Source organism: Carassius auratus, unplaced genomic scaffold (genome assembly GCF_003368295.1).
Source record: "Carassius auratus strain Wakin unplaced genomic scaffold, ASM336829v1 scaf_tig00216113, whole genome shotgun sequence".
In the NCBI taxonomy this organism is placed as follows: Eukaryota; Metazoa; Chordata; class Actinopteri; order Cypriniformes; family Cyprinidae; genus Carassius; species Carassius auratus.
Genome location: NW_020528415.1, coordinates 41,419 through 113,507, shown reverse-complemented (window position 1 = coordinate 113,507; position 72,089 = coordinate 41,419). Strand labels below are relative to the sequence as shown.

At 39.6% G+C, this 72,089-nt stretch overlaps 2 protein-coding genes and 2 long non-coding RNA genes across 4 annotated transcripts in view; 3 read left to right on the top strand and 1 right to left on the bottom strand.

Moving 5' to 3' along the window:
• Window positions 1-7,691, bottom strand: part of LOC113097134 (NLR family CARD domain-containing protein 3-like) — a 20,877-nt gene extending 13,186 nt beyond the window's left edge. The window contains exons 1-5 of the mRNA XM_026262334.1: window positions 7,645-7,691; window positions 6,699-6,803; window positions 6,417-6,492; window positions 5,957-6,152; window positions 4,036-5,866 (exon numbers count right to left, since the gene is read on the bottom strand). Of these exons, the coding sequence (XP_026118119.1) occupies window positions 4,036-5,866; window positions 5,957-6,152; window positions 6,417-6,492; window positions 6,699-6,803; window positions 7,645-7,667 (2,231 nt within the window). The 5' untranslated portion in view covers window positions 7,668-7,691. The remainder of the gene's footprint in view (window positions 1-4,035; window positions 5,867-5,956; window positions 6,153-6,416; window positions 6,493-6,698; window positions 6,804-7,644) is intronic.
• Window positions 7,692-31,090: 23,399 nt separating this feature from the next.
• LOC113097138 (uncharacterized) lies at window positions 31,091-31,734 on the top strand. Its single transcript, XR_003288779.1, has 3 exons — window positions 31,091-31,151; window positions 31,410-31,505; window positions 31,676-31,734. It is a non-coding gene; the product is annotated as an uncharacterized LOC113097138 (long non-coding RNA).
• Window positions 31,735-36,851: 5,117 nt separating this feature from the next.
• Window positions 36,852-41,651, top strand: LOC113097136 (protein NLRC3-like). Its single transcript, XM_026262336.1, has 7 exons — window positions 36,852-36,985; window positions 37,197-37,303; window positions 38,434-38,532; window positions 38,885-38,989; window positions 39,183-39,267; window positions 39,529-39,724; window positions 39,817-41,651. The coding sequence occupies exons 2-7, from the start codon at window positions 37,281-37,283 to the stop codon at window positions 41,649-41,651; spliced, it is 2,343 nt and encodes a 780-aa protein (XP_026118121.1). The 5' UTR covers window positions 36,852-36,985; window positions 37,197-37,280.
• Window positions 41,652-61,226: 19,575 nt separating this feature from the next.
• Window positions 61,227-62,477, top strand: LOC113097137 (uncharacterized). Its single transcript, XR_003288778.1, has 3 exons — window positions 61,227-61,248; window positions 61,403-61,576; window positions 62,322-62,477. It is a non-coding gene; the product is annotated as an uncharacterized LOC113097137 (long non-coding RNA).
• Window positions 62,478-72,089: the final 9,612 nt, after the last annotated feature.

Genomic DNA, 72,089 nt, shown 5'->3' with positions numbered 1-72,089 from the left:
ACTGAACAGAGATGACATCACTGAATTCAATGATGAACTGCTTTAAACTGTCCTTTTGCATTATTGACACAATGTTTTCCTAATGAATGTTGTTCAGTTGCTTTGACGCAATGCATTTTGTTTAACCCTTAAGGCGCCAGGGTTTTTTGGAAAAAATGTTGTATTTTGACATCAAGATTTCAAAAGCTTGTGGCTTAAAAGGGCTTAAAGATAGAGATATACTTTCAATTAGAAAATGTTTGGCATGATCGAAAGTTTATGTGGGGTGTAACTATACTCATCTAATTTGCATATTATGACGTCACCAGGGGCGGCCATCTCAAATTTATAAGCTATTACTAAATATTGTAGAAACATAATTTTCTGTAAAGTTGCTTTGTAATGATTTGTATTGTAACAAGCGCTATACAAATACACTTGAATCTAATTAAACTTGAATGGAATTTCATAATATTCAGTAAATATTAGATTGATTGTTTGAACATATTTGCATGTTTGTGTGTGTGTGTGTGTGTGTGTGTGTTTTTTATCCTCATTCCAACTAATCAGAAAAGAGGAAGCCAACAATAAAACATGAGCAAGTACTAAATTATTACTATATTACTACACTATATAGTAGTAAAACACATGTGAACGGTAGCCTACTTTTTGATCAGTTCATCAGTAATATTCAGGAAATAATAAATATTGAATGGATGTTTGAACTTATTTTCAAGTTTTTTTTCCTTTTTTTTTTGTATTTGATCATTGTTGTTGTTGTTTTTTTTTTAATTCTCATTCGAAATGATCAGAAAAAAAAAAACGGGAAAAGTAGTACATTATTACTATATTACTGTGCCATAGTAAAATACATGTGCCTATTTTTTGATCAGTTGACCAGCTGTCGGCCCAATCAGGCATCTATGTGTCAGTTCGTAGCTCTTGAGAGTATGGTTCCTCTCATTCATTGCATGACGCAGCGCAGAGCGCACCTTCTCCACATTGACTGCACCTGTACTGTCTGCCGGCCGCGCATTAGAGCGTGTGCGATCAGCAACAGCTCTCCTATGGACACTATGACCACGTTCACCTCTGCCAACCGCAACCCCGTTGAGCAAAGTGTCGAAATGATCGCTTGTTTGTGCTTCGTGAACACTCTCGCCTTGCACAGCGGCACCATTGCGCTGCAAAGATGTACCGCGAGAAGCGCGATCATTAGACAGCCGATCGTCATTTACAAAAGGCAAAAATATTCCCCTTCAGAGTCAGAATCGGCGAACAACATTTGCAACAAATCCTCACGGTACAACTTTGTATTAGCCATCTGGCGATTTTCTCTCATAAATCTCACCATTTACACTCACGCTATGAAATGAATTGCTTCCGCATCAATGACATGAGAGCTCATTTGCTCTGCTTTTCCCTCTAACAATTTGAACAGAAACATGATGTAATGTTGGTTTAGAATCAAAGTACTGCATGTCTGCCATCTAGTGGAAGGGAATACAAATGAGATATTACACCATATAAGGAAACACCAGTCTATTTTATTAAGTATGACGTCTTGTCGCAATTTTGCGACTTTGGAGCTTAGAGGGTTAAAGCGCTATATACATAAAGGTGACTTGACTTGACTTGTGAACAATTTTTGAGAGAAATAGGCCTTTTGTGTACACAGAAAAAGTCTTAGATCTCTGAGTTCAGCTCATGACAAATGGGGACAAAAACAAAAAAGTGTTGCTTTGATAATTTTGTTTAGTGTAGGTATGCACCGACATCTGCAAATTATCGAAGAGAAAAATGGCCAAAAATGTGAGCAAAAAAGACAGGCTACATATAAAAATAATAATAATAATAATATATGGCAGTGTTCAGCATGCATTTTAATGATCTAAATGCAAAGTATAAAGTGCACAGTGCAGGTGCACTCAGGGCATGTCCAAATCCACTTTTGCTATTTTAATGACAGAAAATGGTCCGTGCACAGGGGCGCATTTTTGGAATGGGTTGTCCCTATTCTCTTAATAAGTAAGGGGCGTAATGTTCAATAAACCAATCAGAGTGTCATCTCCCATTCCCTTTAAGAGCGAGATGCGCTCGCACCATGGCATATTTACAAGGCGGAATTTGTTGTCAGAAAAGCTGAACGCTTCTCAAGCAAAGAAACCGATTTGCTAATGCGCAAAGTTAAAGCGCGCGAGCAGATCATCTATGGGACAAGCAGGAATCCACCAAAGCTCCGCACGATGAGTTAGTTAATAAATATGTGTGTGTATTGGCACAACTGTTCGATTAATGCGCCAATTTCATTCATCATTATAAGTAGCAATAGGCTGAATAGCAAATAGGTAGCCTAATTCTAATACATTCAATGACTATCCATCCTTACATTTTTTAACTTATGTAGCCTACACAATAATACCGCCCGTAGTTGTAATCAGCTTCCAGAAGAGATCAGATGTGCTAAAACACTAGTCACATTTACATAGAGACTCAAAACTCATCTGTTTAGCTGTGCATTTATTGAATGAGCACTGTGCGATGTCCAAACTGATTGCAATGTATTTTACATATTAAATTAATTTTATGTAAAATCATTTTCTATTTCTGTCTTAAAATCATTTTAAATAAGTCAATTTTTGGTAACACTTTATAATAACTGCACACTATTAATCATTAATTAAGCATTAGTAAACAGATCATTCATAATTTATAAAGCATTAATAGACAGTAATAAGCAGTTTATAAATACAGATATAAATGCTTTATTCTTGATTTAAAAGCATATCTATAATGTGTTTAATAATTGTATTTTCATACTTTATTCATGATCAATTTATCATTTCTCAATGAAGTATAGCATTATTTACAAACCAGTTATTTAGGAGTTGCCAGTGATTCATAAGATCACAAGAAATGTAGTAAATTCAGGTAGTTATAAAGAATTTAGTAGTGGTCAGTTAACTATTTATGTGAGCTCATCTAAAGTGAGGACTAGTTATGCCTTGTAAAGCATTTATAAAGGATAGCCTATTTAAAGGCTCAGTTATCTTCTAAACAAAAACAAACAAACACAACACAGTGATACAGAACATAGAAATATTAAAAGCCTTTAAATCTCATTTGTAAAAGCTTTATAAGGCATAAATAGTCCTCACTTTAGATGAGCTCACAAAAATAGTTAACTAACAACTACATGTTTTATAACTACCTGAATTAACCCTGAATTACAGTAGAAATACATGTTAATAAACCATTTATTAACACTATAAGTAACTATTACTATATGTCTGAATAAAAAGATGTATGAATGCACATTTAAATAGTTTATTAATCATTTACTTACAATTTCTAAGTGATCTTATGAACCATTGACAACTCCTTAATAACTGGTGTGTAAATAATGCTATACTTAATTTAGAAATAAATTGATCATTAATAAAGTATGAAAAAACAATTATTAAATACATTATAGATATGCTTTTAAATCAGGTATAAAGCATTTATATCTGTATTTATAAACTGCTTATAAATGTCTATTAATGCTTTATAAATGATGAATTTACTGTTTCCTAATGCTTAACTAATGATTAATAGCATGCAGTTATTATAAAGTGTTACCCAATTTTTTAATATTTTCAATGTTTTAAAATTGCTCGTTTTATTTTTGTTCTTCATGATTATTTTACTTTATTTTATGTAAAGCACTTTGAATTACCATTGTGTACGAAATGTGCTATATAAATAAACTTGCCTTGCCTTGAAAATCACTGTTTATTTCTTTTGTATCTGATACAAATTTTTTATTTGTATCTCCATTGTATTTATCTGTGCTGTTGTTTGTAGTTAGAATATTCTTATTTTCGTTACTTTTGTTTGAAAGTATAGTTTTTCCATAAACATAGCACATACCGAACTGTACCGAAACCGTTATCATAAAACTGTGATACAAACCGAACCGTGAAAAAGTTGAACCGTTTCACCCCTAGTATCAGTGTAGATTAATGCAAATTTAAGATGAGAACAAAACATGACAAAATATATTAAATAACTTACAGAGCTCTTTTGCAGGTTTTGATGACTGCTGATAATCTAATGAGACACTCGTCTGATTTCTTGAATTTCTGAAGCTCAAACTCCTCCAGCTCCTCCTCTGATGTCAACAACACAAAGACCAAAGCAGACCACTGGGCAGGTGAAAGATCAGCAGATGAGAGACTTCCTTTGCTAAGGTGGGTCTGAATGTCTTTCACCAGAGTTTGGTCGTTCAGTTCATTCAGACAGTAGAACAGATTGATGGATCTCTCTGGAGACAGATTAGACTCTAATTTCTGCTTGATGTACTGAACTATTTCCTTTTTGCTCTGCTCATTGTCTTCTTCATGTGTCAAAAGACCCTGTAAGAGTTTCTGATTGGACTGGAGTGACAAACCAAGGAGGAAGCGAAGAAAAAGATCCAGGTGTCCATTATCACTCTCTAGTGCCTTGTCCACTGCAGTCTTGAGCAAATCAATCATGGTTTCACTTTTGTTTTCCTGTTCTGTAGAGTCTTGATCAAGCACATATTTCTTGTTGATGTCTAGAAACAGATGTGCATAAAGGGCTGCAATAAACTCTTGAATGCTCAAGTGAACGAAGCAGTACATGGTACCAAGAGTGATCCCTGTTTCCTCCTTAAAGATCTGGGTACACATGCCTGAGTACACTGATGCCTTATAGACGTCAATACCACAGGCTTCCAGATCTGTGTCATAGAAGATCACATTGTTTCTTTCCAGCTGATCAAATGCCAGTTTCCCCAGTGAAAAGATGGCATCTTTATCCCAGGAAACATCTGGTGTATGTTCTCCATCATACTTTCGTCTGCTCTGCTGGATCTGAAATCTGAGGAAGTGTGTGTACATTTGTGTCAGAGTCTTAGGAGTGTCTTCAGTATTTGACTCCTGCAGTGTTTTGGAGACATCATCAGTCTGATTGTTTTTCACAACATTATTTATTTTCTTCTCTGAAATGTTCTGGAGAACAGTGGCTGAAATCCAGCAGAAGACTGGGATGTGGCACATGATAAAGAGACTCTTTGATTGTTTAACATGATCAATGATTTCTTTGGCCTGATTCTCATTCGTGAATCTTTTTCTGAAGTACTCCTCCTTTTGTGCATCATTGAATCCTCGTATCTCTGTCAGCCGGTCGATACAGTCAGGAGGAATCTTACTGGCAGCTGCTGGTCTGCTGGTGATCCAGATGAGAGCAGAAGGAAGCAGATTTCCCTTGATGAGGTTCGTCAGGAGAACATCCAGAGAGACTGGTGATGAAACATCAGACCACGTCTCATTATCCTTAAAGTTTACAGGAAGTCGACATTCATCCAATCCATCAAGAATGAACAAGACTTTGAACTGATTTCTTCTTGTAAGGTTTAGTCCTTTTGTCTCTGGGAAAAACTGAGTTATAAGGTCCATCAAACTTAGTTTTTCTTGCTCCTTTAAGTTCATCTCTCTAAATGGAAGAGGAAATATGAAGCTGATATCTTGATTTTCTTTTCCTTCGGCCCAATCCAGAACAAACTTCTGCACAGAGACTGATTTTCCGATGCCAGCAACTCCTTTTGTCAGTACAGTCCTGATCTGCTTGTCTTGTTCAGGTGCTTCAAACAAATGTTTGCACTCAACCTGTATCTCCTGTGATTCATGACGTCTGGAAGCAACTTCAATCTGTCTCACCTCATGTTCAGTATTGACCTGTTCACTACAACCCTGAGTGATATAGAGATCTGTGTAGATGTTCTTCAGAAGTGTAGAGTCTCCTTGCTTTGCAATTCCTTCAGACACACATTGATACTTCTTCTTTAGGCTACACTTTAGCTGATGAATGAAGAACAGCTCATCTAAACAGAAACAAAAACAGATATTGTTTAATCTTATTTTCTCTCTACATTTATAAGTAACAATCTAACAGATGATTATGAGTCTCTTACCTTCTAGAGTATCAGCAGCTTCATCTTGCTTCATCTCTCTCAGGAAGTAGAGCGTGAGATCAAGAGCTGCTTCTTTCATACTGCATCTGTTCTCATTAAAGTCCTTCACAAAGTTCTGCAAGTTCTCTTTTTGTAATATTTTCTTAAACTTTTCCAGTTCTTTCTTCAGAAATTTGATTACTTTGCTCTCAAGGTCCTACAAAGAAAGGAAAAAATGAATGAGAGAAAAAATTCCTATATTTAATTCCTATTATTTATTTAGTAATTAAAAATATTCATCAAAAATCAAGTTGAGACAAACATTACTATGTTTTAAATATTAATAAAAATAGGCTGTCATTGTTATTTTATAGGTTCTTAAAAAGAAAAAAAATTGAAATAAAAGCTCTGTCACACTCTTATTCAATAACATATTTGTTTATCATAATTATTAAATATTATTGAAAATGTGTTTTATTACCTGGAAGATCTGCAGGAGACTGTCTGTAAAATTCCTGTGAGACTGTAAATCTGGATCTAATGTTTCATACTGAAGCCTGATAGTAAATAAAATAAATCAAAATACTGCATTTTTAGGGAAAAAATATATATGACCAAAGTATATTTAAAAGATTTTAGCAAAGAGAAAAACAATAAATAAGTGATACATTTATTGACTACAAGTAGTTTTATGATAATTATTCACTGACACACTTTCTGACACAGTCTATGTTTAAAGAAAAATAAGAAACGCATCAAATACCGTTTGGTTCGTGATGTTGTTTCTTCACTGAAGTCTGGTACTTCTCCCTTTGACCGGTCACTCTTCACAGACACAGAGCTGGACACATGTGAGTCTGATCTTACACTAATGACACAAAGAACAAAACACTTTACTACAGGAGCTCCTTCAGTCTCATTTAAAGAGCTTCACTGTTGAGGATGGTCATGAAGCACAGTATAGACATGCATTTGTTCATCTATGACTATGGATAGATGGAAAGACATATTCATGTTTGGCTGCATGATCTATTTTCCATGGTTAATTTATACCTCCTTGTGTCTGCTTGTGTGATTGTGTTACTGGAGAGAAGCTCCAGACTGAGTTCAATAAAGAGGAAATCAGTAATTTATTGTTTTATTTCATTCATTTCTATCACAAGCATCTTAGTGGAGAAATAAGCCAACACAACATTATAATGTCAAAGATAATAAATACCTTATGATAGATGTTTTTTTCTCACTGAAGTTCGGCATGACACCCTTTGACCGGTCACTCTTCACAGACACATGTGATCCTGATCTTACACTAATGACACAAAGAGAGAAGAGAAACTTTTCTACAGGAATAAAAAGCATCATATGACCCTTTAAATTAAGAGTCATTTTTAATGTTTGAAAAATAAATTAGGACCTAAAAACCAAAATCACTAATGTGAAGTAATTTACAAAGTACATATCCAGTGCTGAAGAGTGATTGTAAAATTACAATTTATGTTTCCAGTTCTCAAATATTTATTATCTATTGGCTACTTTTTAATATTTTTATGTATTTGTTTATTTTTTAAATAGGAAGTTATGAAGCTATGAAGTTGTGCAAATCATTTGTAAATATAAAACAAAGTTTGTTAAGGTTTTGTTTTCTCCAGCAATCCTCTGAAAGTGCAGTAGTGTTTAAAATGATTGTCTGAAAACGGACTCAGTCTTACCTCTGTTTGTGTGAGAGACTCATCTTTCCTCTCTTCTCTGACAGACTGCAGCTAAACTGTCATTGATCAGCACTGGCTTGAGACAACAATCTGCTGTTCAGTGTGACCTGGAGATGATGAGGTTAATGAGATCAAGAAATATGTTCAGTTAGCAGCAACAGCAACAAAAAACACTATATAAAATAAAGTCAGTTACAAACAAATGCACTGGTCTTATTCGGTTTTTAAGTGTTCAACTCGCTTCACTTGAGAATATGACCTCAGCAGGCGTTTATAAGCACTGTTTATTCATATTTAACATTTAAGATAACCCTTTTCAAACTCACGGTGTACACTACAGTCTCCGTGCTCACAGCGTCCCAAACACAAGTCATTTTATATTTATTTATTTATATTTTCATTGTTTGGTTATCTGTGATTTCGGTTTGCTGTTAAAGGTTAGGATTATATTTTTTTGGTAGTATTATAATCACATTGTGAGTGTATATTATTAGCACCTTTTGTTGTTTTCTCGTGATATCTGATTGGACGCGGATGCGGTGACGTCACAATCGGAATGAGAAATGTCTGGTTAAAACACTTTCGATTTCACATCACAAAACAACACCATAACACAGAAGCAGAAACACGAAAAACACTTTCAGAAACAGATGCGTGTTCAATAACCCCTTTCTGAAAACACACTCGAGGTCTTGTCCACTATAAAAGAGAATTTATAAGTATTTAAAACACTCAGTTTTCTGTGCTTTGGGCCTGTCGCTTGTCAGCTATTAATTGTCATATCTCTCAGACGGATCGGATCTGATTAAATATACAAAAACAATGTCCGCGAGTTTACAATTAGTAGAGTCTGTGCTAAAGTTATAACATACCTGTACAAATGTTTTCTAGGACATAAAATGTTTCAAATCCAGTGAGCTACGCTTTTTCTCTCTCTATCTGCGTAGTTCTTGTTCTTCTTCTTCTTCTTCTTCTTCTTCTTCTTCTTCTTCTTCTTCTTCTTCTTGCTTTTTTACGGCGGATCGCAGACAAATATGTGCATTACCGCCACCTATCTTGAAATGGACCATTGACACTTCTCAACCAACATTCTTCTTCTTCTTCTTCTTCTTCTTCTTCTTGGTTTTTAACGGCGGCTGGCAACCAGCGTAATTAGGTGCATTACCGCCACCTTCTGCTCCGGAGTCTGGAACAGAGCGTTACATTCTACTCATTAATCCTGTCCTTTTAAGAAATTCAAAGAAAGCTTTACTATTTATTTTACTTGCCCATTTTATTAAAGATTTAAAATGTACCACCTGAATTCCATTCTTCTTGATTTCAACTATCATACTACTGCGTAGTTCTTCTTCTTCTTCTTCTTTTTCTTTGGTGTTTATTGGTGGTTGGCAACCTAACTTCTCATTACCGCCACCTACTGACAAACAACTTGGATATAATAACTATAACACAATACATTATATTATATTATAGTCTATAATATTATACTTTACATAATAATATATAACATACTTTATATATTTATATATAATGTTAGGTAAAAAATGTTAGCCTGAAGACACTTTGGATAAAAGTGTCTGCCAAATGTATGCATTTATTTAAATGTATTTATTTATATACAGTACAGAGAGAGAGAGAGACAGAGATGTTATTTCCACAGCTGGTTTTCGTGCACTTCAGCAAGTCATTGACATATTTTTTTCCCCCAGCCTTTGAAGCATTTCCTACATCTTTTATTCTTTTATTCCAAGATTTTCAAGAGCTACTTACGATGCTTTTCGGAAACAGACCGTGATATTAAGATCAGTCGTAAGATCATTTTTAAGAAAGTAAATGGTAAATGGACTGCATTTATATAGCACTTTCAACAGACCACATGGCCATCCAAAGGGCTTTACAATTTGCCTCACATTCACCCATTCACACACCGACTGCAGTGTCTGCCATTCAAGGCTCCATCAGCTCGTCAGGAGCAGCTGGGGTTAGATGTCTTGCTCAAGGACACCTCAACACTTGGTCAGGTGGAGCCGGGGATTGAACCAGCAACCTTCCAGTTTGTAGACAACCTACATGAACCACTGAGCCACTGCCACCACAAAGTCTTAGGCTTACGAAGCTTTTGGGAAACCCGGCCCTGGTAATTTACATGCTCCAAACAAAATTCTTTCTTCACAGTGTTAAATATGAATATTCATCTTATTACCATCCCTTTTATTACATTTCACCTTTGTTTTCCATTTTATAAGCCCATGTTAACATATGAAGGCCTAATAATTTATAATACACACACATTTAGTCTCTCATCATATTTATTTACAAAATATGAAAAGTAATATGATATGGGTAGTTCACACACAAATATAAACAAGTTTTCAGTTCAGTCATATTTATTTATAGAGCACATTTAAAAGCAACAGCTGTTGGCAAAAGTGCTGTACAGAATTTAAGCATACAACAAAATACAAAAGTCAACACAGAACACCGCGACAGATATTATACTACACTTATGTCGCTGTGCTTACTTATGATCATAAGCAACAGTAAATAAATACGTTTTAAGAAGAGACTTAAAATAAGCGTATGTTGGTGCAGCTCTTATAAATAGTGGTAACTTGCTTCATAACTGTGGAGCAGCCGCTGAAAAGGCACGATCTCCTTTCGATTTCAAGCGTGTCCTTGGAACAGTCAACTGAAGACTACTTGTTAATCGAAGTTCCCTAGAGGCATTACACTGGAACAGAAGGAGATAGGAGATATAAGATGGAGCCAGTCCATGGAAACCCTAATAAACAAACAGCAATGTTTTAAAATGGATACGATATTTAACTGGGAGCCAGTGGAGAGAGATCTACACTGGTGAAATATGTTCCCTCTTCATTGTTCCAGTCCATTTTGAACAAGTTGAAGAAGAGACAACAGAGACTGTGAAACACCCAAGTACAATACATTACAATAATCTAATCTGGATGAAATAATCTTGATGATAAGAATGACTTCATCCTTGCAATATTCTTTAGCTGATAAAAACACATCCGAACCACAGCATTGATCTGTTTATCAAAAGTCAAAGCAGAGTCAAAAGTAATGCCTAAGTTTCTCACATTAGACACATGAAAACTATGCAATGATGGAAAATTTGAATATGAGCTCATTAACAAAGTCCAAGAAATTTCAGTGCATAGATATTTTAACAGAGAAACAGCGTCTCACACCGCGGCCTTGAGTCGGTTGATGTATTTCCTAAGCGACCAGCGCAGAGCACCTCCAGGGATAACGAAGTGGATATCTTTTGGAAGGCCAAACAAAGTAGTTTCACTTCCACAACCAAACACACTGCATCTATTCAACATGATGGTGTGGCAACAACAATACTACAACGAGAATAAAAGGTATGCCTTCTTTCTTTGCGTGAACATTTAGGAAGGTTTACGTAAATCTTCCCACATAGTGACGTAGAGATGTGAGGGCGTGTTTAAACGAGCCGTTTTAGTGGGGTGTGGCAGAGTCTTAACTTTGATAAAGAATATCTCTTGCCAAGTGGTCAAGTGCAAAGACCGCAAGTGTGAGTATTTGGACAAGGCAAGAGTCCCTCCCAGCGAACAATTTTTGATTCTCAAATTAGGTTCTGTTCTGAGGATGTTCTATTTACGTTCCTAGAAGGCAGGGCCGTAGCCACCATTGAGATCCCCGAGGACGGGACCTCTGTATTTTTCCAATAACAAAAGTTAAAATAAAATAATGACCTTATATTAATTCTGCTTTGGTGTTGCAACGATAAAAAGCCAAGATAACAGATCTTCTGATCTGATGCCTCATTGGTCTTACATCAATGTCAAAGTGTTTTTTTGATGGCCATGTAAATCAAAGTAGGCGGGGTTTATGTTCACAGGCGCTGAGCTTGATGCTTCAGTTATGAAGAGGAAGATGCAGCCTAGTGTTTTATAATTGTCAAAGTGACAAGGCAAGAGAAAATAACAAATCTGTTTTCATCATATTAGATTTAGGATTAATAAAGTGAGTGCACTATTATGAACGAATTAACGAATAATAAAAAAAAAACTTAATTATTATCCTGGTAGCCTTCAATAAAATAACTTGTCTGAAATGATTTAACATGAGTATCAGCTGACTGTCACAGTGTCTGGGTTGTGTTCCCTGGGTGTCCACTAGGTGTCCTCCGTTCCCACGGTGTCTGTCATCTTATCACTTCCTTTTCCCTTATTTGGTCACCTTCCTCCTTGTTTTAGTTAATTGATTATTCCCCACCTGTCTCCAGTTTCACCATTATCCTTCTGTGTATTTATACCCGGTCTGTCTGAGTCTCTGTCACGAAGTCCTTGTCGTATGAATGATACTTTCCAGAGTCTGCGCTTCCCGTGTGTTTTTGTTTGTTTTTATGTTTTTTGATTTTCTGGTTTTACTCTTTTGGATTGCCCCTCAATAAACCTTTTTACCTGCATTTGGATCTCTCCCGTGCTTCTTGTATCACCGTATGTGACAGAGACTCAGACAGACCGGGTATAAATACACAGAAGGATAATGGGGAAACTGGAGACAGGTGGGGAACAATCAATTAACTAAAACAAAGGAAGGTGACCAAATAAGGGAACAGGAAGTGATAAGATGACAGACACCATGGGAACGGAGGACACCTAGTGGACACCCAGGGAACACAACCCAGACACTGTGACACTGACTCAATATTTACATTCTTCAGCACAGATGACAATCAAAGAGAAAGAGACTGTGATCATCTGCATCATTTAATCTGATTCTCATGTTTAAGAATCTGTTATCTTGACAAATCATTTATGTGCCCACTGACTTGGTTTTAAACCTGTATTGTTATCCAATTTATTTACTTGAGACCAAAGCAAACACTGATGCATTGATCACGTGATCATTTACATCTTTTTGGGGACAGATGGTAACTCACATTAAAGACCCTGGGACCTGACACACACTCGACAGTGAGCAGAATATCTCTAAACTCTTAGGATCTGTATTTACCTTCTTTATATTAACTGTAAGATTGAGATCATTGTAGCAGTCGCTCTGAGAGAATTCAGATCAGACCAGACATGACTGTGAATATTACTTCATTCATGTAGAACATCATAATACTAGAATACAAATGTTTTATGTGTTTAAACAGAACTTGAAAGATGAGATTTTGTGTTATAATAAAAGTGACAAAGCACAAAGCGTATCACAATTATCAGGTGGCTGGTGAACTACAAATAATTAATGTACTTGAAAACTTTTTTTTTTCTAAGCATTTACAGCAATCAAACGGCTTATGAATAGTCACAATGTTTTACCTCAGAAAAGACAAGATTTTTTTTTAAAAATGAATTTTTTTGTGAAGCATGTTGGGATGTGTTTTATTTATTTATTATTATTATTTTTTGTACTTTCTATGTGATATCTTGTGTTTACTATATGATGTTATTACCCTAATTGTCACTTGTGGGATTAATAAAGTTGTTAACTTGTGCTGGATCTGAAGATGATCTTCTTACTCTGAATGTGTTTAGTGTGTTTGTGTAGTAGATGTTGGAGTGAAACAGTGTGTGTCTTCTGATGAAGTTTTAAATTGCCCAGTTCTGAAAAGCTCTTTCCACATAAAGAACATGAATGTGGTTTCTCTTCTGAATGAACTTTCAGGTGATTCTTCAGGTGTGAAGCTCTTACAAATGTTTTTCCACATTGATCACATTCATGCAGTTTCTCTCTGGTGTGGATGTTCTCGTGATTCTTCAGACTTCCTAAATCTGTGGAGCTCTTCTCGCACTGATCACATGTGAACGGTTTCTCTCCAGTGTGAATCCTCATGTGAACACTGAGAGTAAACTCTTTCCACACTGAGTGCAGGGGAAACTTTTCTTGTTTCTTCTTCTCAGTAAAGAAACTCTTTCGGTCTGTGAGCGAGTGTTTTCACTGGTTTTGTCATGAAGATGTTTCCGCTCTTCACTCTCCTCCATCAGATCTGAAATGAAAGTAAAAGTGTTATAATATAAATAAATCAGAATGTGAAGTGCAAGCAGACTATGCAAAATGATGACCATTTTTATGAAATAAGGTACAATGATCTACATTAATAAAATATGGACACAAACCCATGTTTCTGTAGTGAGAACTGTTCAATGTTTGATCAACTCCACAGTTGGTTTGGTGCACAAGATGGCACTGTGAGCTTCAGCGATGTGTGTGTGTGTGCGTGTTTTATGACATCTGCATTTGTTGTAACTTAAAGAAACGTTTATATGAAACTTGACCAGAAGTGTTAATTTCATTAATGAAAACTATGACAAAAAATGTTAGTTGATGAGCTTTCTCCCCATGACTAAGATGAGACGAAGAGGAGACAACAATAAGGGCAATAAATGATAACTGTGACTATATCAACATGCAGTTTTGTTGACAAAAAAAGAAGAAAAAAGATGAGACTAAAATGTATTAAAAAAATAAATTGAAAATTCTCTTTTTATTTTCGTCAAAAGAAAAAGAGACAAAATGTTGTTGTGGACTGCTCTCCACACAGAGCTGGGTAGATTACTAATAAACTGTAATCTAATACTGATTCTTAATTACATGACAACCATTATAGTTAATAACATAATCCATTACATTACACATTTCAGGTAATCTAATCAGACTACTTTTAGATTACTTTTGACCTAACTTGATTTAAACAGGATAATATTCTACTATATTGACATAAAAATACATACGTATATAATATATTCCATTTGTTACTAACATGAAGTGTGTTAAGCATTACATTACATCAAGGTTTCCCAAACTAGGGTTTGTAACATTAATAAAAAGATAATTAATTAAATTGTAAAAAAATATACATTAAAATAAATAATATTAAAATCAATCAAAATAAAATCTTACTAAAAAAATAAATACATTTCATTTGTTTATTGCATGTCATGTGGACATAACTAACGTCAGAGAACCATGAACATGCAAAGTGTTAAAATATCTTTTAAAATCTCCGAGGTACTTCAAGTAAATATATTTGGTGAAAGAGGATCAGATGACAAAAGTTTGTGAATTTGTGTGTTTTAATGTGTTTGAAAGACAAACGCCTTCCGAATACACAGAAATGCATGGTTAAATAAACTACAGAGTGATGATTCAAATAAAAATCAATGTGTTCATCAGTAGTTGATGCAATGTTGAAACACTTCTTAAAGCTGAAATGATTTTTATAAATCAGTCGTCAAATGCTGTGGCTGACTAATGACTGATCTCTGTGTGAATGTCCACAAAACAGGACGACTTTCTGAGTGAACATCAGTGGTAACAGGCTGGAGTTCATCGATCTAAATGAACACGTCATGAGCTCTGGAATATATAGTTTGTGATTGTGGAAGATGAATAAATGCATTTACTTAACCACTGCTGTTTTAATACAGAAAAAGCCTACTGAATTAGTGGAATAACTATTAGGGATTTCACTGTTATCATATTTTTCTTTGTTTCACCAGTTTTCATATTATAGACAGACTGAGTGCATAAATCGTTGGTGTTATTTTAAATAATAAAAAGCCTAATAAATCAGCACATTACATGAGATTAAATAAACCATGTGTATGAGTCCACATTCTGTTGCTTTGTGTTTACTGGTGAAAGAGCAATACCTATATATATATATATATATATATATATATATATATATATATATATATAATATATGAAATGTTATGTAAAAAATGCAAAGGTAAGCTACTATGAAAGTAAACCAGTCTTAATTAATGAGTCATTGAAACATGCCTTCGAAGGATTCGTTCAGTCAACTGATTCAAGAATGAAGCAAGTGTCTGTCTTTATAAATGGAGCACTGAATCATTGACTTAAATGATTCAAAACTCAAAAACATTTATCATTCAGTAAGGAAACACCCCAGACAGCAAGCAGTTTTGGCCCACATCCGGCCCACATCTGGCCCGCATGGATTTCACGCGGGCCAGATGTGGGCCGGATCTGGGCCAACACTACACTGTAAACCTTAATGTTGCCTTGACTTAAAAAATCAAGTAGTGTTGACTAAACATTACTTAAAATTTAGCATTTTGGCCCTGTCACTTAAAAATATGAGTTAATTTAACTAATTTACCTTAAAAATGCATAAACTTAAGATTTCAAGTGTTGTGAGCTCAAAATCATGAGTAATCCTTTCGAAAAACTCAACGTTACTCTGTTCTTCCTTTAATGTGATTGGCCATGGGAAAAATTCTGCCTAGCAACAAGAGAACAAAAGCACTGATTGGTGGGTTACAAAATTCGTCCTTTTGGTCTGTTTGGTTGCTGAACTACAATTCAAGAGGAAGTTTTTCTTTGTGTACTATGTTCGGTGACTAAAATTATGTAGATATAAAGTTGTTTTGCATGATTTCTACTGGTGAAATATGTTAATTTAAATCCTTGTGGTATGTGATTTTGAGATGATTATTGAAAGGACAACTTAAGTATTTGATGAAGTGGCCCAATCGTTTTCCTTTGAGCGAAAGAACATGGCAGCTAAAGTTACTGCTCAACTCGTTAGATCGAAAACCCTAATAAGTTGAATGAACTAAATTGATTGAGTAAACTCATTGCCTCAATTTAATTGAGTAATGGAGTCCCCCAAAACTTACATATTTAAGTTTATTTAACTTGATGGTTTTGTAGACTGTACACTGAAAACCCTAATAAGTTGACTGAACTAAATTGATTGAGTAAACTCGTTGCCTCAATTTAATTGAGTAATGGAGTCTCCCAAAACTTACATATTTAAGTTTATTTAACTTGACGGTTTTGTAGATTGTACTTAAATCACTCAGTTCACCAAACTTGATGCTTATTTAATGTACTTAAACAATTATGTTCACTTAACTTGGTACTAATTTCAAGTGTACTTATATATTTAAGTTAACTCAACATGTAAATTTAACTGAAAATGATGTTCTTATTCTTGACAGCACACTGAAGTAAAACAAATAACAGCATATTTAAACTTTGACCTTTTGACAAACTGTCACAATATTTATGAAAATACAGTTAACCCTATACTGCACTGTAAAAAAAAAAAAAAAAAAGTATTTTTATGTCTTTGCAGACATTGAAAAGACATCCACTGAGGAGAGAATGTTTTTATGACGTCTTTTTTTTATGTTTTTTTATGTCTTCTGTACATCCGATATAGATGTTCACATATCCTCCTTACAAGGTTCTGTGACTTTATTTCTGTCAGACATCTAGAGAAGCTCTTAATGAGAATTAACAGAGGTTTAAATGTGCATACTTGATTCATTTGAAGTCACCATTGTGGTGGAAAATGTTTGGTTTAGTTGGGATCTTGGTCCAGATACTTCTTATATTCGCTTGTCTCTTGCTGCTATAACAGTATATTTTAAAATGCTGTTTTTGTGGTGAAGAAAGATGAAGCTTAAAAGAGCTCAGGTGTTATCAGCTCTTTGTTGGTGCTAGCTTGTCTCTTGCTGCTGTAACTTGTGTGTTGTAAAACACTGTTACTGTGGCAAAGAGAGTTGAGATCTAACATACACATATCTTGCTTGTAATGGTGACTAATAATAGTAAAATAAAATGTATTGCTGCAACTATGGATATACTTTTATGGATATAAACTTTGTAGATAAAACAATGTACTTACTTTTAGAAAACCAATCATGTCGTCACAAACAGACATCAAGATTTTGGATATGCATCACATCAATGGTGACAATCAGAACAAAAAAGGCTGGAAAATAAGGATGAGTTTGTGCTATGGAGCTCTTTTGTTTGTCACCATTATTGTGATGCATATGCTACATCTAGAAGTCTGTGTGTGTGAGTACTTGATTGATTCTTTTACTCAAATTATTTCAAACACATTCATTTTGTCCATCTTTAAAATAAGTATTTTAATCTTGGTGCCTGTTAAAAATATCAAACAAAACTTATTTTATGATCTCAAATACGTATTATGTGATGATTTTCTCATCAACAAAAAAACATCAAATAACAACTGAGCTCATTTAAATTTGTCTTTTTTCACCACAAAAACAGCAGCAAGAGACAAATTAACACAAGAAGTAACTGGACCAAGATCCCAACTAAACCAAACACTTTCCACCACAATGGTGACCTCTGAGGGATTTAGGTAGTCTACAAAACCGTCAAGTTAAATAAACTTAAATATGTAAGTTTTGGGAGACTCCATTACTCAATTAAATTGAGGCAACAAGTTTACTCAATAAATTTAGTTCAGTCAATGAAGTGAAGATAATGGGTAAACGCTCAGTCTAGGTGCTAATTCTGGGTGTATCACCAGGTTCACTCAGTTGTGTCGGCCAGAACACCACTTAAGGCCAAATATTCCAGAGTATGAAATAAAGAGCGGAGAGATAATTCTTATTATTCTGTTTATTCCTCCATTTTCTTGTATGAGTGAGTTTAAAGGTGAGAGTAATTTCTAGTGTGGTTTCTATAAAGAGAGAACAAATACAAATGAATAAAGGAAACATATGCATACACTCATTCCTCCTTAAGCACTAATAAACATTACAAACATAAATTAAACAGTAGTCAGAATATGACTATATCTCTTAAACCCTAAAATGTAAGCAGAGAGAAAGGATTCAGACACTTCTCAGATTTTCTATCATGCATTAAGTTATCAATAACGTAGATAGAACTTTCTGTCTTCTATGATATACTTTAAAGCATCAATAGCGGTCCAGATAATGATATTTAACACCACTTCATATTTTACTCAGCCACAGAGCACTTAACATTCATAACAACAAGTATTGAATAAACTAAACATGTCTGAACACGATGTGACCCATTTAACCCAACGTACTGAGTCAGGTGGACCGAAGCTAGAAAGTAACGTACAAACGTGAATATAATTAACACAGCGGTCGTGTAACGACCCTTAAGCTCCTAACTCTCATCCATATCGAACATCAGAAATAACAGCTGTCCAAGAAATACAATATCACGAGTAATGCAGCAGATTTACTTACTTTTCTCATTCACGCACACGCTGAGGAAAGTGTCACTCACAATTATAATTTTACCGACCGATGATCTCTATCATACTGAATACTAACTGCGTGACAACCGACTGACCATCTCTATCGTACTGCATACTACTGCGTGACGTCAGATATAATATACAAACCAGCGCGCGCCTTTGCTACCCTATTACAAACACTGAATAAACGGGAGTAAAGTGAAACATAAAGCACGTTATGGTCAACTGTACTAAATAATAGCAACAATAACATAACTTTGGGGCCTTTTCTACAGCCGCCCCCAAATGTATGTAATACATTTGCTCATCACTAAAGGCAACAAAGTTCTATGGCTGGGGTGTAGTGGCAGGAGTGAAACCATCTCCATCTTCACCAGAAGGAAGTGCAGGGAGAACAACCAGCCTGGCAACTGGCCGGGTGTAGATTCTCTCCTTCACCTTTACATCAGCGGACCTGATGTGCCCGTCAGGGCTGGGATGAGTCTTGACTACTTTTCCAATGGGCCAGAGGGCCCTCGGAAGATGCGGATCAGCGATCATCACTACACAGTCCCCTGCAATATCAGCTGGTGTAGCCTGCCACTTCTGGCGAGCTTGTAGACTCGGCAAATAGAGTCGGATGAAACGGGCCCAGAAGTGATCAGCCAAGATTTGGGAGTGCTTCCAACGCCGGCGACAGATGAGCTCACTTTCGGGGTAGACTACCTGAGGTAGCGAACCATCAGGCCGCCCCATGAGAAGAACACTGGGAGTCACTGGATCTGGGTCGCTAGCATCTGAAGACACATAACCCAAGGGTTTACTGTTAAGGATCCCTTCCACCTCAGTAAGTACGGTCCGAAGCACTTCTTCTGGAACAGGCTGAGCACCGACTGTGGCATAGAGTGCGCTCTTAACTGAGCGTATCTCCCTCTCCCACACCCCTCCGAAATGGGGAGCTGCTGGGGGGTTAAAGCGGAAGGAGATCTTCTGTGGTGCAAGGAGATGTCGTAGTTCTTTAGACATTTCAGTGAAAGTTTCACGGAGTTCCCGCTCACCTCCCTTGAAATTTGTCCCCTGATCGGAGAACAGCTCTGCAGGCGTTCCTCTACGGGCAATGAACCGACGAAGGGACATCAGAAAAGCATCCGTATCAATAGCAGTAAGGAGGTCCAAGTGCACCGCCCTAGTTGTGAGGCACTTGAAAATGATCCCCCATCTCTTCTCCCGGCGCCGGCCCACTTTGATCTCAAATGGCCCAAAACAGTCCATCCCCGTAGAATAGAAAGCAGGCTTGAAAAGGCGCAGACGGGCTGATGGCAGGTCTGCCATCTTCGGCACTGCAGGTTTTGCCCTCCATCGTCTACAGTCAGCGCAGCTATACTGGTAGCGCCGGATAGCCTCACGTCCTCGCAGGATCCAGAAGGAGCGTCGAAGCTCGGCGAATACCCTCTCTGGTCCTGGGTGGTGGAGGCGGTTATCAAAGTCTTGAATCAAGAGCGTAGTTACTCGATGACCTGGGTCCAAGATGACTGGATGAAGAGTCGTCAGTTCTAGGCCTTCTGCTCGACGGAGTCGTCCTCCAACACGAATGAGCTCTCCCTTTTCATCCAGCTCTGGAGACAGCATGCGAAGTCGACTGTAGCTGGGGACAGGTTTACCAGCTTTCAGAAGGTGGTACTCCTGCTGAAAACTATCCCTCTGAGCCCTCTGAAATATTAACTGTTCAGCCTGTCGGTAGTCTTCAGCTGTGGGCTTATCATTAGAGTTGGCCGCCCCATGCAGCTACTGCACTGTCCCTTCCAACAACTCCTTCCACGAGCTGTATTGGCCCAGTTCTGAAGTTGACTGGCTTGATGCAATGGCGGCGACCCCACAGAAGATAGGTTTGCGTAGCTCTGAGGTATCTTCTGTTTGGTCAACAGTGGGGTCCTCTGGCCATGAGGCTGGACTGTTCAGGAGGAAGGCTGGTCCCAGGCTCCATCTATTTGGTTGAATAAGCTCTCGCAGCTTCTTTCCGCGTGTTACGTCATCCGCAGGGTTTCTTGCAGTATCAACATATCTCCAGGCATGCCCGTCAGTCAGCTCCTGTATCTCAGCCACGCGGGTGCCCACAAAGACCTTAAACCGGCAGGATTCAGACCTCAGCCATGTCAGCACCGTTGTGGAATCTGACCAAAGGGTTGTTCGATCAATGTGGATGGTAAGCTCCCTCTTTAGCACCTGAGAGAGCTGTGCACCAGTAAGGGCAGCACAGAGTTCTAATCGGGGCATAGAGTGAAATCGTTTAGGAGCGACTCTGGAACGGGCCATCAGGAATGACAGATACACTTCACCATGTTGGTCAGTGGTCCGGAGGTACGCCACTGAACCATACGCCTCTTCTGAGGCGTCGCAAAATACATGCACCTCTCTCTGAAGACCGGAGATGTCCACAGACTTTGACAAGTACGGTCGGGCCAGGGTGACTTGAGGTAAGACTTGTAGTTCTTCTTCCCAGTCTTTCCATTGCTGCAGAAGCTCCTGCGGTAATAGTGGATCATCCCATCCCCTGTGTTTGTCCCAAAGGTGTCGGACGATTATCTTAGCCCTGGTGGTGTAGGGTAGGATGAAGCCGAGTGGATTGTACTGACTCGCCAGCACCTTGTAGATATTACGCATCGTGGGGACACCGTACTCCACATGGCGATGCTTGTAACCAAGAACATCCGTGTGGAAGAGCCAGCTTAGCCCTAGAGTAGATTCTGGGGTATCGATCTTGTCCTGAGCCAGCCACAACTCAACACTAGCAGAGCAGCTCTCTTCTGGTAGGTGACTTATTACACTTGGTTCATTGCTGGCCCACTGACGTAGATCGAAGCCTGCAGACGCAAGAATGGCTCGTAGTTTGTTGACTAGGTGCCTCGCTTCCACAATTGTGGGAACACTCTGGAGGCAGTTATCTACATAAAAACATTTCTGAACTGATATCCTCACATCTTCATCTGGCTGGCTGTTATCAGAGACATGGCGCTGTAAGGCGAATGTGGCACAGCAGGGGCTACACGTTGTACCAAACGGTAGCACCTGCCACTCGTACACTGCAGGAGGTCCTTCTTGACTGATGTCGCGCCAAAGAAATCTGAGCAGAGCACGATCCTCTGGGAGGAGGCGAACTTGGTGGAACATGCCTCGAATGTCTCCGCTAACTGCAACTGCATGCTCTCGGAATCTTAGCAGAACTCCCAGGAGTGATGCTCCTAAGGTCGGCCCAGGCAGTAGATGGTCATTGAGGTTCTGCCCTCGATACGGATAGGAGCAGTTGAATACCAGCCTATTCTTGCCATTATGGCTCACCATATGGTGAGGGATATACCATTCCTCACAACCTTCCTTGTCTGAAACTTTCGGTCCACACTTGATGACAGAGCCCGCCTTTATTAGTTTCTCCATCTCCACTCTGTAAGCTTCTGCTCGTGCAGGATCTCTGGCAAGTCGCCTCTCTACACTTCGTAAACAGGGCATGACGGCTTCTTTGGTAGCCTGAAGGAGCGGCATGTCTTTCCGGCGGAGCAGTGGGGTTGCGTAACGGAGAATGCCATCAACCTCTACCCTGATGGTTTTGGTCTCCAGGATGCTGATGGCCTCTTGGTCCTGCCTTGAACGAGTAACTAGTTTCTCACTTCTGAATGGAACAATGTCGACCTGCCATAATCTCTCAACATGTTTCATAAGCTCGCTCACCTGGGGTGTTACTGTTGTAAATAGACACTGCCGTGATTGGGCGTGGTGACGGACTACACTCGATGGGCCCTGCAGAGTCCAGCCCAGCCTTGTGCGGATGGCAGCAGGCCCACCTGGAGGTCCCAATCTGACAGGTTCAATGGGAGTGACGAGATGGGGATGGTCACTCCCAATGAGAAGCAGGGGTTTAACATTTATAAGAGTCCGTATGGGAAGGCCAGTGAGGTGCTTGTAGGTGTTTCGGAGTTGCTCCATGGGGTAAGTATGGGCAGCTAGTCCAATACGACCACTAGTGAATGCACTGGTAATCTTAAACTTGGTCTTTGGGTTTAATGGCGAAGAAATAAAGAACGACACTGATGCACCACGAAGTGTCTGCACTTCCTCTCTAATTGTACGTAGTGGTAGGTCCTCTTGAATCCCCTGCACACCTAGCTTCTCTGCAGCATCTGACAATAGCATAGTTCTCTCTGAACCGTCATCAAGTATGGCATAGGTGTTGATTGATTGGTCACCATGGTGAAGGCGGACTTTGACAACTTTCAGAAGGACCCGACTGCCTTCAGTGGGTCTGTCTAAATACAGAACCTCTGTTGTCCCCCTGGTGCCTTGGCTTTCTGCTGCCGGTGTTGACGCTGCCTCCTTGGATGACCTCATATACACCTCATGCAGAACCTGGAGATGTTTCCCTTGGCATAGGCTGCATGGTTTTTTTAAGTTGCACTGGGCCGCCTGGTGTGGCCGTGCACATCGCCAACACCTCTTGTTACTTTTTATCCATTCGGTCAGCTGATCCTTTGTTAGCCTGGATACCTCTGTGCACTGGCTAAGGTAGTGTTCCTCATTATTACAGAATGGACAATATGGCTTGCTCTTGATCCTTTTGAAGGAGCTGCTTGGAACTGGAGCCTCAGATTTCTTAGCAGTGTCCTTCACACCATGGAGGACAGTAGTAGGTTGCTTACCCTTCCTACCCTCATATCTGGACACCGGCTTCTCCCGAGCTCCTCTCACAGCTAACTGTCCTTCAGAGTCCTGGCACCAAGACTCGTATTTCAACCAATCTGAAAGATTAGTTAAGGTGTGGGTTTGTGTGCCCTGATGGTACATGCAGCGGCGAAACTCTGCTCTCTGCTCAGGCGGCAGCTTGCTCAACAGACGAGCAACATGTGAGCCACATTGTAGTTCCACTTCACCCTCGTGGCCAAGCGTCTTCAGCATCCCCACCAGTGACTGTATCTGTAGTGCAAACTTCTCAAAGGCGGCAAAGTCTCCCCGCCTTATGTCTGGTGAGTCCATCACAGCAGCAATACGCCTCAGCGCTATCTGATGTGGCCGGCCGAACTTGTCATTGAGGGCAACCATTGTGTCTGAGAAGGGTGTTGGGGAGTTAAGGTAAGCATCTGCTATTAACCTGGCTTCTTCTAGTTGCAGGTGATCGACCAACACTTGATATTTAAACAGCTCAGATGCATCATGTGGTAGGAGGTTCTCCAATGAGATCTTGAGCCGCGCGAACTCACTTGGGTCCCGACTTGAGAAGTTGCGGATTGTTGGGCGTGGCCCACGGTAACTTGGTTCTGGGATGCTGTAGTTACGATCCTGAGGTGAGCTAAAAGGCGGGGGCTGTGCCCATGCCATGCCTGGATGGCGCTGCTGGGGCGTTAGGTTGGAGCCAAGCTCACTCCGTTGACCACCATAAGCAGTAGGGTACTTGGGCTCAGCTGAAGGTAATCTGTGTGTCTGCGGCAAAAACTGAATGGGCTTGAACCAGGGAGGTGGATGACGTGCAGTGTCCTCCCATGGCCTGACGGTAGGAAGGGCCTCACGTGCTGAGTGATTAACTTGTGGCTGGCCCACAAACATGTTAGGAGCTGGGGCTGGTGGTGCTTCTTCCTTAATTCTTGGAACCTCATCTATTCTACTGATAAGCGAGTGTGCTATAGGTGGGACACTAGGGAGAGGCTCGTCCAATTCTGGGTCTGGCCATGGTGGTGGTGCAGGCCAATCATCCTCTTCCTCAGCTTTAGGTTTGCGTTCAACAGGTGGCCATGGCGACATCACCGTTAACTCTGGCTTTCTGGTATGAATAGAGGTTGGACTCTGCATGTTGCGAACAGCATCTACTAACTGTTTCATGTCTGCTCGCAATGCTCTAAGCTCGACTAAGTCTGATGCCATGTCCCGCTGTGTCTGCTGCAGAAGGTGTCTTTCATGACGAATGTCATCTAACTCAACTCGGCTCTCCTCCTGTGGATGTTTGGGGTGCAGCACTGAAGGCAGGGGAGTAGAGTAATCTCGTAGCTGTTCCCTAAACTCTCTCTCTGGAAACCGCTGGGGGGCTAGCTGATTCTTCTGGCTGGGCTGTTGGTTCTCCGCCCTATAGCCCAGGTCCATCTCCTGAAGAATAGCATCCCGCCTCTGCAGGCGAAGGGAAGAGTCATAAGGGGAGGTGAGGGGTGTCATCCTGGCATTTCCCTCCTGGTGAGTACTCTCTAATTCCTCTCTGTACCTCTCACCGATGTAGCCCCTATAATCAACCTCATAATCTGCATAGCGCACAGGTGGGCGAATGTGCCGTTTGGGACGTGCACCACAAACATCATACTCTGGATGTAATTCCATCTCTGACGTAAACCCAGTGATATCCGGCTCGAAGGACCATCAATGAAGTGAAGATAATGGGTAAACGCTCAGTCTAGGTGCTAATTCTGGGTGTATCACCAGGTTCACTCAGTTGTGTCGGCCAGAACACCACTTAAGGCCAAATATTCCAGAGTATGAAATAAAGAGCGGAGAGATAATTCTTATTATTCTGTTTATTCCTCCATTTTCTTGTATGAGTGAGTTTAAAGGTGAGAGTAATTTCTAGTGTGGTTTCTATAAAGAGAGAACAAATACAAATGAATAAAGGAAACATATGCATACACTCATTCCTCCTTAAGCACTAATAAACATTACAAACATAAATTAAACAGTAGTCAGAATATGACTATATCTCTTAAACCCTAAAATGTAAGCAGAGAGAAAGGATTCAGACACTTCTCAGATTTTCTATCATGCATTAAGTTATCAATAACGTAGATAGAACTTTCTGTCTTCTATGATATACTTTAAAGCATCAATAGCGGTCCAGATAATGATATTTAACACCACTTCATATTTTACTCAGCCACAGAGCACTTAACATTCATAACAACAAGTATTGAATAAACTAAACATGTCTGAACACGATGTGACCCATTTAACCCAACGTACTGAGTCAGGTGGACCGAAGCTAGAAAGTAACGTACAAACGTGAATATAATTAACACAGCGGTCGTGTAACGACCCTTAAGCTCCTAACTCTCATCCATATCGAACATCAGAAATAACAGCTGTCCAAGAAATACAATATCACGAGTAATGCAGCAGATTTACTTACTTTTCTCATTCACGCACACGCTGAGGAAAGTGTCACTCACAATTATAATTTTACCGACCGATGATCTCTATCATACTGAATACTAACTGCGTGACAACCGACTGACCATCTCTATCGTACTGCATACTACTGCGTGACGTCAGATATAATATACAAACCAGCGCGCGCCTTTGCTACCCTATTACAAACACTGAATAAACGGGAGTAAAGTGAAACATAAAGCACGTTATGGTCAACTGTACTAAATAATAGCAACAATAACATAACTTTGGGGCCTTTTCTACAGTCAACTTATTAGGGTTTTCAGTGTATGTTGCTGTCTGGGACTGCTGTGTGTTGCTCAGAGACTGTCCTGCTGTCATCTTTGTTTGGAACTATTTTCATTATTAACCAAATGGAGCCATTTGTCAACTGTGACAAATATATCAAATATTGAACTAAAATGTGTATGAACAACTTGTTTTTAACTCTTTAAAATGTTAAATTTTGAATCATGGTTTCCAGGAAAACTTCGCTCTTCACTAATTATTGCTTAACTAGACTGTCTGTTATAAATATAAGAACTAAGTTACATTTGTATGTTTCTTCTGTGTGCAGTTGTGTTCATTTGTTTTGATTTCTCCAGGAGATTCTCTCTCAGACAGACTGTGTGATCTTGTTGTTACTGATCCGCTATAAATCACCGTTTACACAGAATGTGATAAAACCAGATTCATTCTCACCAAGATTTATGTGCTTCTCTAATTAGATGTTTTAATCAGAATAGTAAAATTCTCTTTTTTCACATTTATTTCCCTTCAAGTCCTGGACAAGCATTAATTATGAGCTCTGTTACTGTATATAAACCTCAACCCACCAGAGATACTAGCAGGAGTGAACATGTGACCCCCCACTGCTGAAATACACATATATACACACATACATGTTTCAGTCTCGCTGATGAAGGATGAAGAATAAACCCTGCCCTGTTTGTTCTTCAGTGTGTTTGGTTCTGCAGGGTTCTAGATCTCTCATGTTCTCTCTGTCCTTCAATAAACTCTGTCTCTGCAGATTTATCTTCTTCCTCATGCTTTGATGATTGTACTTTACAAATCTGCAAGGTATAAATAAAGCACCAATGAATTGAGTTGAACTGAATGTGTTTTAGTTTTGTGTTTTATATGAAACATGGTTTATCACAGACTAATGAATAAATGCTGTTGTGATAGTTTCATCTTGTAATGTCACAATAACTGATAACCGTCTTGTTTTCTGATCTTGACAGCAATAAAATGATCTTAATGTGTCAATGAACAGATCTGAAGTCATCAGTATAATGAATGAGGTGAAAACAGCATCTATTATCATGAAATAAAGAGGATTTTGATCAGCTGATAATATTGATGAGTCTCAGACTATAAACACTCATTAAACAAGACATTCAGGATCAGCAGCAGATCAGCTCACTTTATTCTGACTGTTTGCTGATAGAAACACATCTTTATCAAACATTGTGATTTGTCCTTATGAATCTGAACACATTTCTAATGTTATTTACCGCATTCATAACATCAGAGTATTTCCACATCTTACCGTTTTCCATGTGAAGAGGGAAAACATTGTTAATAGAAATCGATTGAAATCATAAAACTCTTTAAATATAAGTGTTAGCAGACACACACAGCACTGAGCCTGATGAAAATAATGCAGATATGACTGTGTAAAAGTGTTGCTCAAACAAACGGTGTAAAAATAATGTTTTACAATCCCGTGAAAATAACGAACTATTCACCTCAGAAAACCGCCAGACTGAAGCGCGCGTGAGTGCTGACGTCATCCGCTCTTCTGCTTCTTCTTTGGTGTTTATTAGCGGGTGGAAACCGAACTAGAACTAGAAATTAAAACAAAACAAACTAATAATAATTTTAAAAATCAAGTCGATTTAACCAAATTATGATGACCATATGTCGCAGTGTCATTAATTGCGGTTGTGATCCCGTCTTGGTTTTGGGTTTTCTTCTTCTTCTTCTTCTTTTGATTTGATTGGTGGCTGATTTTAAAGGCGCATTAATGCCACATACGAGACTGGAGTGTGGAGCAGTATATGACAAACTAGGACAATTAGAAATTCATTATATTCTTTCCATCAATCCTGTATTTTTCAGGTAAATCATGAGATGTTTGAAAACATTACAAATACTTCCTTCTAAAAGCTTCTGAACATTATCATTTACAATGTCTGTCTTTATCATTTGAATCATTTCCCTTCTTTCCTCCTCATATTTCCTTCACTCCAATAACTCTCCTGAATATTATAAATGATTATAAAAATATTTTTATACACCATCATTTTCATTTCTAACGTGTGAATCAGTGACGGCTGGTGCTTTTGTGCAAACAAAATGAAAAACTAAACTGTTAGTAATGCAGGATAGTAAATAGCCATTTATCAGATGATTACGAGAGATCAGTTTCAGTGTTTGAATCCATCATTTCTCAGAAATTCATACACATGGACAAGACATGTGAGTAAATAGGTCAAGTTTCATGAATTTCTGCTGCTCAGGGAGCTAACAGAGAAAAATACATACTATCATTAATATTTATATATACTAATGATATTGAAAACATATGTCGCCAACTATGACTGAATATATGCCCAATTGAAGGAAAGTGAATATAAAATGTGAATAATTTAATCTATTAAATGAAATAATACTTCTAAAACGAGACACCTAAAGATTCTTATTAGAAAAGAGACATGGCCATTGAATAACTGTATCATCAACAAAAGCCATTGAGCTTGGACCCTTATTATTGCCACTTTTGGCTATATTGTATAAAAAAATAAAAGAATATTACCAATCTTCAAATCTATAAGAGGGAGTTATCAAAATAAATAAATAAATACATACATACATAAAATATTTGCTACGAATGTAGCTGTATTGATCAATTGTCCTTCTATGGGTAATTGTAAATGTCTTCTCATGCCTTTGATGACTTTACAATATGTTTTAATCAATATTTCAGTAACCTTAATATATTCTCCTACCATTAATCCCACACACATCTATCACAGCGTGATATATCTATATATCATATATCTATCTCCCGCAAGATAGCCTAACTTATCTGGGCCGGGTTTCCCGACAACGATTGATCTGAGAGTTTAAGAGTGTTTTCTACGAGTAATTTAGCGATCGCTCGTTATTGTTTCACGTGCGTTTCCCAACAATGCACTTAACACAGTCGCACCCCAGATAGCATACATATCCGGGCCTCATCTGGGCCAACTATGGCACATCTGGCTCAGTTCTGGCAGCGGCAGAGGTTACATGGGCCATCTCTGGCCCACACACATCAAGCCGGTTTTAGTTTGAGTTGTGGCATGCTGTTTATGGGCCAGATCCGGCCCGTGTGTGACAAACCGGCTTTAATTTGAGTCGTGGCTTGCTGTGTGTGGGCCAGATCTGGCCCGTGTGCGACAAACCGGCTTTAATTTGAGTCGTGGCTTGCTGTGTGTGGGCCAGATCTGGCCCGTGTGCGACAAAGCGGCTTTAATTTGAGTCGTGGCTTGCTGTGTGTGGGCCAGATCTGGCCAGTGTGCGACAAACCGGCTTTAATTTGAGTCGTGGCTTGCTGTGTGTCGGCCAGATCTGGCCCGTGTGTGACAAACCGGCTTTAATTTGAGTCGTGGCTTGCTGTGTGTGGGCCAGATATGGCCTATACCAGGTGACCAGATGTGCCATTTTCTGAAGACACGTCCTGGCAGATCACCTTACTTTACCAGTCAGTAGTTCTACAACTATTTTGAGTACTGGACGCCCATAATATTTCAGGACACGTAATATAAATACATACACACATTTATTTGACCTACACGGACCTGTTATGAAGTTGCAATGTTATTCGATTTTTTTACATTTTTGTACCATGTCCTCTGGTGTGACACCATGTCCTTTGAACTTTTTCGGAACCACTACACATTTTTTATGCTTTCTTGTGCATTAATATGACACCCCTAAATTATATATATTTTTTATTAAAAAGTGCATGTTAAGCTACATAATCCTAGAAAATTTTACAAATGTGTCTTGCTTGCCACTAATGACAGGTTAGCTTGGATTAGCAAGGTCATTAATTGACAGAAAAGGCTGAAACGTCCTTTGGTGTGATAAAAAAAAAAAAAAAAAAAAAAAGTCCTCCATTGTGACATCTGTACTGTCACACCACAGGACAAAGTTTCTTTAAAAATAATTTTAAATAATTAAATAATATTTGTTTAACTCCTTTTTTATACTTTTAAATGCAATAATTACATTCATTAAATTAAGCTCTAATCATCAAAAAAAAAAAAAAAAAATTATGAATCTTTAGAATATATGACAATTTCACTTTTTTAATAAAAAAAGTTACAAAAAATGAACTTTTTTCATGATATTCACATTTCTTCAAGATGCACCTTACACACACACACACACACACATATATATATATACACGCATACATACATATATGAGTGTTCGTAAAAGCAACAATACAAAATCTTAAACTATAAAAGTGCCACTTTGTCCCACTATTATGTGCAGGCCTGGCATTTTGCACTGGGCTATAAAACTACAAAATGAATTTTAAATTAGCAATATCATGATTGAATGACATTTTGAATTATGTAGTGATCTAATTCTATCCACCAAGAAATTGTATGTGAATGTGTGAGACTTATGGTCATGGTTATAGGGAAATATCAAGAAGAACAAAGTGCAGTAAACGGTAAAACTGTTTGCACTACAAACCAGTACGTTCATAATTAAGACAATACATTAAAAATAACATGGTAAGATACAGCAGTACGTTCATAATTAAGACAATACATTAAAAATAACATGGTAAGATACAGCAGTTTGCAACAGTAAACAGCAAAACAAGCTGTTTGCACAGCTAATATAGCTGGAATGACACCGAAAGCCAGACACATTAAATTTACAAATGGCCGCGCCCCCTCTTACAGAAAAAAAATAAGGGGCATATGTTTATTCATATTTTTATTTATGTAACGTAAGCGTGTGACTTTTAATTCGTGACGTGCTTTCATGGGCGTGCGCGCGGACCGGATGGAGTTGCCATGGAAACGGAGCGCAACACTGCAAATGTCACGAGGAAACACCCCGTTTCTCGCTGATTTCACTGTTTTCAGGTGAGTTACGTCCATAAAATCACACAAATACTACTTATAACTGTTGTTGACACTTCTCTTACTTGTATTTGACTCGCTTCTGTTGTTTATTTAGTTTATAGGAATGGTTTAATGTCTTCGAAAAAGTCCGTTAGCGTTTCTACCGTTTTCAGACGACGTATCGTCAGGTATGATAACTCTATTGTGCTCTTATTTATGAAAGTTTGGGCTTTTAATCAAATCTTCATCTGTAGATGATAGCTTTTGACTGTTTTGTTGGTAATCTTTCAATGGATGATTGGAAATTGCTTAATTTATTTAACCTTAACATTTACACTTTACTCTTTATCGATGACGTCACGTTATCAAGGAGCGCGAAAATTGGCAGAAAACTAAAGTTGTTGTGATCTTTTATGGTAAACATAAAATTGTTCTGCGATTTAAAGAGTGACAAAATAATCCTTCTACTACAGAAGGGAGTGTCCAAGATTTCAATATTTCTGAAGGGAGCTGCTGACAGAGATGTAGGAAGCGCTGAAAAGGTTAAGTAACCTAATATGCATTTTTTTCACAACATATATCGCAATGAATTTGTTATTTTATTTATTTATTTTTTGCATTTCACCTGCGCTAGCTTGTTTCCATCTAATAAACCTGGAACTGCAGACTAAATATCGTTGGCTCTGTGTCAAATTGCTTGTTTTGTTCCTAGATTCTTCAGTGCTGATGGCCTGCTGCATCCAGCAGAGTCGGAGTGAACCTACTGTAAGACAACATCTCCAAGATGCTATTGACCACAAGACTAGTACAGTAAGTCAAACCTCAAATATACAGTACACTAGTGTTCAAAAGCTTGAAGTTGATACAATTTGTAATAATTATCTTCTGCTCACCTCTGTAGTAATTATTTAATTAAAATATGTAAAAAGAGTAATATTGTGAAATATTATTACAATTTAAAATAGCTGTTTTCTATGTGAATACATTATAAACTAATTTATTCCTGTGATGTGCAGCTGTATTTTCAGCATCATTCCTCCAGTCTTCAGTGTCACATGGATCCCTCAGAAATGCTGATTTGCTGCTCAAAAAACTTATTATCAGCGTTGAAACAGTTGTGCTGCTTCATTTTTTTTGTAGAAACCGTGATGCATTTTATTTTTCAGGATTCACAGATGAATACAAAGTTCAAAAGACCTGCATTTATGCATTTAGCAGAGGCTTTTATCCAAAGCGACTTACAGTGCATTCAGGCTATCAATTTTTACATATCATGTGTTCCCGGGGAATCGAACCCCCAACCTTGCGCTTGCTTGCTAGCGCAGTGCTCTACAAGTTGAGCTACAGGAACACTATTTGAAACAGATGATTTTGAATAATTTGATGCATGTAACACTAACATTCAAATGTTTGGAGTCTATGTGACAACGAATCCAACAAAAAAAAAATTCAGCACGTCTGTATTTTAACATTGATCATAATCAGAAATGTTTCTTGAGCAGTAAATCATCATATTAGAATGATTTCTGAAGCTGTGACACTGAAGACTGGAGGAATGATGCTGAAAATTCAGCTTTGATCAAAGGAATAAATGACATTTTAACATAATATTCAAATAGAAAAGAGTTGTTTTGAATTGTAATAGTCACAGTGTTACTATTTTACTGTAATTTGATTCAATAAATGGAGCCGTGGTGAGCATAAGAGATTTTTTTATAATGGCATAAAATATCTTACAGACCCCAAACTCTTGAATGGTTGTGTAAATTACAATTATGATGTTCCTCCCAGTTAAATTTTATTAAAATGTATTAAATGTTACTCTGGCATATGCAGTCCATTCTATAGAGACTGTGTCTGTTCCCCAAAAACAGACAAAAATAATATGTTTATTAAGGGATCTAGAAAAATTATTTCAGTTTAAAGCTACTAGATTAAAAATAGTACTCAATGTACTCCATTGATGAAATAGTAAAAAGTGCACATTGCCTGAAATGATATGAACAGCAGCTATGCTAATCTTTCTCCCTTTGCCTTCCTGTTTCTGCAAATGTCCATCCCAGGGTTATTAGAAACTGCACAGCACAGGACTTGCAGGACTTGTGAGGACTTCAGATGATACCAGTACTCAAAAGACCTAAGATGATGGCAACTATAGATGGACATACAAACTACCGCCACTGCAAAAAAGGTAATGTTCATTTGAAAGAGCTGTGTCACAGTATCAAGGGCTCCCTTATCAGTTCTGCTTTCATTACTGGAGAGTAAAAGATAATTTTTTAAAATGTTTTTATTAGTACATATACGTTATCTTGCACATTTTATCTCCCCAACAGATTCTAATTTGAAAGAAGTTTATAATGCATGTTCGCTACTCCCAATTCAGAAGACTGAATCAGCCTGTGTATCTGAATGTTTCTCATACTCACTCCTCTCTGCCGCGTCTGAATTTGGGATTTTCCTTAGCTGTCAGTTATAAACGTCAAAATTAAAAGAAATAAACATTTGAAATATATCAGTCTGTGTGTAATGAATAAATATAATATACAAGTTTCACTTTTTGAATGGAATTAGTGAAATAAATCAACTTTTTGATGATATTCTAATTATATGACCAGCACCTGTATATCATTGCTCTTTTGTTGATTTTGATTGCTTCCATTGTCCTCATTTGTAAGTTGCTTTGGATAAAAGTGTCTGCTAAATGTAAATGTAATGTTAATGTGTGTTTAACTATATTTATAAATATTTATCTGTATTTTTTATTTTGTAATAATGTAAATGTATTTGTTTTATATCTATACATGCAGTTGTATTCATGTATGTATATTTGTCACATTTTTATATTTTAATAAAGCAGTTTAGACAACATGAGTGTTTTCTTTATTCTGGATGAATTACATATTCTTTTGTGTGTAGAAAGGGTTAATATGGGCCATATCTAACCCAGAAGTCAGCCACAACTGGGACGGATCTGGGCCACATCTCAGAAATGGCGTGGTTGACATCTGGGCCAGGTGTCGCCCATGCCATTTGTGAGATGCGGCATGGATCTGGTACAGTTGTGGCTGACTTCTGTCAGACAAAACTGGGCCAGATCTGGCCCAGATGTCACCCACACCATTTCTGAGATGTGGCCCAGATCTGGTTCAGTTGTGGCTGACATATGTCAGCCAGACTCAGGTTGAGTCATCGCCGTCATTCCGCGCGGTATGTGGGCCAGAAGAATATGGGAGATGTGGGCCAGAACTGGGCCACATGTCATTTGCTATCTGGGACGTAGCTGTGCTTTAAGAGCTACTTAGGAGTCGCTTTCCGTATGTCAACGCTGAAATGTCACGTTATAGAATGGCAGTTAATTGTAGTACATGATCGTTTATTAACGTTAACCTAATGCTGCTTTCCAGACAGACAACTTGGGTATAATAACTATAACACAATACAATATTATATTATATTATAGTTTATAATAATATACTTTACATAATAATATATAATGTACTTTATATACAGTAGAGAGAGAGAGAGAGAGAGAGAGACGTTATTTCAGGGTCCAATACACAGCACTTCAGCAAGTCATTGACAGACCCCCCCCCCCCGTCTTTGAACCATTTCCTAAATTACTTCTTTTATCCGTTTTTTTTTCAGCCATTTAATTGTGTATTTCAGTTTTTTTCTGCCCTTTTTAATTATTTCATTTATAAATTAATTAAAAAATATATAAAGAAAACGAGCAATAAAGTGTACAATAAAGCAGAATCAAATCCTTATATTATGATCACATTGCGCTTGAATCAAGTTAAAGGTGTAATCTGCTGATTGTCCTGCAGGTGATCACATAAATCTGTATTCTTACGATGCACTTAGGGCTTAACGATTACTCCAGAGCACTCGTAGATCTACGATGATTTTCAAGAGCTACTTAAGTTACGATGCTTTTGGGAAACAGACCGTAATATTAAGATCAGTCGTACGATCGTTTTTACGAACTTCTTAGGCTTACGAAGCTTTTGGGAAATGCAGCCCTGGTAAGTGTTTATTCTTGATCCTTCATCAGTAAGACTGAAAAACCATTAGTTTGTAAAGCAGTTCATCAGATTTCGTGTTTGTAGTAGGACAAAAATGAAAATAAACCGATAAATATTATAGAAGACTTTCTATGATCAGGACACAAAACAAATCCTGAAACTCTGTTGTCTTTTTCTTGTTTTGATCAAATGGTCAGTGAAAGGAGGATTGATAATCAATCAACATTAGAAACTCAAACTAAATATGATCTGAGCTCTTTTTTTTTTTTTACATTTATTTTATATCTTGTTCACTATTTTTAAACTCTAGAAAGCATTCAAATTATGTCACTTCCTGGTTGTTGCCATTTTAAAAAATGCTTTAGTTTTAAAAAGGAGGAGAAGGAATGAAAGGGAATTGTATCATAACAGTGTTGAGTGAAAAATATTGGGCAGCTAATTATTTATGTATTATGTTTTTAATACAATATTAAACTATTGTACATTGGAAACCTGTAGCATACCTGGATCAGAAAAATGTTTTCTTCTTCCCTGAGAACAGACTACTCAAATAAAAGCTTACAACTGCAGGAATAACCACAATTAGAGAGTAGTTTTTGTGAAATATCCCATAAACATTCCCACGTTTGCTCTGTTTATCTCCATTAATACTATTTTCTGAGCATATTTTCACTTACCTACATCAACTCGCTCCATATTGTCACCACATATTTTACATTTACACCCTGTTCTCTTCACATCAATTATCTTTCTTAGATCATAATACAACTGTACAGTTTACACACAGTATTTAGTAAAAATAAAAGTTGTGTGTATATTTTATATTTTGTGTGTATATTTAATTTACAGAAAATAACTAAAACATCAAAGAGATAAGAGAAGTAAAATAATGTACATTACCCAGTGTATGTTAAAACAAAAATACAACAATAAAAAATCAAAGACAGGCCCTAGTGAACAAATCTGTTTCTAGATATTTTATTAAAAGCGTGTAATGATGGGGTGAATTAAGGGTGTTTGGGACAGTTTCTGAATTTCTGCCTTCTGCAAGGTTTCTTGCCATAAATTAAAACATCAGCTCAAACACGATACACTTCTGTAATACTGAAGATGTTATCTACTCATTTGAGGAGGAGACAATGTTATATTATTATAATGAAAGGATGAGTGAAGTACACTTTTCTGTAAACAGGCCTGAAGAATCACCTAAAGTTCATTCAAAGCAGAAACCACATTCATGTTCTTTATGTGGAAAGAGTTTTTCACTGCTGCAGAATTAAAAAGTTCACTAGAAAACACACACTGGTGTCTGTGAACTTCACTCTGACAACATCGTTGGTTTGAATCCTGAAGGAACCAAAAAGACAAAGTTAAACATGAGACGATAACACTCACAGTCATCACAAATCTCTCAACAACACTTAACCCATTTTTTCTTTCTTTTTTTAAATAGAGAACACTACTTTATTGTCTATAATGTTTGATGATTCTCTTTATACAGAATGCTTGGAAACCCTCAACTGGACAAAGTAATGATGCAATCAAAAACCAGTTGGACATTGAGCCTATACACAATAAAGAAGCAGAAACTAGAACAAGTATTAATACTACACCTTTATATGACTAGAAATAATTGAAAGTAACAAATGAATACACATCTCTGCATGTGGGACATTTCTAATAAACATGATAGACAGTCCAGGAACAGTGAAAATAATAATGCAGTGTTTAAATGTATTAGGTGTAATATCCTCTCTCCAGTACAGCAGGTGGCAGTAACTGTTCAGCTCGCTCGAGACCCTCCAGTAAAACACACAAAGAAGAAGAAGACTAAAGTAACTGAAGACAACACGCAGATCACAAGAGAAAGCGTTGCTCATTGGATTTGATGAATGCCATTCCTAGAAAACATTTGTCATTTTCAAGCTTAAAGCACAGAAAAAATGAGTGTTTCAAATGCTTATAAATTCTCTTCTTAGTGGACAAGACTGCAAGTAAGTTTTCAGAAATGGGTTATTGAAAACGAATGTGCTTCTGTTTTATGCTGTTGATTTTGTGAAATCAGCCATTTCTCATTAAGATCATCTGGCTATTCTACATGGCAGTGCATTTGTTTGTAACTGACTTTATTTTATATAGTGTGTTTTGTTGCTGTTGCTGCTAACTGAACATATTTCTTGATCTCATTAACCTCATCATCTCCAGATCACACTGAACAGCAGATTGTTGTCTCAAGCCAGTGCTGATCAATGACAGTTTAGCTGCAGTCTGTCAGAGAAGAGAGGAAAGATGAGTCTCTCACAGAAACAGAGGTAAGACTGAGTCTGCTTTCAGACAATCATTTTAAACACTGCTGCACTTTCAGAGGATTGCTGGAGAAAACACAACCTTAACAAACTGTGTTTTATAAATTATTTGCAGAACTTCAGAGCCTCATAACTTCCTAATAAAAAAAAAAGAACACTGATCCAGAAATGTTAAAAATGCCTTGACTGAAGTCCAGATATTAATTTCACAAATGTGTGCATCACAATGTGAAATATTAGATTAATGCCGTCCAAAGGTTTACACAAAGAGAAGATGAGGCTTCAGTGAGTTGTAGTGTTGTCTTCATGTTGTGGAGACGCTGTGTGTTTGGATGAGAAAGCAAACCCTCTTTGTTTGGATTCAGTGTTTAAGATTTATTAATAACTCTGTTCCTGAGCCCTACGACCCAAAGGTTAGCTTGTGTACAGCACGCTTTATGAAGCTGAAGTGCATTTTCTCCCAGCTTCCTGTGTACAACATCAGATATACACACCTAAATACACTGTACAGAAAATACAATAAACCACACCTAAATACACTGTACATAAAATACAATAAACCACACCTAAATACACTGTACATAAAATAAAATACAATAAACCACACCTAAATACACTGTACATAAAATACAATAAACCACACCTAAATACACTGTACATAAAATACAATAAACCACACCTAAATACACTGTACATAAAATAAAATACAATAAACCACACCTAAATACACTGTACATAAAATACAATAAACCACACCTAAATACACTGTACATAAAATACAATAAACCACACCTAAATACACTGTACATAAAATACAATAAACCACACCTAATAACTGTATTTTATGTTAACACTTCAGGACATAAGGTTACAATGAAGAAGAAAAATTATAACTTTATGAGATTGTATCTGAACTGTAAGAGTTGACAATCTCTTTAATTAGATCAGTCAAATATTTGTAAAAATGTAATTATTCTCACATTTGAAGTACTTTACAGAAATTGTTAAACAAATGTGAGTCTGTAAACAAGAATGACTGCTATTTTTTAAACTCTGCAGATGTGAGAATGTGTGTCAATATAAAACACAGATGAACCTCCTGTAGAAAAGTTTCTCTTCTCTCTTTGTGTCATTAGTGTAAGATCAGGATCACATGATCAGGACTCTGAGAAGAGTGACTGGTCAAAGGGTGATAACATGCCGAACTTCAGTGAGAAAAAACCATCTATCAAAAGGTATTTATTATCTTTAACATTATAATGTTGTGTTGGCTTATTTCTCCACTAAGATGCTTGTGATAGAAATGAATGAAATAAAACAATAAATGACTGATTTCCTCTTTTATTGAACTCAGTCTGGAGCTTCTTTCCAGTAACACAATCACACAAGCAGACACAAGGAGGTATAAATTAACCATGACAAATAGATCATGCAGCCAAACATGAATATGTCTTTCCATCTCTCCATAGTCATAGAAGAACAAATGCGTGTCTATACTGTGCTTCATTACCATCCTCAACAGTGAAGCTCTTTAAATGAGACTGAAGGAGCTCCTGTAGTAAAGTGTTTTGTTCTTTGTGTCATTAGTGTAAGATCAGACTCACATGTGTCCAGCTCTGTGTCTGTGAAGAGTGACCGGTCAAAGGAAGAAGGACCAAACTTCAGTGAAGAAACAACATCACGAACCAAACGGTATTTGATGCGTTTCTTATTTTCCTTCAACATAGACTGTGTCAGAAAGTGTATCAGTGAATAATTATCATAAAACCTATAGTCCATACAATTATCACATTATTGTTTTTTTCTTTGCTCAAGATAATTTGGTTGTGTGTTTTTTTTTTTCTTTCTAAAAATGCAGTATTTCATTTATTCTATTTACGATCAGGCTTCAGTATGAAACATTAGATCCAGATTTACAGTCTCACAGGAACCACACGAATTTTACAGACAGTCTCCTGCAGATCTTCCAGGTAATAAAACACATTTTCAAGAATATTTAATAATTATGATAAACAAATATGTTATTGAATAAGAGTGTAACAGAACTTTTATTTCTAATTGTTATTTTTAAGAACCTATAAAATAACAATGAAAGCCTATTTTTATTAATATTTAAAACAAAGTAATGTTTGTCTCAACTTGATTTTTGATGAATATTTTTAATTACTGAATAAATAATTTTGACCAAATATAGGAATTTTTTCCTCATTCATTCTTTTCTTTCTTTGTAGGACCTTGAGAGCAAAGTAATCAAATTTCTGAAGAAAGAACTGGAAAAGTTTAAGAAAATATTACAAAAAGAGAACTTGCAGAACTTTGTGAAGGACTTTAATGAGAACAGATGCAGTATGAAAGAAGCAGCTCTTGATCTCACGCTCTACTTCCTGAGAGAGATGAAGCAAGATGAAGCTGCTGATACTCTAGAAAGTAAGAGACTCGTAATCACCTGTCAGATTGTTATTTATAAATGTAGAGAGAAAATAAGATTAAACAATATCTGTATTTTTGTTTCTGTTTAGATGAGCTGTTCTTCATTCATCAGCTAAAGTGTAGCCTAAAGAAGAAGTATCAATGTGTGTTTGAAGGAATTGCAAAGCAAGGAGACTCTACACTTCTGAAGAACATCTACACAGATCTCTATATCACTCAGGGTTGTAGTGAACAGGTCAATACTGAACATGAGGTTAGACAGATTGAAGTTGCTTCCAGACGTCATGAATCACAGGAGATACAGGTTGAGTGCAAACATTTGTTTGAAGCACCTGAACAAGACAAGCAGATCAGAACTGTACTGACAAAAGGAGTTGCTGGCATCGGAAAATCAGTCTCTGTGCAGAAGTTTGTTCTGGATTGGGCCGAAGGAAAAGAAAATCAAGATATCAACTTCATATTTCCTCTTCCATTTAGAGAGATGAACTTAAAGGAGCAAGAAAAACTAAGTTTGATGGACCTTATAACTCAGTTTTTCCCAGAGACAAAAGGACTGAACCTTACAAGAAGAAATCAATTCAAAGTCTTGTTCATTCTTGATGGATTGGATGAATGTCGTCTTCCTGTAAACTTTAAGGATAATGAGACGTGGTCTGATGTTTCATCACCAGTCTCTCTGGATGTTCTCCTGACGAACCTCATCAAGGGAAATCTGCTTCCTTCTGCTCTCATCTGGATCACCAGCAGACCAGCAGCTGCCAGTAAGATTCCTCCTGACTGTATCGACCGGCTGACAGAGATACGAGGATTCAATGATGCACAAAAGGAGGAGTACTTCAGAAAAAGATTCACGGATGAGAATCAGGCCAAAGAAATCATTGATCATGTTAAACAATCAAAGAGTCTCTTTATCATGTGCCACATCCCAGTCTTCTGCTGGATTTCAGCCACTGTTCTCCAGAACATTTTAGAGGAGAAAATAAATAATGTTGTGAAAAACAATCAGGCTGATGATGTCTCCAAAACACTGCAGAAGTCAAATACTGAAGACACTCCTAAGACTCTCACACAAATGTACACACACTTCCTCAGATTTCAGATCCAGCAGAGCAGACGAAAGTATGATAAAGAACATACACCAGATGTTTCCTGGGATAAAGATGCCATCTTTTCACTGGGGAAACTGGCATTTGATCAGCTGGAAAGAAACAATGTGATCTTCTATGACACAGATCTGGAAGCCTGTGGTATTGACGTCTATAAGGCATCAGTGTACTCAGGCATGTGTACCCAGATCTTTAAGGAGGAAACAGGGATCACTCTTGGTACCATGTACTGCTTCGTTCACTTGAGCATTCAAGAGTTTATTGCAGCCCTTTATGCACATCTGTTTCTAAACATCAACAAGAAGAGTGTGTTTGATCAAGACTCTACAGAACAGGAAAACAAAAGTGAAACCATGATTGATTTGCTCAAGGCTGCAGTGGACAAGGCACTAGAGAGTGATAATGGACACCTGGATCTTTTTCTTCGCTTCCTCCTTGGTTTGTCACTCCAGTCCAATCAGAGACTCTTACAGGGTCTTTTGACACATGAAGAAGACAATGACCAGAGCAAAAAGGAAATAGTTCAGTACATCAAGCAGAAATTAGAGTCTAATCTGTCTCCAGAGAGATACATCAATCTGTTCTACTGTCTGAATGAACTGAACGACCAAACTCTGGTGAAAGACATTCAGACCCACCTTAGCAAAGGAAGTCTCTCATCTGCTGATCTTTCACCTGCCCAGTGGTCTGCTTTGGTCTTTGTGTTGTTGACATCAGAGGAGGAGCTGGAGGAGTTTGAGCTTCAGAAATTCAAGAAATCAGACGAGTGTCTCATTAGATTATCAGCAGTCATCAAAACCTGCAAAAGAGCTCTGTAAGTTATTTTTCTTTGTTAATGTTTTGTAAAATTGCATTCATCTACATTGATTCATAGCAGATTTGGACACCCCGATCTATAATGATTATTAATCATATACAGATTATAAGTATATATCTTTGTTAGGGTTAAATAATAACACACATTGTTTAACTTTATTATTATAATTTTTTTTATATAAAGAGCAATGATATTTTATTAGATTTACATGGGATTTATGTAGAAATTTCTGTTTTCAGCAAGCTGTTAAGTTACAGAAGAAGCATGTCATGTTATTATAAACCACATTGTTCCATAGTTATTTCCGCTCCATTATGCAGTTCAACTTTCATAAACTTCTGCTATAAAGAAGATATAGATCTCTTACTTTTATATATATCTGTCACGGAAAAGAAGACTGGATGCAATTGCAAGTTAATATCTCTTTAATAGAGCTTCCCGCCAGATAAAGTCAGATGTACATGAAATGACAAGACAAATAAGCAGCAGGAGAGATGGCAACACAGGGACCTTGATGGGCGATGGTGTCCGTGGTGAGTGGAGTCCGTGAAGTCAACGTGGCTGAAGTGATGAACGAGGAATTCAAGAACGAATATCCACAGGAACAGACAGGCAACAGGAAACAGCGACGAGAAATCCAGAGCATGTACAACAACCCGAGAGACACGAACAAACACCAGGACTCCAACCAACGATCTGACAAACATGAGACGAAAGACAAGTCGTTAAAATAGGCAAGATGTAATAAGCCGCAGCTGCCGCTGATCAGTAATCAGCGGCGACGCCCACACAGAACAATCAGGTGATACACCCCGCAACCTACACACAGACAACAAGATGACACCATATATCTATGAACCGTGACAGTACCCCTCCTCCTAGGAACGCCTCTCAGCGTTCCCACCACCCCTTACCTGTCGATTGTAATCATCGATAAGGGAGTGATCCAGAATGTCCCGGGCAGGTACCCAACTTCTCTCCTCCAGACCGTAACCTTCCCAGTCCACCAAGTACTGGAATCCACGTCCCCTCCGCCTCGAGTCCAGAATACGGTTAACCGAATAGGTTGGTTCCCCGTCTACGAGTCGCGGCGGTGGAGGAACCGGGGCAGGCGGATTAAGCGGTGAATGAAAAACTGGCTTAATTTTGGAAACATGAAAGGCGGGATGAATTCTCCTGTACGCTGGAGGCAATTTGAGGTGGACTGCCACCGGACTAATGATCTTGGTGACAGTAAACGGGTCAATGAATTTGGGAGCAAGTTTATTAGCAACGGAGCGGAGTGGAATATTCTTGGTAGAAAGCCACACTTTTTGACCAACGACGTATACGGGTGGCTTTGACCGGTGGCGATCGGTCTTAGCCTTGGTGCGCGCCCTCACCTGCAACAGAGTCTCACGGGCTCTGTTCCAGGTGCGGCGGCACCTCTGGACAAAGGCGTGGGCAGAGGGGACCGCAACTTCGGATTCCAGACTGGGAAAAACAGGTGGCTGGTAACCTAAGCTAGATTCAAACGGGGAGAGGCCCGTAGAAGACACTGGTAACGAGTTATGTGCGTACTCAATCATAGAGAGTTGTTGACTCCAGGAGGAAGGATTCTTGGACGCCAAACATCGCAACATACGCTCTAAATCCTGGTTGGCTCTCTCGGTCTGACCATTGGTCTGGGGATGGAACCCAGAGGAAAGACTAACCATTGCCCCCAGCAACTTACAAAACTCATGCCAGAATTTGGACACAAACTGGGGCCCCCTGTCAGAAACCACATCCACCGGGAGGCCATGTATCCGGAAGATGTGGTCAATGACAGCGACCGCTGTCTCCTTGGCAGAAGGTAATTTGGCCAAGGGTATGAAATGGGTCGCCTTCGAGAACCGGTCCACAACGGTCAAAACAACCGTATACCCTTGGGAGGGTGGGAGGGTGGTAACAAAATCTAGAGCGATGTGGGACCAGGGTCTCGAAGGGACAGACAGCGGTTGGAGTAACCCATCTGGAGGACGGTTGGAAGCCTTACCAGTGGCGCAAACCGAGCAAGCCAAAACAAAATCGCGGATGTCACGAGCCATACCTGGCCACCAGAATCGTTGATTGACCAAACATCTGGTTCGATTAACCCCTGGATGGCAAGCTATGTTAGAGCAATGACCCCACTTAATGACGCAGGACCTTAACTCATCCGGCACAAATAAACGGTTCGGTGGGCATGCGGGCGGAGGCGTTACCCCTTCTAAGGCCGCCAGGACCTTCGATTCGACCTCCCATGTCAGAGAGGAGACCACTAATGTCTCAGGAAGAATACACTCGGGAGTGGACGGGCGTTCGGATGGACCAAAAATACGAGAAAGAGCATCGGGCTTGATGTTTTTGGAGCCCGGGTGGTACGATAGAGTAAAATCAAAAGGACCGAAAAAAAGTGCCCACCGAGCCTGCCTGGAATTGAGCCTTTTAGCTGATCATATATACTTTAAGTTCTTGTGATCAGTCCAAACGATAAAGGGAACCCCCGAACCCTCTAACCAGTGACGTCACTCCTCTAACGCTAATTTGACCGCCAACAACTCTCTGTTACCAATATCATAATTACGTTCCGCGGGAGATAAACGGTGAGAGTAAAACGCGCAAGGGTGCATCTTGTTATCTGAGGGAGACTGCTGGGAAAGAACTGCTCCTACCCCCACCTCTGACGCATCGACCTCCACCACGAACTGACTTGATGGATCAGGGGCAATCAGAATGGGAGCCGAAACGAAGTGACTCTTCAGTTTAGCAAATGCAGCCTCGGCTGCATCTGACCACCTGAAGGCCGTTCTGGGGGAGGTCAAGGCAGTCAGAGGTGCGGCTAGTTGGCTGAAGTTGCAAATAAAACGCCGGTAGAAATTGGCGAACCCCAGAAACCGCTGTAGGGCCTTACGGGAATCTGGACTTGGCCAATCCACCACAGCCTTAGCCTTGTCAGGATCCATGCGAATTCCCTCAGACGAGACGATGTACCCTAGGAAGGAAACAGATTGTGCATGAAATTCGCATTTCTCCGCCTTGACAAAAAGACCATTCTCTAACAGCTGCTGAAGCACTCGTCTGACGTGTTGAACATGTTCCCGGAGAGACGAAGAAAATATCAATATGTCATCCAGGTAGACATATATGAACTGATCAACCATGTCTCTCAACACATCATTGACGAGTGCCTGGAAGACCGCAGGCGAGTTGGAAAGCCAGAAGGGCATAACCAAGTATTAAAAGTGCCCTCTGGGGGTGTTAAAAGCAGTCTTCCACTCATCTCCCTCCCTGATGCGGACCAAATGATAAGCATTACGCAAGTCCAATTTAGTGAAAACGGATGCTCCTTGCAACCTCTCGAAGGCCAACCACATCAACGGCAAAGGATAGGTATTCTTAACCGTGATGTTGTTCAGCCCCCGGTAATCAATACAAGGTCGCAAGGAACCGTCCTTCTTCCCCACAAAAAAGAACCCCGCCCCCACTGGAGAAGAGGAAGGGCGAATGATCTTGGCTGCCAGAGAATCAGAAATGTATTTCTCCATGGCCTCCTTCTCGGGAACAGACAAAGAGTATAATTTGCTCTTAGGCAGAGACTTACCCGGCACTAGGTCTATAGCACAATCGTAGGGACGATGTGGAGGGAGAGAAGCAGCCCGGGACTTACTGAACACCTCCTTCAGGTCGAGGTACTCCTTGGGCACGTTAGACAGATCCACAGTCTCATCCTGCAAAACAGAAACAGACACCGTGGAACAAGCAGACAAAAGACAAGACTTATGACAACAGGGGGCTCCACTCAGTGACAGTTCCAAGAATCCAGTCAATGAGGGGATTGTGCTTCCTGAGCCAGGGGTGACCCAGGATGATGGGAGCGTGAGGTGAGTCCATGAGAAGGTCCATGAAATCCGTGATGTGTGAGAGAGTAGGTAGTGACTGTCCATTGAGTGCGCTGACGGAGATGGGGTGCTCGAGGGAGGAAGTGGAGATGCCATGTTGCTGAGCGAAGGTGTAATCCATGAAATTGCCCTCGGCCCCGGAATCCAGAAGTGCACTGCAGGTGACGTCGTTGGTGGCCCATCTCAGTCTTACCGGAAGGAGGGTAGATGGTGAGGACTTCTCGGCAGAGATCCCGCCCGATAGTAGCCTCGAGTTTACTATCGGGCTTGGTCTTTTACCGGGCAGTTTCTAATGAGATGACCAGATGCTCCACAGTAGAGGCAAAGACCAAGGGACCTCTGCCGTTCCCTCTCCTCCCGGGAAAGCCATGCTCTCCCCACCTGCATGGGCTCAGGATCAGATGCTGGGCTGACCGCATCCACCGGACTGGCTTGAAGACCGCTGCATCGTTCTCCAGACTCCTCCATAGCCTCCACTCGTCGAAGGCATGAATCAACACGTAATGCCAGCTCTACCAGGCCATTAAAAGTCTCAGGTAAGTCCAGGTTGTAGATTTTACGGTGGACGCGATCAGCCAGCCCATGCAGGAAAACGTCCCACTGCGCCTTCTCGTTCCATCGGCACTCCGCTGCGAGGGTGCGAAACTCGATGGCATAATCAGCGACCGTGCGGTTGCCTTGTTTGAGTGTGGTGAGTTTCCGGGCGGCCTCCTTGCCCGCAACCGCACGGTCGAACACCCTCCTCATCTCGGCGGCGAGTGCCGTGAACGAGGAGCAGCAAGGATCACGGTTCTCCCAAACCGCCGTTCCCCACAGCGCCGCCTTCCCCGTGAGTAGCGTGAGCACGAATGCCACTTTGGACTCCTCCCTCTCGAACGTACGGGGCTGTAAAGTAAAGTGAAGAGAACACTTGTTGAGGAATGCTCTACAAAAGTCAGGCTCACCGGAATACGTCTGTGGCACGGGGAGGCGGGGCTCCGAGATGTCCCGTTGTTCTGAAGGTGGTGGGGAAACGGTCGGCGGGGCTGGCGCAGTGGGAGCGCGAAGTTGTTGCAGCTGTTGGGAGAGCTCGGACACCTGTGTTACCAGCGCCTGGACGGCGCGTCCGGTGGAAGAGATGCTCTCCTGCTGCTGATCCATTCGAGTTATGCTGTGGCTGATGAACTCGGTAAAAGCCGCTGAACTCGCTGCATCCATGATGAAGGTCAGATCGTTCTGTCACGGAAAAGAAGACTGGATGCAATTGCAAGTTAATATCTCTTTAATAGAGCTTCCCGCCAGATAAAGTCAGATGTACATGAAATGACAAGACAAATAAGCAGCAGGAGAGATGGCAACACAGGGACCTTGATGGGCGATGGTGTCCGTGGTGAGTGGAGTCCGTGAAGTCAAGGTGGATGAAGTGATGAACGAGGAATTCCAGAACGAATATCCACAGGAACAGACAGGCAACAGGAAACAGCGACGAGAAATCCAGAGCAGGTACAACAACACGAGAGACACGAACAAACACCAGGACTCCAACCAACGATCTGACAAACATGAGACGAAAGACAAGGCGTTAAAATAGGCAAGATGTAATAAGCCACAGCTGCCGCTGATCAGTAATCAGCGGCGACGCCCACACAGAACAATCAGGTGATACACCCCGCAACCTACACACAGACAACAAGATGACACCATATATCTATGAACCGTGACATATCTCACTTTTATATATATATATATATATATATATATATATATATCATTGCCATTAATGATATAAGCTTATATTCATATACATATTTTTTTAAGTTGAATACAAGCATGCTAGTGTCAGTCTCTGGTTCATGTTTTGTCTTTATTGCCCTCATTTGGTCCTTGTTTGAGTGTATTTGTCTCCAGCGGTGTGTATTAATTTATTCCCAGATGTTTCCCATTGGTGTCCATGTATTTTATAGTGCGTTCTGTGTGTAGTTCTTTGTCAGCCATTAAACGTCATTCTTCAGTCAAGGCCGCCGGCCGTGGCTCTCTCTCGCCTGCCGGTTGCTTCAAAGACAAGCCTACCAGCCGCCCAGAAGCCAAGTCTGCCTGTCGTTCCCGAGTAAAGCTGGCCGTCTTTTCATGTGGCAAGCCTGCCGGTTCCTGCTGTACCAAGCCCACCAGTCGTTCAGCACTCTAGTTCACCAACCTTCCCCCCGATCCAGAAGAGGAAACTAGGGAGGAGGAGAAGGGTGTAATCTCCAGCCCCAAAGCTCACTCCTGTGCGATCCCCAGCCTTTTTTAATAAAACCATTTTGATTTATTCACTTCTCATGTCCTCCCTCCTTCGATCCCGTGTTCCTCATGTGTGAAATGTGACAGCTAGTTTGTTTTATCTACAACATTTGAATGAATACATATCTATTAAATATGCAGTATGTATGTTTTTTTCTGTTCATGTAAAAATTGTTGGTATAAATACAATTTTTGTGTTTAATAAATGTATTACATGTATCTAACTCTGTGATTTTATTTATTTTTTATTGTAGGTTAAATGATTGTGGCTTAACAGACAAAAGCTGTCCAGCTCTGGCTACAGTTCTTGGATCAGATACCAATCTGAAAGAGCTGAACATGAACAATAATAATCTGCAGGATTTAGGAGTGAATCTACTCTGCGCTGGACTTAAGGATATAAATTGCAAATTAGAGATACTGAGGTAAGTTTTGTGACCGATCCTAGTGTTTGGTTAGAATTCAGATCCATCTGTTAACATGGACCTCGTTAATTTGCTACAGATTTGAAGGCAGAACTGCTTCAGCTCAGTGAAATCATTTGGCTTTATTCCAGCATTAACTCTACGTTGCAGGTCCTAACCCAGCATTTCAATGTGATTTAAGAGTGGACTTATGTTAGGCCATTTCAAAACTTACATTTTCTTGTTTTTCAAACATGAGGTTGTTTGTATGTTGTAGGGTTGTGCCGATAGACAATAGAATCATGTATAGACGATAGTCAGAGATATCGATGAGAGCAGATGTCCCTGTTGATAGTCAAGACGATATTAGGCTCATTCTCCTATTAATGTATTAAATTATAGGCCTAATAATAATAATAACAATTATTATTTTTATTAGGCTGCCTTTTATAATTCGGCTATCAAACTGCCCAGCTATTTCACTTCAGCACCAAATTTCACACACACAAACACACACACACACACACACATGTGCGCGTCGGTGAAGAAGTTGTAACGCTTTGACTCGGATAACTCGTTAAATCCATTAAATGAAAGATATAGAAAACGAGGAGTTGGTGTCCCACACATTTAATGGCTGGTACACGGCAACGCGCCCTTATACATGAGAAATTAACTCTTTCTTGGCATCACAAATAAAGTAAAGACAAAATAATAACAAGGTGGCAGAGCGAACTTATCAACCATAGTGGTTCTCACATAGTCTTTCTACGTCATCACCACATAGTGTGCATTATAAGTTAAGTGATCAGTCTATTAAAGGGCACTCCGTACTATAATGTGATGCATGCAAAATACATAGTTTTGGCCGTTACAAAGTCTCCATCCACAAACAGACATTGTCTGCAGATATAAAGTATTTCATTGCACTTTAACAAGTAATCTGAATGGCCTATATATGTGCAATATATTAAACGAGCCCTCACTAACTGAGTTTAATGCCACAGTTATGTTAGAATGCATCTCGTTCTTGTTTCTGTGGCAGTGCATCAGACTCATCATGAGGCGTGCGGTCCGGAGTGCTGTATGACTGATGCATCCGTTCAATTAAACTTTACTCCAAATATATGAACTATATATATAAAACACCCAATAGTTATGATTTGACATGAACAAAGAGTCTCTCTCTTGCTCCACTCATGGACGATAATATCGTGTATCGTCGATCTCACGGGCTGACGATATGACGATTTGAAAAATGACCATATCACCTTTATCAATCAATCAATCACCTTTATTTATATAGTGCTTTAAACAAAATACATTGCGTCAAAGCACTGAACAACATTCATTTGGAAAACAGTGTCTCAATAATGCAAAATGATAGTTAAAGGCAGTTCATCATTGAATTCAGTTATGTCATCTCTGTTCAGTTTAAATAGTGTCTGTGCATTTATTTGCAATCAAGTCAATGATATCGCTGTAGATGAAGTGACCCCAACTAAGCAAGCCAGAGGCGACAGCGGCAAGGAACCGAAACTCCATCGGTGACAGAATGGAGAAAAAAACCTTGGGAGAAACCAGGCTCAGTTGGGGGGCCAGTTCTCCTCTGACCAGACGAAACCAGTAGTTCAATTCCAGGCTGCAGCAAAGTCAGATTGTGCAGAAGAATCATCTGTTTCCTGTGGTCTTGTCCTGGTGGTCCTCTGAGACAAGGTCTTTACAGGGGATCTGTATCTGGGGCTCTAGTTGTCCTGGTCTCCGCTGTCTTTCAGGGCAGTAGAGGTCCTTTCTAGGTGCTGATGTCCTTTCTAGGTGCTGATCACCCAACAATAGTATGTTATGGATTATTTAGATGAAAGACTTTCACACCTTTTAAGGTTTAGATAATTTCAATCATGTTCTTAATTTATTATTTTACAATGTTCTCTGTGATGCACCTATAATATTAGCCTGATTTTTACATTAAAAAGCATCATAGTTTAGATATAATAGGCTATTTTTGTATCCCTCTCTGCAGAACAGTCAATATTCTAGACACTGAAGTGAATGTGCACTGCTATGATTGGATAACAGTTTTGCATATTAATAGAACAAAATACAATGCAACATTTATTTGTAAAGCATGTTTAAAAACAACTGAAGTTGATCAAAGTGCTGAACAGAGTAGAATAAAAATGTAGAGATAAGACGAATAAAACAAGACTATCAAATTTAAAATACAACAACAACAAAACAATTAACCCTATGACCAAGGGGTATTGAAAGCTAGAGAGAATACACATATCTTTAGAGCAGACTTAAAAGCAGAATTAGAGGGGGCTAATTTAATATAAAGAGGGAGACCGTTCCAGAACTTCTGACCTTTACTTACAAAATATCGATCAACTCGTTTTTTTTAAAGGGGTCATATAATGCTGCTATAAAGAACATTATTTTGTGTATTTGGTGTAATGAAATGTTTATGCTGTTTATGGTTAAAAAACGTTATTTTCCACATCCTGTACATTATTGTATATGCCCCGCCTTCTAAAACGCTTTTACAAAGCTCATTGCTCTGAAAAGTGAGGTGTGCTCTGATTGGCCAGCTATCCAATGTGTTCTCATTGGCCGAATGCCTCAAGCGTGTGACGAAAATGTTACGTCCCTTAACATATTGTGATGCCTTGTCCAGCCGGAGTGACGAGACATAAACATAAAACCTAGTATAAATGTGTTGTAGACATGATTTCTAGTTGTGTCTTCTTTTGGAAGGCCAAACAAAGTAGTTTCGCTTTCACAGTGACACACACAACATCTATACGACATGACAACAATATTACAACGAGAATAAAAGGTACGCCTTCTTTCTTTATGCAAATTATGCAAATCTTCCCATGTTCTAGAAGGGGTATATGGATGGAGCAGGCCAGTCCGGTATTGAGGGGCCAAATTATTGAGAGCTTTATAAACAAATAACATAATTTTTAAATTAATTCAGTATTTGATAGGTCTCTTGTGCAGTGCAGATATAATAGGAGTTACTGGCTCATACTTGCGGGTGCCAGAGAGTAGTCTAGCAGCTGTGTAGACTGAGAACCACCATAATAAGGTGAATTACAATAGACTAAATGAGTTGTTGCAAAAGCATGGGCCACCATTTGAAAGTTACTCTGTGATAAGAAAAGATTCACTTCAAAAAGTTGCCGGAGATGGAAAAAGCATGATTTTACAACACCACTGATCTGTTTGTCAAATTTTAAATTATGATCAAACAGAATGCCCAGATTAAATTAAATTAAGTTAAGTTAAGTTAAGTTAAATTAAATTAAATTACATATGTGGCCAGAGAGTCACAGTCAACATTTAACATACAATTTTCCTTATGGCCAAAAATTATTATTTCAGTTTTATTTTCATTTAAATAAATAAAAAAAAAAATACTTGAGAGCCAAAGCTTAAGTTCTTCTAAACAGACCAACAATGGCTGTAAGTCATTTATAATATTTATAATATAGAATATTATAGTATTGTGCTTTAACCCTCTGGAGTCTAAGGGTATTTTTGGGGCCTGGAGAAGTTTTGTCATGCCCTGATATTTGTGCTTTTTTCAGTTTCTTATAAATATCTAAATGGGTAAAGTCTAATATCACTGTAATCAGCACAAACTGGGCTATAATAATATGTGAAATGCATGCATGTACATGATTGTATTTTTGAGAAAAAAAAATGTTATGCATGGTTAGTGAAAAACTAAAAATGTTAAATCACTTGAATAAGGCCATAAAACACATACATAACATTGGTTCCCGGGATAGTTGAGAAGTGGAGCTTGTAGCCTAGAATTTTTCTTTCTAAATTATGTGAAAATCATCTTGTTTACTCATTCACAGAAAACAATATATTGATTTAAATTTTCTAAGACACTTTTTGTTGGTAAAAGTCATATGCGAGTAGGCGTCAACTATCATGAATATCATTGTGATTTACACCTGAGAAGACAAAGGCCTGCATAATGAGCTGCATAATGAGCCTCTAATTCAACTGTGCCACTGAGGGAGGACTTACAAGAAAGAATGTGAGAATAAAATAAATCTATATATTTTTATGTTTGTAGTATATTAAGAATATATTTAATTATCCCACAACATAATTTAATATCCACTTGGGGGAGCAGTTAAACAGTTTATTAGGGACAATCAAAGCTGACTTTCAAACAAATTTTTAGGCATCCTTACTCCAGTCACACAATCCTTCAGAAATCCTTTTAACAATCTTATTTTCTACCAAAAAAAAAACAAAAACATTTATTATCATCATCATCATCATCATCATCATCATCATCATTATTATTATTATTAATGTTGAAAAGAGCTGAGAATATTTTTCAGGTTTTTTTAGGGGGAATAAATTGAAAGAACTGCATTGTTTTTACATTTGTTAGAGTTATCTCTATTTGACACATTTATATTATTTACATCAAGCTTTTGAATGGTATAGTATTGTATACTGTTATTGAAACTTCATAATGTTTCACTTGATTATACATTTAGTCAGGAATTATAGTTTGGAAAAAGTATTTGTAAAAAGTCTAACTAGTAAAATGTTTACACGTTATGTGAAAACTAGTACAAATAAATAAAAAGAGACTTACTCATGTTTATGATTTCTGCTGAATAAAGTGCTTCATTCTTTTTTCTGAGGAAATCCATTTCTCAAATCCTCAACCACATCACATCTTTTTGGAGTGATTTATGTCTTATTCCTCTCATCGCGAAGCAAACAGTAAAATAAAATAAAAACTCGAAGAACAGTCTGGCTGCTTTTTCTTCTGTGTGGGCGTATTCAAGCCGCGCGCTTCAGTTTGAATCTGAATAGCGCGTTAAGCGCGGGGGCGTGGTCACATTAGATATAATGAACGGAGATATGAAAAATAGACATCGCGTTGTTTTCATATGGATTACTTTATCTCAGAATATTTGTTTTCGGCAGCACCTATTTAGTTTAAACGTAGACATGTCAAGCTTTCTATAGATATCTCTCTCATATCTCTTCGTTGAGTATTCACGGAGTTACAGTTCATTTTAATGACGTGTTTGTACATGACGATCAGCGGTGACAAAGACTGCAGACAGCATACCTTGTTTGTTATCTTTATTTTATAAGTGCACAAAGGTGTTTTGTTATTATGTCTGTATCCAAAAAAAAGTAGACCCTTTACAGATTCGATTGATGTATTGCTCTTATCTGTACGATTAAAACTGAGAGTGTAATTTAAGTTCTTTTCGGGGTTATCCGGAGAAAATGACTCAAAACGCATATATGCGTTAATGGACTCGAGAGGGTAAAAGGAAAATAGATTTGAATATCATCAGCGTAAATAAGATATAATAAGCCAAATAAGATTGTAATTGAGTCAATAAAACTTTCTCAAGGTTCTTTGAGATAAAGGGTAGATTAGAAATAGGACAAAACATTAGAAAGAGATGAAGGATCCAGGTTTGTATTTTTTTTTAAAGATATGCCATCACCACAGCACATTTAAGACTTTAAGGAAAATAGCCAGCAGACAAACATTTGTTAATGACCAATAACAGACCAGGACTGTGTCCATGAATTGTCTAAGAAAAAGAGATGGAATAATATCCTGAAGACAGTTAGTTGGTTTTAGGTGACCAACAACTTCATTACACGAGGTAAAATCAATAGGTTCAAACTCTGAGCAGGTAGAAGAACGTCTTGGTTGGGTATGTAAACCTCGTTCCCTGAAGGAGGGAACGGAGATGTTACGAATGGGATCTCGCCCGAGAGCCCAATCACCTTCGAATGGTACAAAATGAGCCAATTGTACACAACGTACCTTGGTCTGCGGAATTTGCATCGCGAGCTCCGCCCCGCAGAGCGGGTATATAAGGAGCAACGCGAGCAACTCGCATTCAAGTCTTCGCTGAGGAGCCGAGCCAGTGACCCGGCCGTTCAGCGGAACAGCGATGTGGCAAGGGTACGTAACGTCTCCGTTCCCTCCTTCAGGGAATGAGGGTTACATACGTAACCAAGACGTTCCCTTTCAGTCGGTCACGTTCGATGTTACGAATGGGGTCCCTTACAAAACGCCACATGGCTGTCTTCCCGTGACCCGTGTGATTGATAGCACCCTGTCGTGAGGCCAGCATGAGTGAGGGCCTGTAGCTCACACAGAATACACTAGGTAGCATATTCCAGCTGGACATATGCTAGCAGGCTGCCTGCCCGTGGGAGGACTTACAGAAGGCAGGTATCTACCAAGGTGGTGATACGTAAGAACTCTGAGGTACCCAGCTCGCAGGGTGGAAGTTTCAATGACAGAGCTGGCAAGGGCTTGCCAAGGGAAAGACACATGCTGCAGAGAGACTTACTGTGGACATACACACGTGGGATTACCCAGAAGGGGAATCACGACACATGGAGGCACCTAGTCCCACACATGGCTGACCAAAGGGCATGTACACAAGTGTTGGACATCAACAGTGCTGGAGGAACCCAGGGTTCTGACTGAGGAACTCACCTGAGGGGAATAGCGCACACATCCAGTCTGCGGAGCGGAATGGCGCAGCAAGCGGATTGACACCGAGCAGGTCCTTACTGGCCCGAAAGGGCGAGTACCCGGGAGGATACGGGCTCTACACGGAGATTATAAAATCTTGCAAATGTGTTAGGTGTCGCCCAGCCCGCAGCTCTACAGATGTCTGCTAGCGAGGCGCCATGTGCCAGCGCCCAGAAGGAAGCTACGCTCCTAGTTGAGTGAGCTCTCACCCCTAGGGGGCATGGCAGGTCTTGAGCCTGATAAGCCAGGACAATAGCATCCACTATCCAGTGGGATAATCTCTGCTTGGAGACAGCCTTTCCCTTCTGTTGGCCTCCGTAACAGACAAAGAGCTGGTCTGAGGTCCTAAGGCACCGAGTTCTGTCCACGTAGGTGCGGAGCGCACGTACTGGACAGAGCAGCGCCAGGGCTGGGTCTGCCTTCTCCAGGGGCAGCACTTGCAAGTTCACCACCTGATCCCTAAAAGGAGTGGTGGGAACTTTGGGCACGTACCCAGGCCGGGGTCTCAAGATAACGTGAGAGTTAGCCGGCCCGAATTCCAGGCACGCTTCGTCAACTGAAAATGCCTGCAGGTCCCCGACCCTCTTCACCGAAGCCAAAGCCATCAGGAGCGCAGTTTTCAAAGATAGAAACTTTAGCTCTACCGAGAACAAGGGTTCGAAGGGAGCTCTCTGCAGTGCTAATAGAACCACTGCGAGGTCCCAAGAGGGGACTTGCTGAGGGTGAGGTGGATTGAGCCTCCTTGCTCCTCTCAGGAACCTGATGATCAGATCGTGCCTCCCAAGAGACTTACCTTCAACAGGGTCATTGTGCGCCGAAACGGCGGCCACATAGACCTTGAGGGTGGAAGGAGACAGCCTTCGTTCCAACCCCTCCTGAAGAAAGGAAAGCACTGACCCAATCGGGCATTTCCAGGGGTCCTCACGCCGTGAAGATCACCAAGTGACGAAGAGGTTCCACTTCAAAGCATAGGCATGTCTGGTGGACATGGCTCTAGCTTAAGTGATGGTAGCTACCACCTGTGGTGGCAAGGTACCTAAACCTTCCATGACCCGTCCAGAACCCACACATGTAGGTTCCAAAGATCGGGACGTGGGACGCCGGCCCGTAGAAACGAGGGGTCCAACCACGGGGTGAAGTATCGGCGGCAGGCCGGAGTGATTGTCACTCGTAGCGTGCCCCGTTGCCATGCCCATCTCGGGACTCGGTCGTGAAGCCAGTGCTGAAGCGGTCTCATATGGAGTAGCCTGAGCGGTATGACCACCGCCGAGGATGCCATATGCCCCAGGAGCCTCTGAAACAGTTTCAGTGGAACCGCACTCTTGCCCTCGAATTGTCTCAGGCAATTCAGCAGTTCGTAAGCTGCGCGAACATGGCGACCGAGTCTATTTCCATACCGAGAAAAGAGATCCTCTGCACAGGGGAGAGCTTGCTCTTTTCCCAGTTGACCTGAAGACCCAGTCGGGCAAGGTGTCTGAGCACCAGATCCCTGTGCTCGCACAACCGCTCTCGAGAGTGAGCTAGGATCAGCCAGTCATCGAGGTAGTTGAGGATACGGACACCTTGTTCCCTGAGAGGAGCCAGGGCTCCCTCCGCGACCTTCGTAAAGATGCGGGGAAACAGGGCCAACCCGAATGGGAGAACCTTGTACCGATATGCCTGCCCCTTGAAAGCAAACCGAAGAAACGGTCTGTGTCGAGGAAGAATGGAGACATGAAAGTATGCATCCTTCAGGTCGATCGCTGCAAACCAATCCATCGGACGAATGCATTTCGAAAATACGCTTGGGCGTTAGCATCTTGAACGGGAGTCTGTGCAGAGCTCGGTTCAAGGCAGTCAAGTCCAGGATTGGCCGTAATCCACCTGTCTTCTTGGGTACTAAGAAGTAAGGGCTGTAAAAGCCAGACTTCATGTCGGCTGGAGGGACCGGCTCTATCGCGCCCTTTGCCAGCAGGGTCGCGACCTCCGCGTGCATGACAGGGGCATCTTTGCCCACCATCGATGCGTGGACACCCCGAAACCTGGGGGGACGCCGGGCGAACTGAATCGCGTAGACAGCCCCGGCATGGGAGGCATAGCATCCTTTAGCGGGGGCGGAGTGCGGGCACTCATCTGACTCCAAGTAGCAAAGAGGGCATGAGAAGGCGGAGCGTTCTCGGGCCGGCTTTGCCTGGAAACTGGCAAGGGGAGAGGAGAACGAGAGCGGCGAGGAAGCACGTCGCCAACTATCGTTCGTGGCCTCTTGGGACCCGGAGGTAGAGGAAACAGCTCTTTTAGTGAAGGTTTGGGTACCACTGGCGAAGAGGCCATCCTGGGAGACCGGCGAGTTGAGGAGCTGAGCCCGGTCAGGCTCCCTCATGTCTGCCAGGTTCAGCCATAGGTGGCGCTCCTGGACCACCAAAGTTGACATCACCTGACCCAAGGAATGCGCAGAGACCTTCGTCGCCCGTAGAGCCCGTAGAGCCAGTCTGTGCCTCCTGCAAAACCCCTGGGTCAGCACTGCCCTCGTGCAGCTGCCGGAGCAGCTTGGCCTGATAGACCTGAAGTGAGGCCATGGCATGCAGGGCAGAAGCGGCCTGGCCCGCAGCTCTGTAAGCCTTGGCCATAAGCGTGGATGAGAACTTACAGGCCTTGGAGGGCAGCTTGGGACCACCACGCCAAGCGGAGGCGCTCTGTGGACACAGTTGCATCGCAACAGAACGCTCCACCGGGGGAATCCCAGCATACCCCTTGGCCGCCCCACCATCGAGGGCAGTGAAGGCGGAGGAAGTACCAGAACGGTTTCGGGCAGTTAAAGGTGCCTTCCATCAACTGGTTACCTCCTGGTGCACTTCCGGGAAGAAAGGAACCAGAGGGGGGTGCTGGCGATCCGCATGAGCAGCCCCCAGGAACCAATCATCCAGCCTCGAGCGCTCAGGACAGGGTGGAGGGTTCCACTCAAGCCCGATGCTCTCCGCTGCCCGGGAAAGCACAGCCATCAGCCCGGGATCGGACTCGAACAACGCTGGCGCTCCCGAGGGAGGCAACGCAGCCGAATCCTCATCTCCCGAGGACTCAAGCCCGCCTTGTGATGCGGCGATCGGCATACGGTCTTCTTCGCGAGCCCCGAATGAGATGTCAGGAACCTGAGAGGGTCCAGCAAACTCATCTGGAAACTCAACCGGCTGCGGCGTATGTGAGGGGGGTGTGGCCCGAGGAGGTTCGCTCGTCGGGGAAGCCCACACAGTAACCCTCAGATCACCCTGACCACCAGCCGAAGTAGCCCTCTTATGAGAAGAAGAGCTAGAACGGGGTGTGGCAGAGGGGACTCTATACCTTTTAAGGTAATCGAGTCTCGATCTCAACACCGAGATGGTCATGTCCCCGCATTGAGGACATGAGCCATCCACGAACGCAGTCTCAGCGTGCTGGAAGCCCACACACGTGACACAGTGATCGTGACCGTCACAAGGAGCGATATATCTACCGCACCCAGAAACACACGGGCGAAATGACATCTTTAAAAAGACGCAAATCGGCCCGTATCTCTTTTGTGAAAGAAAATTTGCTCTTTCAGAGGTGTTGAAGCGCTCAGGGGAACACGGGAGCTGTCGCAGGAAACCCAGACGAACCGCTGAATCGTGCTGTCACACCAACACCAGCTCTTGCTTGTGACACTCCGGTGATTGCAGCAAGCGATGTGCTCGGCTCCGAAGCAAAAGCTTGAATGAGAGTTGCTCGCGTTGCTCCTTATATACCCGTTCTGCGGGGCGGAGCTTGCGATGCAAATTCCGCAGACCAAGGTACTTTGTGTACCATTGGCTCATTTTGTACCACTCGAAGGTGATTGGGCTCTCGGGCGAGATCCCATTCGTAACGTCGAACGTGACCGACTGAAAGGGAACATAATGGAACATCATACAAAAAGTATGTTGAGTTAGACAGCTGGGATCTTAATGTTGTGATCTAAAAAATCTTTAAAAGCTGTTTTTGAACTAACTAGAAGGTTTTGAGTTCTTTAAACATACAGGATGTTTTTATAGTATGTTGACACGTTATGTAAAAAATAATCAAGGGAAATGTAATTTCTCAGTTTATGACCCCTTTCAGTAACTGTAAACTGAAGGATCTCAGGTGAGCGGATGTGTCTCTAGGCCATTTTGGATTCAGTTGTACACTAAATTGCAGAGTAAACTGACAAGGAACAAAACTAATTAACTTCATAGATTATAATTGTAAAGGTAATTTCTAGGAGAGCTAATTACTTGTTACATTTTACATATTATATAACCTTTAGTATTTGTTTAATGATTGAATAGTCATATGGCCCCTTTAATGTTAACTTCGACCTTTCCTAATGCATTATTAAAATCAAAAGTAGTGCTTGTTAACATTAATGCACTGTGAATTAACATAACCTAACAGTGAACAGCTCTATTTTCATTAACTAATGTTGTCAAAGATTAATAAATACTGTAATAAATGTATTGTTCATTGTTAGTAGTCTAAAAAAGGAAAGACATGCTCAGATGACAAAAAATGTTTTTTTTTTCTTCTCTGATCAGAAGAAATATATTAAACCTTTTTGTAGTAGTAATATTAATTTATATAACTTTTAATAAAATAAACCTTTTTTAATAGAGTTTCAGACTGCAGCATCACTGAAGAAGGTTATAAAGCTCTGTCTTCAGCTCTGAGATCAAACCCTTCACACCTGGTAGAGCTGGATCTCACAGGAAATGATCCTGGAGAATCAGGAGTGAAGCAGCTCAGTGATTTACTACAGGATCCAAACTGTCAACTCAACACACTGAGGTGAGACCTGATGAAATAATGAAAAATAAATGATATATATGTAACATTATGGAACTTTTCTTTATCAGCATTACCTAGTTCCCTTTAACAGGTATATTAAAGGATTCAAAGGAAGACAAAGGCTGGTATACAAAAAAAATAATATCTTACTTTATCACAAATGGTATAGTTAAAATATTGAAGGTTGGCAAATAATACTGTCCATAGGCACACAAATGGCCAACAGCAGAACCTCACTATCACATAGTGTATCAAATACCGCAATCTTAATTAACACAGCACCCCCAATATGGAAACCCTGTACACGGCAAGCTCAAACTGAATAATACAGGTGAAACCACTCCAAATCTATGCTAGGGTTAGCCTTGGGTAAGTGTTGCACAATATTATGATACTGTTTGCCAAACCATTCATAAAAAATAAAAATAAAAGACAAGCAAAGAAGACAACAAACAAAACAAACAAAATGTACAATACACTTTGGAGGTACAATATAATTCTCACACTTATAATAGGGGGAAAGCGGCAATTACACCCAGAAGCACTCCGTTTCTGCAATAAATCACAAACCTACCATAAGTACACATAGCATAAAACCAACTGCACCAGTTTCCTTCTAACTGTATTATTCTTCTCTGGTTCGCACAATAGTGTTTCATACAGTATAAAGTGCCACTTACAACATACCACACAGAATAAATATATAAAATCTATTTCTACTCACAGCAATAGTGCAACACATTTAAGCAGGGAAGAAACAACAATTGGCACAGTCCGTCCCACATTAATATATTAAATCATTACAAAATCACGTCAGTGAATCACTACCTTGCACTTGGGATCCCTGCTCCTAGTTGTATTAATTACTGGTGCTCCACCCGACTCCTCGGCATCTGATTTAATCCCCAAAAAGCTAAGAGCGAGGAAAATAGTTCGATTAAAGGACGATCTTGTTTACCGAGCTCTCTGCGTTGCACGCAGCAGTCAAGAAACAGCAGCTTACCGTTCCCGTTTACCGCTACAACAGCAATTCGCCCGTATGAATGAAAAGCTCTCGTTGTTCCGACTCGCCGCGTCCCTGCTTTTGATTGAGGACAAAGGAGATGCGCCGACCAGTTACTCGTCCCACTTTTAACAAGCTGCACCTGACGCGAAGATAAACTTCTGCTATAAATAACTTTTCAGCTCGCACTTAATGCACGCTGACCGGGCCAACCAAAACGATTCATCCCCCTGCACACTGCTTTTATCTACTTCCTATTGGAAAACTACGTACAGGAAGTTAGCCTGCAACAAACTCCCTATGTAGGACTGGAGTAAGTAAAGGTAGCCTACATAGGTGTCTAAATCCCAAAAACACTTAATCTGGTCACATATAGACAATTTATTTATAAAGAATATTTTATTAATACAGTTTGTGAAAGTAAATCCACCCCTTTCAAAGTGTTTCAGAGTCAGATGTTGTTTATTTCTGAAATTAAGTTAACTTGATCTTCTCTTCTGCAGGTTTTTGGGTCCTGCTGCAGATGAAGGCTGTCAGTATGTGACTGGAATTGTGGGTAAAAACCCGTTACTCCTGAGAGAGCTGGATCTGAGTGGAAGTAAACTAGGAGACACAGGAGTGAATAAGATCTCTGCTCTACTGCAGGATAAACACTGTACACTCAACACACTGATGTATGTTTTTTCCTTGTTACAAGGACACTTTTAAATTCTTGCTGCTGGGTGTTTTTTATGTGTCTTCATCATCATCACCAGTATTTGTCATCTGTCAGCTAAAACAAACTGGTAAATATTCAGATTAAAACTGAAGTGTTTTCACTTTATGCAGTCTGAAGAACAACTGTATCACAGAAGGAGGTTGTCATGTTCTGGCTGCAGCTCTAAATTCAAACCCTTCAAATCTGACAGAGCTGGATCTGAGTGAGAATAAACTAGGGAACCCAGGAATGAAGATCATCTTGACTCTGTTTGAAAATGTCCAGTGTAGACTGCAAAAGCTGAAGTGAGTATTTTAAGTGTATCCCATTAATTACCCAGACTGCAGTGACCCCACACAGTTTCATAAATTTGAAAATATTTTACACTTCTCATCAGGACTGCACAATTAATCTAAATAAACTTGTGATGTTATCATGATCATGAGTTAGTATCAATGAATATTGTCCTTCAACCAGTACCCTCCCACATTTACCAGAAGTTACAAGAGTAGAACTTCTGAATGTCTGTTAAATAAAAAAATATTAAAAAAAGGCTGTTGAGCAAGTTATTTTGAGCTTTTAAAATTTATTTGAAAGGATCACCTAGTTTTGAGTTCATGTAATTTCCAACATTTTTGGGCAGATTTTACCAGATTCGTACAACAAAGTGTTTATAAACCTGCTTTGAACTAAACACAGAAACTTAAAGGTCACTGTTCAGTTTTCCACCAAAATAAAAGCCTGAGGGCTTAGCATTTGAAAGTAAAGAAATTAAGACTTAAATATTACAAGGGTAAATTTATCATTTCATCCTTCAAAACTGAAATTCTCCAAGCTGCTTGTTCTGTGTAGCATTGTAAGTATGGTTAAGGGTTAAGTATTATACTGTAAAATATAAAATATTATTATAATTATCAAAAATAATAATAATAATAAATTCACAGTGTGATTATCATGCAGATATCATATTGGCAGATAAAAGTAGTAGCTAAAGCTGCTATTTGTGTAATTGTATGTATGTCTTAATTAGTTGTGTTCTCTCTTCTACAGGTTAAACTGCATCAGTATTACAGATGAAGGTTGTGCTGCTCTGGCATCAGCGTTTAATTCAAACCTCAGAGAGCTGGATCTGAGCAGGAATCGAATAGGAGACTCTGGAGTGACCGAAATCTCCAGTCTGCTGAGAAATTCACAGACACTACAGATACTCAGGTCTGAATTTGGTGAATTTTAACATGAATCAGTGTAAAGCTACAGCTCATCTGTAAACTGGCGCTGTGTCACAAGGAATGGGTCAGTAATGTGAAATTGGTGTGTTGGTATAGATACATATATAAAATATTGACAAACAGATTGATTTTTGGAGGTGATGGGAAATGTTAATATCCTAATGGTGTAATAAATATTTTTATTTATTTAGTCTTTATGTAGACTTTCAGACTGCAGTATCACTGAAGAAGGTTATAATACTGTTGCAATCAAAATTATTCATTCAAATTATTTTGCTGCGAAAAACAATATTTTATGAAAATTCAGCAAAGGCATCAATGAAGTATTAGAGAAAGTTTAATACACTTTTCAATGATTCTGAGAATGGAACTGTGGAAGGAGATTGCTGTAGTGTTTGAGTTCAAGAGAACTCCGGGACATGAACTGATCATCTCTTCCACCTTACAGATGTAAGGGAAACAGGTCAATTTAGCTCAAAGGGAATCATTTAAGATTTTAAAGGGAATTTGACCAGAATCACTGTTTCAGTGAACGAGCCGTTTAACATCAAATCTGCGCTGGATACTAATATCCAAACTATAGTGAAACACTATCAATTAGCACAGTAACAAGATCGGCAGTTTAAGACATTAACTTGTAAGCACAAAACACAAGATACTTCTCTTTTCAATATGAATAAGGCTTTATTAGATAAATCTAAGACATATAAACTAATCTAACACATAAACGCACGCACTCACACATTCACACAAGTTGCAGGAAGATCGAAAGTTAGGAAAAGATGAGTTTAAGAGAATGAAAATATGGAATCCCAAGTTTACAGCAATACGTTAAATTGCATAGACATGAACAATCATCAATCACGTAATTAGCCCTCGCACTGAGTTCCTCAATCGGGTTACAATTATATTAGATACACCAGCACAACAAATATCTGGGGATACAATGCCTTCGTTTCCTGTGAAAGGGACTCCCGTTGAAAGGGGTATCCCAGTGTCGCTGATTGGCTGGAAGTTCAGTAGTGGCTGAAGTGACGTCTTGGGAAGCCCGTGGTTGTTGGGCGTTGGCTGAAGGTGCAGAGTCGTGTGCGCTGGTTGAAGTTGAACGGGCACCCGAGGTCAGGCGTCGGAGACTCGACGTTACAAAACTTAACTCAGAACACGAAACTCTCAAACGGAAAAGAAAATAAATAAAGTTTGACGAGACTAGTTTGTGTTCCTTCTCATCGTGGCTAAGTAGCAGCAGACGTGCAGGCTGAAGCACGCTGCAACCGCGCTCAAAGAACAGTTATGACTAAACAGCATGGCTAGAAGCTACAAGCTAGCAGAAGCATAGCTAGAGACTAGAAACAGACATGGCTAATAGCAGAGACTAAAAGCAGACTAAAAGCTGACTAAAAGCAAAGATTTCATGGTGTCCTCTGTTTTTAAACTGGCCTTTTGGCCACACCTCAAATGTTGTCTTGACCAATCAGATATTGTCTTGGCTCGGGGGGTATCATAAATCATATGTTTATCTTACCAAGCATGTGGTCCGAATTTTCCTGCTCTGGCAGGGTCTAATTTTGGATATGATTCCTATAACACCAATACGATACATGGGGCAAATAAATTATTGTCTGAACTAATTCAAGCAAGTAGATACAATCACACACATACCAGACATGACTACGTATCCTATAGTTATCAAAATAAAAACATACACAATAAGTGATTATAACATGATAGTCAAATGTGTGGGTTACACATAAATGAATATGGAGTGATGCAATGGACTGATTCATTTATAAGTCTTTTTGAGTTCATTCTGGTCCATATATATATACAAAAGCAGTTTCTTTGCCATTCTCATGACAAAGACTTTTGTGGAGACAAAATCCCTTCCCCCTTAGGAATTTCAGTCTGGTTCTGCTAGGTGGGGGGAAGTCAATGGAAGTGTTTAACTTGATCTCCTGGGTTTACATGTGATGTCCAGCGTTGCATTTCCATTACGAACAACACATTTGGCACCAAATTTCTCTTCTTTGAATTGAAATTGTAAATAATTGTTCTAGTGGTGTTAATGTTGAAAGCTGTTGTGTGAACAAGTTGGTTGGTCATCTTGCTTGGTTCTTGTGGCACAAGAACTGATTTATGACTTCCTGAGGATTTCGGCTCGTGTTTCAATGCACCGCTTTGATAGACTCCTTAATTTGTCTGGTTCGACTCATTTCTGTTACACAGAATTAATATAGGATTAATATAGTTTCACCATGAGTGGAGACATCTTAAAGAGCCAGTAAGATGAAAATTCTAAGCTTCCTATCACTGTTTATAAGTCCTGTACATTAGGTTTAAATCCATCCAAGGTTAAAAAACATTGTCATTTTGTCAAAATATCATTTTAAAATTACCTCAATTCTCAGAGATCCCCAAACGGTTCGCGCAAAGCTGTTTAAAAGTTTCAGTTTCCTTAAACCTCACCTTTCGGTATCATACTGTGTTCTGATTAGTCACCTAACATAGTCAGTTTTGATTGGTTGTTCCGTATTCAAGCCGCGCGCTTCAGTTTGAATCTGAATAGTGCGTTCAGCGCGGGGGCGTGGTCACATTAGATATATTGAAGGGAGACGTGAAAAACGAACATCGCGTTGTTTTCATATGGATTACTTTATCTCAGAATATCTGTTTTAGGTACTTGTTTAGTTTTAAAGTAGACATGTTAAGCTTTCTATAGATATCTCTCTCATGTCTCTTCATTGAGTATTCACGGAGTTACACTTCATTTTAATGACGTGTTTGTAAATGAAGATCAGCACAAACAAAGGCAGCAGACAGCACACATACTGATAAGACGCTCGGGAGAACACAAACACATAACTTCATAATCATACTTCGCGTTGTGATTCGGAGATGCTTGTTGGTCTAAATAAAGTTGGTAATGAACCCTCTTTTATGGCCAAACGCTTTGAAAATCACGCCTTGTACTCACCGTGATTAGAAAAGCAGTCATCAGTGAAATGTTGTGAACATAACAAAAGGGATTTGTTGCACTGCTCTGTTATTGTGGTAAAAATGAATTTTAGCCATTGGTTCTTCTGATCTTCATTCTTTGGCAGTGAAAATAAAACAAACTTGCCTTTACAATTAAAAACACACTGTCTCTTCGACATGATGCTATCACACCAACCAGAGCGTCTGTGTGGGGGGGTGGGGCAGGTCAGAGTTTTGTTTCTCCCAAGACGGTAGGCGGAGATTATTATGCAAAGTGTTCCTAGTGACGTACATAGAGATGGGCAAAAGATTTGAAATCTATAACGACTCGTTTCAGCGATTCAGAGTCGACTCCTTACTTTAGAATCCAATAACTTTATAAATCGTGTACTTTTTGGTTTAATTACTTTGAACATTGTTTACACTGATGGACAGCTACATCATACACTGTAATACAGGTAATTTTTGATTTCCCATCTGTGTGGCTCTTTTAAATGTGCTCTAAACATTTATGTTAAAAATTTATTCTTAAAAATCACCAATAAATGCTGCCTTTAAGTGTTTAGTCTTGGCCCATTCCTCAACTGAAAAAGGTTCCAGATCACTGATAATTAGGGCTGGGACAACGCGTCGAGGTCATCGATGACGTCGACGCAAAAAATACGTCGACGCAAAATATGCGCATCAATTCGTCAACCTGTTTTTATTTCTCTAAAAAACTTTGCAAAACGTTTACCTTATGTGCGCTGAATATACGCGATGGCCGGATCAACATTCTGTCCAACGTTATATAACCAATCCAGGGGTTTTTCTGCATTGATCTTTTTTTTGGGGCGGCTGTCAAAGCCTTATTTGATCGGTGAGTGATGTATAATAGAATGACTGCTGGGCCTCACAGGGCGCGTACGAGAGAGAGCCCCGGCTGCGCGTGCACTCACAGTCTTCAAACTACACGAGTGCTGTCTTGCTCTCTCTCTCCCTCTCTCCCTCTCTCCCTCGTGCATATTAACCAAAATCATTAGACACGATAGAAAAAGGGCGGAATGCCAAAGTTTCACGTGGAGCATTCAGAGATTTTTTTTTCTCTCCATGACAGGCTGCTGGCTCCCACTGTTAATTTTTTTTTTTTTTTTAAGCACTCTCTGTATTAGCTTAAAGCCCTCAAGTTTACATTGGTTACTGTATTCTTTCAAGCTCTAAACAATAAATTTTTTATTGAATGCTAGACATTAAGTTGTTGTTATTTTCATCTGAAAGAAGAACTTTTTTTCAGTAAGCTAGGCCCTATGTGTTCAGTAAGCTTGTTTCAGTAAGCTATGTGTTTTCAAGGCTTCAAGGTTTTATTGAATGCTATCTCTATACAAGTGCAAAGTAATGCATTCTTAGTCAGTCTTTTATTTTGTAATTTTAAGAGCAATAAACATATATTGTAATGTTAAGGAATTCATATTTTTTTCATTCAGATATGTAAATCAACATGTATAAATTGTTAGTAGTCAATTAATGGGGAGATAATCGAAATCGAATCGGTCCGAAAAAATTAATCGTTAGATTAATCGATACATTGAAAAAATAATCGCTAGATTAATCGTTTAAAAAATAATTGTTTATCCCAGCCCTACTGATAATCGTTGGTTTTTTACATTGCCACAGCTTTCTTTAAATTCAACCAGATATTTTCAATGAGAATCAATTCTGGAGACTGAACAGGCCACTCAAGAACATTCTATGACTGATCCCTGAACCAAGCAGAAGTAGATTTGGATGTGTACTTTGGGATGACTGCCCATCTGTGTGGCTCTTTAAATTGGCTCTAAACATTCATGTTAAAAATTTATTCTTAAAAATCACCAATAAATGCTGCCTTTAAGTGTTTAGAAGCTTCTGTCATGTCTCTACTACAATCTTGGCCCATTCCTCAACTGAAAAAGCTTCCAGATCACTGATAATTAGGGCTGGGACAACGCGTCGAGGTCATCGATGACGTCGACGCAAAAAATACGTCGACGCAAAATATGCGCATCAATTCGTCAACCTGTTTTTATTTCTCTAAAAAACTTTGCAAAACGTTTACCTTATGTGCGCTGAATATACGCGATGGCCGGATCAACATTCTGTCCAACGTTATATAACCAATCCAGGGGTTTTTCTGCATTGATCTTTTTTTTTGGGCGGCTGTCAAAGCCTTATTTGATCGGTGAGTGATGTATAATAGAATGACTGCTGGGCCTCACAGGGCGCGTACGAGAGAGAGCCCCGGCTGCGCGCGCACTCACAGTCTTCAAACTACACGAGTGCTGTCTTGCTCTATCTCTCTCTCCCTCTCACCCTTGTGCATATTAACCAAAATCATTAGACACGATAGAAAAAGGGCGGAACGCCAAAGTTTCACGTGGAGCATTCGGAGATTTTTTTTTTTTTTCTCCATGACAAGCTGCTGGCTCCCAGTGTTAATTTTTTTTTTTTTTAAAGCACTCTCTGTATTAGCTTAAAGCCCTCAAGTTTACATTGGTTACTGTATTCTTTCAAGCTCTAAACAAGACATTTTTTATTGAATGCTAGACATTAAGTTGTTGTTATTTTCATCTGAAAGAATAACTTTTTTTCAGTAAGCTTGTTTCAGTAAGCTATGTGTTTTCAAGGCTTCAAGGTTTTATTGAATGCTATCTCTATACAAGTGCAAAGTAATGCATTCTTAGTCAGTCTTTTATTTTGTAATTTTAAGAGCAATAAACATATATTGTAATGTTAAGGAATTCATATTTTTTTCATTCAGATATGTAAATCAACATGTATAAATTGTTAGTAGTCAATTAATGGGGAGATAATTGAAATCGAATCGGTCCGAAAAAATTAATCGTTAGATTAATCGGTGCATCGAAGAAATAATCGCTAGATTAATCGTTTAATCTTTGGTTTTCACATTGCCACAGCTTTCTTTAAATTCAACCAGATATTTTCAATGAGAATCAATTCTGGAGACTGAACAGGCCACACAAGAACATTCTATGACTGATCTCTGAACCAAGCAGAAGTAGATTTGGATGTGTACTTTGGGATGACTGTCCTGCTGGAAAGTCCATTGATCATCAGCTTCAGTCTTTGCACAATTGTAATAAGGCATTACAATTCTTATCAAAATAACCTGATACTTCAAAGAATCCATGATGTCCTTCATACGGTCATGATTTCCACTTCCTTACAGTAAAGCAACCCCATAACAGGACTGATCCACCTCCAAGTTTGACGATGGAGATGGTGTTTTTCTGCTTATGAGCTTTGCCTGTTTTGCAGCAGACATACCGCTGATTTATGAGTCCAAAAAGTTCCAGTTTGGTCACTCCATAAAACATTCTTCCAGAGCTCCACAGGTTCAAGTTCAAGTTGGCCTTTTGCTATTCTTGATCAAGAGTAGTATTCATCAAGATGTCTCAGCATGAAGGCCGTGTTGAACAGGGGTTGAATAATTAGGACATTATAGCTACAAACCCGATTCCAAAAAAGTTCGGACACTGTAGAAATTCTGAGTAAAAAAGGAATGGAAGAATTTGCAAATCTCATAAACTTTTCACAATAGAATATAGATAACATATCAAATGTTGAAAGTGAGACATTTTGGAATGTCATGACAAATATTGGCTCATTTTAGATTTCATGAGAGCTACACATTCCAAAAAAGTTGGGACAGTTAGCAATAAGAGGCCGGAAAAGTTAAATGTACATATAAGGAACAGCTAGAGGACCAATTTGCAACTTATTAGGTCAATTGTCAACATGATTGGGTATAAAAAGAGCTGTAGTGTCTCTCAGAAGTCAAGATGGGCAGAGGATCACCAATTCCCCCAATGCTAATGCGAAAAATAGTGTAGCAATATCAGAAAGGAGTTTCTTAGAGAAAAATTGCAAAGAGTTTGAAGTAATCATCATCTACAGTGCATAATATCATCCAAAGATTCAGAGAATCTGAAACAATCTCTGTGTGTAAAGGTCAAGGCCGGAAAACCATACTGGATGCCCGTGATCTTCGGGCCCTTAGACGGCACTGCGTCACATACAGGAATTCTACTGTAATGCAAATCACAACATGGGCTCAGGAATACTTCCAGAAAACATTGTCGGTGAACACAATCCAACGTGCCATTCGCCGTTGCCGGCTAAAACTTTATAGGTCAAAAAAGAAGCCATATCTAAACATGATACGGAAGCGCAGGCGTTTTTTTCTCTGGGCCAAGGCTCATTTAAAATGGACTGTGGCAAAGTGGAAAACTGTTCTGTGGTCAGACGAATCAAAATTTGAAGTTCTTTTTGGAAAACTGGGACGCCATGTCATCCGGACTAAAGAGGACAAGGACAACCCAAGTTGTTATCAGCGCTCAGTTCAGAAGCCTGCATCTCTGATGGTATGGGGTTGCATGAGTGTGTGTGGCATGGGCAGCTTACACATCTGGAAAGACTCCATCAATACTGAAAGGTATATCCAAGTTCTAGAACAACATATGCTCCCACCCAGACGTCGTCTCTTTCAGGGGAGACCTTGCATTTTCCATCAATTACAACTTCATGGCTGCGTAGAAGAAAGATCCGGGTCCTGAAATGGCCAGCCTGCAGTCCAGATCTTTCACCCATAGAAAACATTTGGCACATCATAAAAAGGAAGATGCAACAAATAAGACCTAAGACAGTTGAGCAACTAGAAGCCTGTATTAGACAAGAATGGGACAACATTCCTATTCCTAAACTTGAGCAACTTGTCTCCTCAGTCCCCAGACGTTTGCAGAATGTTATAAAAAAGAAGAGGGGATGCCACACAGTGGTAAACGTGGCCTTGTCCCAACTTTTTTGGAATGTGTATGTAATAATATAAAAAAAACTTCACAATCATGTGCAGGAAGGAGGCGGGAACCAGCATACAATCAAATAAAACTTTAATTATAAAATAAACACAAAACAGCGTGACAGCCCCTCACGGAAGACTGCCACGCACAAACAAAACCAAACACAAAATAAAACCCAGGCCTGGTCCTCTCTCGTCCTTCACTGTCGTCGCTCCTCTTTTATATCCTTCCATATCCTCCGTGGGACTCGAGACCGGTGGTTCGAGCAGGTGTAGCTCATTCCCAATCACTCCACCGGGCTCGCTCCATTCCCACGGCTCTCGGCCCCACCCCACTTGCCACAGTGTAGCTCTCATGAAATCCAAAATGAGCCAACATTTGGCATGACAATTCAAAATGTCTCACTTTCAACATTTGATATGTTATCTATATTCTATTGTGAATAAAATATAAGTTTGTGAGATTTATAAAATATTCCAATCCTTTTTTACTCACAATTTCAACAGTTTCCCAACTTTTTTGGAATCAGGTTTGTACATTATATATTGACATAATGACTTTTTGTATTATAGTGAACTGTTATAGATGCATTTTTATTTCTATCCTGGATCTTCAGAAAATCTTGTATTTTTAAAGTACTGCAGTCTCTGAGGGGTTGAGTAATTTTCATTGCAACTGTAGGTTATAATTGTGGAAAATAAAAATGCAAAAAAATGCATTTGTTGTAGTTTACGTTCACCAGTATAGAACTTTACCCAGCTTTACTGTGAAAAGAGTTCATTCAGGTCAAATTTCTGTAGTGCATCTTTTTATTGTCTTCATTCTAGAACATGTACTTGTGTGACAATCTGTGTTATAAGAAAGAATAACATCTTTTTTCTAATAGACTTTCAGACTGCAGTATCAGTGAAGAAGGTTATAAAGCTCTGTCTTCAGCTCTGAGATCAAACCCTTCACACCTGATAGAGCTGGATCTCACAGGAAATGATCCTGGAGAATCAGGAGTGAAGCAGCTCAGTGATTTACTACAGGATCCAAACTGTCAACTCAACACACTGAGGTGAGACAAGATGAAATAATGTAAAATAAATTATACGCATGTGAATTATATTATTTGACTAATTTAGTAAGGTATACAATTTGTTGCATCAAAAATGTTCAAAATGATCAAACATGAAAGTTGAGATGCTGCAGATGCTGTAGTTTTGATGATAAATGTCAGCACAGTTTAGTTGTGTTAAAAGTTACAGGTTAATCAGACATTTTGGGTCACTAGATGTGCTGGTGTTCAGTAGTTTGGTGCCTCTATTAACATTTATGATTGTGTTATTGTGGACATTTCTCATGAAGAAATATTCAGTGTGATTTATTATCCTGATTGTTTAAATGTTACTGAATGCACTGTAGATTAATTTCCATCAAGCTCAGATTCACAACACTGTAGATCTACTACAGCAGATCTATCACAAACCACAAACATGTGATGTGTGTCAGGAGAGGATCAGTGATAACACACACACACACAGACACACACACACACAGACACACACGCAGACACACACACACGCACACACACACACACACACACACACACACACACACACCTGTCTGAACCTGCAGTTCCTCTCATAATGAGCAGAATTACTGTTGCATCAACACAGACATCAGTTACAATCGCTTCATCTAGTGGTCTGTTATTGATACAGGCACAACTGCTACAACTGATAACTGAGCGCTAATGTTGAGCTCATTAAAATATTTGTCAGATTAATATTTTGTGT

What these genes read in the sequence shown, in the direction of transcription:
- LOC113097136 (XM_026262336.1), top strand. Translation starts at nt 37,281, where the DNA reads ATGAGTCTCTCACAGAAACAGAG. An exon ending in AGTCTCTCACAGAAACAGAG is followed by an intron (nt 37,304 to 38,433) that starts GTAAGACTGAGT and finishes TTGTGTCATTAG; the next exon opens with TGTAAGATCAGGATCACATG. An exon ending in GTCTCCTGCAGATCTTCCAG is followed by an intron (nt 39,268 to 39,528) that starts GTAATAAAACAC and finishes CTTTCTTTGTAG; the next exon opens with GACCTTGAGAGCAAAGTAAT.